This window comes from Orbicella franksi, chromosome 6 (genome assembly GCF_964199315.1).
Source record: "Orbicella franksi chromosome 6, jaOrbFran1.1, whole genome shotgun sequence".
NCBI classification, from domain to species: Eukaryota; Metazoa; Cnidaria; class Anthozoa; order Scleractinia; family Merulinidae; genus Orbicella; species Orbicella franksi.
The window spans coordinates 9,249,156-9,319,155 of record NC_138150.1 but is presented as its reverse complement, the minus strand read 5'-3'; the positions used below and the strand labels follow the sequence as shown (position 1 = coordinate 9,319,155).

The window sequence follows — 70,000 nt, the reverse complement described above, 5'->3', positions numbered from 1 at the left end:
AATGTGACCTCGACTGTAGGCAATGACAACAGAAAAAGGGACTGTGCAATAATTACCTGGAAGGATGGAGGGGTGGGGGTTATGAAATGGGTGAAATATGCCCCAAAATTAAGCCTACCCCTCTCTCATTTAGCAAAACTTAATTTAAGACCCCCCCCCACAAATGATAATCTTAAGGCTAACCCCCCCCCTTGAAAAAAGTCTCCTCCCATATATACCAGAGGCATTCCTTTCCTACTGCATGACAGATAGGAAAACAACAGTTCATAGATCTGAACACCTTAGAGTTGCTAAATTTGTCAGGTTTATTCCAGTCTTAGTATTTACATTTAAACTCTAATAACTATCCACTACTTTTCCAGTTTAAAACTAGTTATGTTTTTACAGGCAGTATATTTATTTATTAAACATTGCTGAAGTTAATTTTTTTCTTTCGTCACTCTAAATATCAGTAATTCCGAATTCCGGATTCCCGACTCCGTTGTCCGATTTCCGATTTCCGGATTCCGGTTTCCGGTTTCCGGATTCCAGTTTCCGGATTCTGTGCTTTAGGGTTGCCCTTTATTAGCAGTTAAAGCTAAAACTGCTGGTTAAATTATCATTAAGGATTATCATTATTGCTATGGTTAGCAGTTGTGTCTCGAAAATGGTAACAAATCGTTCGTCAAGGCTGGGTTGTTTTGGCTCGTCACCCACTCCTCAACGAACGTTCTTTGGGGAGGGATGTGTAACAATTAAAATGAACGTCATTAGGGATGGACAAGAAAAAGCACAAGAACAAACGACAAACACATCATGCACATACGCAGCAAGTTGAAACGCTCGTGCACTGTTTCAGTTCCACGACCTGGCGCCAAGGGCTGTGAAACAACAAAATATGACTCATTTTCTTTCTTAAAGTTATTTTATTTTACTAATCAATCCATTGTGGTTAGAGACAAAGTTTAAAAATGATGAATGAAAAACGGCTGGTCAAAATGTCGGAGACCATATCTTGTTATCTTGAGGCGCTTGATCTTCAGAGGAACTGTTTTTATACAAGCTGCTTTCCATCAATTGTCTATTTACTATATGAAGACGTCATTGGCACAATTTATATACACTACTGCTAAGTGAATATGACAAATTCTATCAATGAAACCTTTGTGGTTAGAGACAAAGTTTAAGAATGCTTAAACCTGAGGCTAGATCGATCTTGATCTTAAAACTGACTATGTACATGCGGGTTTCCATGAATTTATTATAAAGTATTTACTTTACAATGATATCATTTCAGAATAAAGAGTAGCGAGATAAAAAACTGAGGTTTCGGCGACGATATGTCACCATTATCAAATGCAAATTATTATGTAATATATCAAACACGAGAGATAGTGTTTCATCGGGATATCCAAACAGCGAGAAGATAGTTGAAAATACGGCGAGCAGCGGAGTATTTTTGACGAAATTCGTGGTGTTTGGATAGCCGATGAAACACCGTCTCGCGTGTTTGATATATCTTCTCAATCGAAACAAAAACTAAGGACTAAACGGAGAATAAAATCGTCAAAATCTATGCTAATTAAGACCGGGTAACAAAACTTCCTTCGCGGTTTTGACTTTCTTTGTTCTAACTTGATGAATTATTGATGAGTTTGAGAAGTGTTGGGTAACGTTATATAAGAATATAGAGTGGGAAAGTATATTAGAATAAATGAGGCGGGGATAAACAAAAGAATGAGAAAAATTTAAATAAAAAGTTTCACACAAATTGATATACACTACCGCTAAGAAAATATGATTAGTTCTATAAATCAGACCTTTGTGGTAAAAGACAAAGTTTGTGAATACTGAATGAAAAAAGACGAGGAGAAATGTCTGGGGCCATGTTGACCTTCAAAGGAACTGACTATTTACAAGCAGATTTCATTAATTATGCGGAAGTTACTAAACAAACATATCATTTGCAAACAATTTACTTACACTACTGTCAACGGAATGATTCCCACGCACCCTAAATTAAATTTCAGTGGTTTCTTTCTACTAAAGAAAAAGTGACGATTTCAAGGTATGTCGCGTTCTCTTATTTCAACCAAATGCTTTGTCCATATCGAAACTAAGTAAACTATAGCGTCCACCTTATTGTACAAAACAATAACATCTCTCTCTCTTATGAGGTTTCTGAGTCATCAGTGATGTCATCATGTTGCACATTCAAGTACGATTTCTGAAAAAAAAGTAAAACAAAATACATGAAAGGCTTATTATCATCCCGAGCCAAGTCGTTTGTCAATAGGTTTTAGGTTTTAGTAGCTATAGCAACGACGCCTACGCCGAGGACAACGTCAAGTTAAAGAATGAATTTACATTTTACCTACCCTTACCAAACCTAACACTATTTTAAATGTATTTAAATACTATTTTTAAAAACTGTTTTAAACCTATTTTATGAAATAGATTAAAAACAGGGCGAAAAGTGTATTTTTAACGTAGTTTTCGACTGCTTTTAATGGTGTTTAAACCTGTTTAAAACACTATTGAAACAAAGTTTGAAATGTATTTTGAAAAGCTTTTAAAAATACAGTTAAAATTCCAAAACTCGAAATCCTTTGCTAAGTTTAAAAATATAATTAAAATAGTCTGTAACTACTTTAAAAATCTCTCGACGAACACAGCATTCGGAATAAAAACAGGGCACAAATCGTTTTAAAAACAGCTTTTAATCTGCAAGACTATTTTTAAACTAGTTTAAATGACAATTTTAAAAGTATTTTGTACAAAATAGGTTTAAAATAGGTGCAAAATTATATTTTTAACATATTTTTCGACTGATTTTAAAGGTGTTAAAACCTGTTTAAAACACTATTGAAATCCACTGTCTCAAAACATATTTCAATAGTACTTTAAACAGTTTAAAAATTAAAGTGGATCATACATGAAAAAAAATATATCAAATACAATATAAATATATGAAAATAGCTTTAAAATAGTTTAGAAATGGCATACAGTAATATAGTATAAAACAGCATAAAAATAGCACAAAATAGTATAAAAACAGTATGAAAATACTGTAAAAATAGTATAAAAATAGTATTAAAATAGTTCAAAAATAGTGTCAAAACAGCATAACAATAGTGCCAAAAAAATCTTAAACTTACATGTAACTTTGCTCTAGCTGTGAACAACACATGACATGCTAGAAGTAAGTGTAGGGTAAACTCAAGCTTGATGGGGGTGCTTGGCTCTACTTCTTTCTTTACTTGTATAATCAATGTATGTAGCTCTACACTTACTGTATCTGTATATGAAAAGCTGTAATAACACTTGAGCCTGCGATAATATTTTTTTTGTCTACTGTACATGTATAAAAGGCTAAAAGTTACTACAGTTTTAAAAACCAAAACATTTTTGAGTGTACGGCCATCATCAGTGGTACATAGTTTCTTTGTTAAGAAGAATTGCAAACAATGTAAAGGAGTCAAAGGAACATGCATGTATTAATACCAATTGAGAACTTGAGGCTAAGGGTCCATTACTTAGTATAAAACATCTTCTATATCACTCATTTTAAGACTAAATACAGGTTATTTACTTGTACTGGTATGCTATGTCTGCAGGGCTGTCATTAAGGGTTGTAAGCCGTAACACCTGTTATGGCTGAGTATGCTTGATTTTCCCTTGATGCTACAGGTGAAATTCCCTGTTGCTTAGAGAAATCACCCACAAAGTAACAAATTTGCTATGGGTGTGGAGAATAAGGCTACAGGTGACTAAAAAATTAATGACAACCCTGGTCTGTACATGGCAACTATATACATTGTAAACGTACATGCAGTACATGCATCAATCACTTCTAATCAAGTGAACCCTTAGGCCAATTTAGAGGGTACAACTCATTATGTGTGACTTTTGTAAATTTAGTAGGTGATGATCATGTTGTGCAAAGGTTTTGTTCATCTTTCATCACTGAGCAATGTCTGAGGCTGCAACTAAATCCTGCATCATTTATGTGGTCCATGTTACAGTTGCAAGCAAGTTGTGGGTTTGATTTTGAGTCATGGACTTGTTTTATGTACATGTACAAGTGCATGTAGCAATTAAAGCTGTACCATCTTACTGGGCCTACAGATATTCAGACTATGAGTAGTCCCGGCCTCTTTCGCTTAGTCTATTGTGTGTGATGCAAATGAAAACAGCGAGAAAAATATGTTGATTTTCTTTTGTGTCACGCATGATACATAGACTAAGGGCCTCTTCGTATGAGCGAGGTAACTGGCTAAGTGCTGTGTTGCAAAAGCGAAGCTATTTTGCCTAAAAAGTTTCGTCCTGGTTACCCGGGCTGGAGCGTTCATATGGGAAAATTTTCATCCTGGTCACTGAGATCTTGGACACAAAAACTGAGATCTCAGTAACCGGGCCAGCCTGGCTTCTCATACATATATGAACACATCAAAATTTTTACGAAGGAAAGAGTGGCCAGGTGAGATCTCAGAAAATGAGCCAGGCTGGTTGACCGGGCTCATATGAAGAGGCCCTAAGCCAAAGAGGGAATACTTGTAGTCTTAGCAAGCAGGGCAGGGAAAAACCACATCCCATTGCCTGGGGCAAGTAAATTTTGCTCTTGGGCAAGTGAAAATGGAAGTTTGGAGGTCTGGTCAGGTGGGCAAGTAAAATTAGCCTCAGTACATATAATCTTCAATGTGAATGATAATTTCCAATCAAAGCCTATTTCAAAACTTAAGACTGCAAGATGAGCAAAACAGTGAGTTGAAAGCATGGATTAATTTAAAATCCAAGCATACTTTGTATCTGACACAACAATTGTCACTGTTGGTAGTTTCTTTCACCTAGTTTCATAGTGCCAGTAAACTCATTTTGTTATAGTCTATCACTGAATATAGACAGCAACTAGTAAATGATGTAGTTGATAAGGCATGAACCCTACATGCCCATTGGGCATTAGTAATATTTTAGTGGAGCCAACTGAAAACTAAAATATACTGGCCCACTGGGCAGCTAGATTTCATTTTTTTTTTTCTGGCCCTGGCAAGATGAAGCTTAAAAAACCAAAACCACTTGCAGTAAGTTATAGGGAACCCAAGCTGTCACAAGTCAAGGTCATGTGCAATTTGAGGTAAAGTTTTACAAAGACCACAGTATTCAATCATGAAAGAATTAATTAATGCATACCATGTTCCCCTTGAAATAAACTTTGTAGCCGCAGTGTATGTAATATATGATCGATAATATTATTATTTACAAGTTAACAAAAATTATCCCATCAAGTTGTAGGGTTCATTCATTTCCAACAAGAAACAACTGTACTTTCACTGATGTGGCATGACTGTAGTAGCTACATATAGCTTCCTTTCTAACCCTAAATTTAGTTATTTCCTCCTTTAAAAATTTACCAATGATTGCAGAATTGCAGCAATAACTTTGTAACCAGAAGGCAGTTGAAAGACCCCTATCAAACTCACAGAGACTTTGGCCCTAACAGGGCAGCACCACTCTCCATCTCCTGTTTCTCAAAGCTGAAAATAAAAACAAAATTATTTACTGCATTGTTTAGTTATTGCAGGGTTTAATATTTTAGCCTCCATGTATGTTTTGTTATCATGTTAAGTCTATAAAGTTGCCTTTCCACTTGAAGAAAAACAAATTGTTTGATTCAACTTCCACAGCTCGCACTTTAATTTTCCTACGAAGAGATCGATCAGTTTATGCCATGTCAAGATAGTAAAATGATCACAATAGATGAGTAATTTACGGCTGCACAAAAATGGCATACACAGTTGCAAACATATAACTGCCATATAACCGATCATACATGTATATAGAACAGTACCTAATTATGTAGACTGGACGAAGAACAATTCAAAATTCAGATCTATGTTTCACAGGCAATCATCTAAGTCGATAAAACAGCTGATGTGGTTACAGATATGTTACATGTATTTACATGTGCATGCATCTTTTCGAATGAAAGACACACCAAGACAGAAGATGGTCGACTTACCTCCATTTCCTTGAGACATTACCAAGTTGAAGTCTATCAGAAAGATAAATCATGGTCGCTGCACCCACGAGTCATATGATTCGGTTCGGTCCCTTAACTTTTCGTCCAGTAAAAGGTAAAAAAAACAAACAAATGAACTGTTGCACTGGTTTTAACCGACTGGAACGAAACCTCCGTTTTACACAGTAATTTTGAAATGGCAACAAGTCACGTGGTCATTCACATGATGTTTCATGCAATCACAGCTGACCAAAATGCTCGCATCAGAGTATTGCACCGGCACCCGGTTCACATGACTCCTGTGGGTGATGCCCGCTGAAAGTGCACCAAATTACGCGGGCGTCACCCGTCATAGTACGTACTATAGTACGAGCCTAGTACGGTAGGATACTACAACCGGACGATTTTATGCCGGTTGACTCTAAGGGTGAAGTCACATTTTACAAACCCGTCATATCAAAACCATTTGTCGTTTTATTCAAACTTCTGCTATGAAAAAATAACAAAAGCTGGAAAAATAACTGTTTATACCGTGAATTGATGACAACAAGCTATAAAACGACTGGCGAGTGGACTCACAGAGTCTGTAGGATCTTACATGCGAGCGTTTAAAATTATGGGTAGCTCTCGGTGAAAAGTAAACTTCCGAAGTCGCCTCTGATAAGGAAATTTCTCCTTTCATCTAAGCTACTTCAATGGAAATAACCGATGAAAAACTGTTAGCTCCGCAGATCGGAGATGGAAAGCTGCGAAAGAAATTGAACTCCTGGCTGTGTACTATAGTATGGGTATGGCCGGGTGAGGGAACTTTAAGGGTCATGTCACAATACAGCCGTCTAAAATCAAGACCATTGTCATTTAATTCAATTTAGCTTCATTAAGGATTGTTATACTGTAAACTGGGGACTACAAACCATGAATCGAGTGATATTGCACTCCTGACCGCGTCGTGTAGAGTCTGTAGGATCCTACGGCCGGGTGATTAAAAGCTGGGTAGCCCTGACTGAACATGATCTGAACTCTAACAACGTACCATTTGATTTTTTACTCCCACGCAGTTCAGACAAAAGCGCGAAATACAACAGTAATGTTTTATGTCACTGTTTGCCGATAAAATTCCGCAAACGGAATGATTTTGGGCTCCTCCGGTGTCGTACTATAGGATGCTACGGCCGGGCGATTTAATGATGGGTAGCCCTCAGCGAAAAATTAAAATTCAAAAGTCGTCTCAAAAAAGGCCATTTCTCATTTCATTTACTCTTCTTGAACGAAAAATATTCGCTAACGCCGATAATCGGAGATAGAAAGCTGGGCTGTGTACTATAATATGGTTACGATCGGGTGAGTTTCTGCCGGGTAATTCTAACTGTTGAAGTCCCATTCTACAGCCGTCTCAAATCAAGACCATTATTGGCTTTTAATTTAAGCTTCTGTTATAAAAATAAAAGTAAATAGGGCTTGTTATACCGTGCATTGGGCACGACAAGTCACGAAAGGAATGAAATTGCGCTCGTGGCCGCGTCGTGTAGCGTCTGTAGGATCCTGGGGCCGGGCGATTTAATGATGGGTAGTCCTCGGTGAAAATTAAACTTCTGAAGTCGCCTCAAATAGGGAAATTTCTCCTTTCATCTAAGTTGCTTCAATGGAAATAACCGATGAAAAACTGTGAGTGTCGCCGATCTGAGATTGAAAGCTGTGAAGGAAATGAAATTGGACTCCTGGCTGTGTACTATACTATGGGTATGGCCGGGTGAGGGAACTCTAAGGGTTATTTCACAATTTACAGCCGTCCCAAATCAAGGCCACTGTCGTTTAATTTAAGCTTCTGCTATAAAAAAAACCTCAATAAGGATTGTTGTACCGTACATTGGGAACACCAAACCTTAAAAGGAATTAAATTGCGCTCCTGGTCGCGTCATGTAGAGGCTGTAGGATCCTACGGCCGGGCGATTTAATGGCAGGCAGCCCTAACTGAACTTAATCTGACATATAGCCGCTTACCATTTGATTTTTTAATGCCACACATTTCAGACAAAAGTGCAAAATACAGTTACAACGTCTCATGCCGCTGCCTGCCGATAAAAATGCTGCAAATGGAATGATTTTTTGCTCCTCTGGTGTCATGTACTCCGGGCATGTACTATAGGATCCTACGGCCGGGCGATTTAATGACGGGTATCCCTTGCTGAAAAGTAAACTTCTGAAGTCGCCTCAAATAAGGGAATTTCTCCTTTCATCTAAGTTACTTCGACAGAACGATGGAAATATCCGATAAAAAACTGTGAGCGCCGCCGATCGGAGATAGAAAGCTATGAAAGGAATGAAATTGGACTCCTGACTGTGTACTATAGCACAGGAACTCTGAGGGTGATTTATTTGACAATTTATAGCCGTATCAAATCAAGACCATTGTCATTTATTTAAGCTTCTGCTGCAAAGAAAAACGTCATTAAGGATTGTTAAACCTAACATTAGGGACAACAAGTCAGAAAACGAATTAAATTGCGCTCCTGGCCGCGTCATGTAGAGTCTGTAGGATCCTACGGCCGGGCGATTTAATGCTGGGTAGCCCTAACTGAACATGATCTGAAAAAAGCAGCTAACCATTTGATTTTTTAGTCCCACACAGTTCAGACAAAAGCGCGAAATACGGAAAACAATGTTTTATGTCGCTGTTTGCCGATAAAATTCCGCAAATGGAATGATTTTGGGCTCCTCCAATGCCGTACTATAGGATCCTACGGCCGGGCGATTTAATGATGGGTAGCTCTCAGTGAAAAATAAATTCTAAAGCCGCCTCAAGTAAGGCCATTTTTCGTTTCATCCACTCTTCTTGAATAAAAAATATTCGCTAACGCCGATAATCGGAGATAGAAAGCTGGGCTGTTTACTATAGTATGGTTACGATCGGGTGAGTTCTTGCCGGGTAATTTTAACTGTTGAAGTCCCATTCTACAGCCGTCTCAAATCAAGACCATTATTGGCTTTTAATTTAAGCTTCTGTTATAAAAATAAAAGTAAATAGGGCTTGTTATACCGTGCAATAGGCACGACAAGCCATAAAAGGAATGAAATTGCGCTCATGGCCGCGTCGTGTAAGCATCTGTAGGATCCAAGGGCCGGGCGATTTAATGGTGGGTAACCCTCGGTGAAAAGTAAACTTCTGAAGTCGCCTCAAATAGGGAAATTTCTCCTTTCATCTAAGTTGCTTCAATGGAAATAACCGATGAAAAACTGTGAGTGTCGCCGATCTGAGATTGAAAGCTGTGAAGGGAATGAAATTGGACTCCTGGCTGTGGACTATAGTATGGGTATGGCCGGGTGAGGGAACTCTAAGGGTTAGTTCAGTTCACAATTTACAGCCGTCCCAAATCAAGGCCACTGGCATTTAATTTAAACTTCTGCTATAAAAAACCTCAATAAGGATTGTTGTACCGTACATTGGGGACAACAAGCCATGAAACGAATGACATTGCGCTCCTGATCGCGTCATATAGTGGCTGTAGGATCCTACGGCCGGGCGATTTAATGGCGGGTAGCCCTGACTGAACATGACTGAAATAAAGCAGCTAACTATTTGATTTTTTTAATGCCACGCAGTTCAGACAAAAGCGACAAGTGCAGTAATAATTTTGGAATCCTGTCATGTGCTATGAGATCCCATGTTTGGGCTATTAATTCGATGCTAATTTAGCATGCATAAGAGCTTGGTCCAACTTTGCTGTATTGACTGCGTGACGTTTTTCTAAGTGATGATTGAAATCCCATTGACCTTTGTTGCGTAACATAGCTAATAACCGAACAAAGATTTTGCAATCAAAGTGCTATTGTCTTCCTCTCCATATCACATCTAACCAAGTTTCTGAGTCAAATAGGGTTAATGGGGTTTTTAATCTTGCCTGGCAGCCTTTGTCCGCGGCAAGGATGTAAGGTTAAAAGTCTTTCACTCCGCTTGTATTTTCCAGGTGAGGCATGCGGAAAGAGTGGCATGAGAGTCCCATAGAAGGACATTAAGTGCAATAAAATTTCTCTTTTGGTGGAAAACATGGGCTCACTGCCCTTAAAACATCCATCGGGTTATGGAGTGGGTAATTTGAAGAAAATAATTGCGGCTAAAAACGACATTATCTTCAAACTTACCGCTCCAAACACGCCCATACCACCACAGACGATTAGTTCCACGATACCGTTAACGCATAACACTGTGACACCTGCAATAAGCGCCGATACCACAATCATAACCACCAACGGTCAACCATCCAACAGGACAACATCAGCTAACCCCATCAACATAGCTGCAAACACACTACAATCCTCCACCACATCACCAGCCATCATCAACAATACACTACAGGAAAACAACACTAGTACTCCAGCAGCTAGCACCGCACAGCCAAGCACCACACCACCGAGCACCACACCATCAAGCAGCACACTTCCAAGCACCACACCACTGAGCACCACACCATCAAGCAGCACACTTCCAAGCACCACACCACTGAGCACCACACCATCAAGCAGCACACTTCCAAGCACCACACCACCAGGCATCACACTACCAGGCATCACACTGCCAGGCACCACACCTCCAAGCACCACATTTGTAAGTGCCATACTACCAAGCACTACACCATCAAGCACCACACTTCCAAGCACCACACTGCTAGTCACCGCAGCACCAGGCACCGCACCATCAGGCACCACACTACAAAGTACCGCACCACCGAGCACCACACCTTCAAGCACCACACCATCAAACACCACACCATCAAACACCACACCATCATCAAGCATCACAATATCGGATAACACCACCATCGTATCCACCATAACCACTACCAATACCAGACGTTCCACTAGAAAGAGGAAAGCGACGCAGAGGTTGGAGAAGGGTAAATATGATACAGAAGATGAAAACTGTGAAGCGGCTCTTTGCCAGCAGGTTCCTGAAAGGAAAAAGAGGAGAGGTGAACTCGCTGAAAACCAACAAAATTGGGTTTACTGCGAGGACTGCTTTAAATGGTTTCATTTTGAATGTGGCGGAATAGAGAGAGTTCCGGATGGACCGTACTTCTGCGGTTGCAAGACGAAAGAACTTAACCCGTCGTGAGTGTGTGATACTTTTTTCTTATCGCCCACTGAACGTTTCACATCTTTTGCGAGTTGTCAGATGATAGCTCTACTTTCGTAACCAAATTGTATTTCTTTTTCTCGTCAATCAGGAATTATCTATCCGGAATGTCACTTTTTCAATCTCCGGAACTCGCAGGTTTGAAGGTAGTATCCACAATCCAATTAGGGTGATATTAGCAGACTTCCCCTGTCTTTTTCAAATAGAAACAAAAAGAAGCCTTGATTCCTTCCAAATCGTCAATAGTTATAATTCATTGAATGCATGAAATAGTTGTGCATCAGTTATTTTCTATCTCGGTTATGGCTTTTAAGGGGTTCTAAAAATTGTATAATATTAAAATCTATTTACAGGACCACCTTAAGAATATCCTTTACGGGAACACCGCCCTTTTTAACGCCAGAAAGGAACACGAAGTTCTGATACACAGTTGTGACTGTACCAGTTATTTCACCGGGTCAAAGGTATGTGCAAAATTGTTGATAGTAGCTGTCTTTTTTTGTTATCAGTTAATTTATTCATTCGTAGAGTGTTTCGCTTATTATCGTGTTAATGATTATGATTACAGTTGTGATTGTAATTCAAGCACTTCTTAAAAAGTGTTGTAATTCTTTTTCCTCGGACTGATCAGAAGATTTACTAATGAAATAAAGTCATTTTTGCCGAGCATTTGGTCAGACTTTAAGCCAACCAACACCAGGATGATGAGCTACCTCATGTCCGTCTTAGTTCCTGAGGTAAGTTAGTTCTTCCTTTCTTTACCAGATGCTGCTTATCTAGTCAGCTCTCTGTACCACCCACCTATCTCTCAACTTTTCAATACCTGCTCTCCTACTCGCCTTACCAGCCTAATGTCTCACCTACCTAGAGCTGTTTTCGTTATTAGAGATTTCCTGTAGTTACCCTCTACCCGGCTATTCTCTGATGTACTTTTGTGAAATGTTTACTTGTTTGTGATATATTAAATAAGGCAAACGTCGGTAATTCTTATGAAGACCATATTGCAGTTTCACTATTTTTCTTTGTTATTATTCTTGATTACCATAGGCATTGATTTATATGGTTACGATTAAAGAAGGTTGCTCAAGACAAACCGCGGAGAAGTTATTTGCAGTAAATCGAAATGCAGCAGATGCAGGACAAGACAACAATCGAAGCGAGGAGACTGATTCGGAATAATATCACGAAATGTTTGTTACTCCATTGCACTTTGCTGTCTGTTATGATTGAACATTAAAGAGATGAAAATGTAACTTTAAACGGTACACGTTTTCTTCTTATTTTAACTTGCAAACGATTTTGGTTTTTCAAGAGGAGACTTGCAAATAAAGGTAGCCATACCCCAACACAGAACTCTGAAATTTATTTCTTAGACTTACTTCCACGAAGAATAACGGTGTAGAGCATATACCCCCTAGTATAATCTGGGTCCGAAGAAGGAGATCCTGTAATGCGCCCTTTCATGTGCGTTGCCTGTCCGAAATTTTATATTGGTGAAAAATAACTACGATGCAATGCGCTAGCGGGAAAGGCATTGTAAACAGATTGATGTCAGAGAAATGAAATACCTTCTATGCCTCCATGGGCTTTAATAACTATGCAGACCGACGCAATTGATGTTTTCAGTTTTTCTTGTGTCTGAGTTTGCACAAACTGAAAAACACCTCAATAACCCTAACTGATCTGAACAACTATAGTGGTCCAACCTATCTGTACATATAGGTTGGCTCGGAGGCAGAGGGGCACTCAAGGAAAGTTTGGTGGGGTCAAGTTAGGCGAGGCCCTCAAATCCTGACACTTTTTAACAAAGTATCCGTTCATTTCGATATCCTGTTTAAGAAAAGAGACCTTTATTCGTGACCCGGATTTGCTTTTCAGTTAACGTACAGAAACTGTTTTTATTTACAACTGACATCACAGAATTGTATTAAAAAAAATTGTTGGTATCAAGGCTTCCGGTGCAGAAACACACCCTGTTCAATTGTCCGAGAAGCTAAATACAAAGTTATAAACCCTGTTTAGAGGGAGTGCCTTCCCCCGGAGGGTAGTGAGCCTATTCCGGGCGGATCACATTGGCTATTTAAAGAACGTGGTTTGTCGATCTGATCATGACCAATTTCTAACATTTCGACGGATCAGAACAAGTTGCGTTGTTAGGCCGGTTAGGCTAGTCAGTTGAATTCTTATTATGGACATTGGAATCACAACGAGCACCACACAGTATTTAACCTTTTTATCAGAAAGGATCGCGGGAAATTTTTCTTGGTTTTAAATAATAAGCATAGCAATATTGCCTGAAGATATCACCATAAACACACAGAAACCTAACTTCTCGTTTCCGTTGACGGTTTTGTAAGCGGAAATGCGACTGCCTCGCAACGCCTTGTGGATTTAAAGGAGTGAGAATGATTTGACGGTCTGAGTGTTATGGCTTGATACACGGAAATTTTTAGCGTTCTGTATATTTTTAGGATTTCACAGGTACATTACAATACTTTGGAGACCGGTCATTATTCAGAGGGTGGGGAGGGAGGCTAATGCAAAACTAAGCATACCAATCTTCCTTTTCTTCAGACTGTCCCTTTTCGCTACGTACAATTATCTCTAACCCCCCCCCCCCCCCTGCTACCGCTCCCCATCCCGAAGGTCGATACTTTTTTTCACGGTGATTCCACTCAATTATTCAACCCTTAAACCCCTGAATTTTAACTACACAGAAACGGGGCATTTTGACTACATGTCCATCTTTCGAAATCAGAAATCGATGTCTCAGTGCGGGATCCGTAGGTAATTACAACTGAGAAACTCGCAAAGGGAACTCCGCTTTGTTTGGTGATTTGCAAAATAATGTATGAAAACGAAAATCGGGGTCAGAAATCAATGTCTTGGTGCGGGGTATGTAGGTAATTACAAGAAACTCGCAAAGTCAACTCCGTTTTTCTAGTCATTTGGAAGAGTATGCGCGAAATTGGGGTCAGAAATCGACGTCTTGGTGCGGGGTATGTAGGTAATTACAAGAAACTCGCAAAGTCAACTCCGTTTTTCTAGTCATTTGGACGTGTATGCGCGAAACTGGGGTCAGAAATCGATGTCTTAGTGCGGTATATGTAGCTAATCACAACTGAGAAACTCGCGAAGTCAACTCCGCTTTTTCTAGAGATTTGGAAAATAACGTATGAAAACGAAAATCGGAGTCATCGATGTCTTGGTGCGGGGTATATAGGTAATTACAAGAAACTCCCAAAGTCAATCCCCTTTTTCTAGTCATTTGGAAGAGCAGGCGTGAAATTGGGATCAGAAATCGATGTCTTTGTGCTGGATATGTAGTAATTACAACTAGGAATTTGGGCTATCCTTGTTTTGCGAACCGTATCTATTCGCTTTTTTCTTTCCTTTTTCCATCTTATTCTTTCATTTCTTTGTTAGCCTTCTTATAATCACTTTGCAAATTATGTCACGCGCTCGAACAGGGCGAACAATAATGTGGGAGAATAAATAAGATTGGCGGTCGACCAATGCAATCTGAAATAACGCGAAAAATGACCATATAACCTACAATGAAAAATTCAGAATTTATTTTCTGACAGAGACCTTAAATTCAAGGAGGTCTGCGTTTCTGTTACCTTAAAGGAAGTCAAAATTCGACATTTTCCCAGTATGGTAAAATGCCTGCCTGACAGATTGTCATTATTCTTGGTTTTAGTCAGTTTTTAAAACCCTGAAAGTTTGAGATTGGGTCATCGACCGCTGGGACGGATTCGAGAAATAATTTCTAGTTCAAAAATACTAATGATCTCGCAACCTGAAAATGTTGCGCTGCGTCATGAGTTCGACGTTTACAAGACATTTAACTCAGACGCGAAGGTAAAATCTTCTTGAGAGCAAAGGTAAAAAGTCGCTGATTTCGGAACTCTACGATTCGGATTCTTGTTGAACTAGCTTTGAGTAAACTGTCACTTTTTACCAGCTTGTTTGCGGTGTTTAACAAATAAATTCATTGCATTTTCTTGAAATATAAGGCTTTGGAAAACTTTTTCTACATAGATACCGTAAATCCTCGAACTAGGACCTCCTCCTCCTCCCCCTCTTAAATAAGCGCCCCCTTCGAATAAGCGCCCTTCCCATCGGCCAAAATTTAAAAAAGCGCCTCCCTTCGAACAAGCGCCCCCTCTACTCCCCTTGTTTTATCGAAGAGTACTGAGACAACACAGGATGTATAGTTTTGGTCGTGTTGGTCGTGCCCAATCACCACAGGAAGTGATCGTAGACTCATTCAAGCACTGCAAATTGACCGTCGCACCGGACGGTAATGAAGATCTGATGATTCACTGCCTAAAGCCCAGCCAACCTTGTGCGTGTAGCATACTTAAACCGACCAAAGGGGTTATATTACGTAGTTCTCTAAGAGAGACAAGACCCTTTTGAGAGACTTCTGAGGGACTGACATATAAATATATTACGAAAAAACCCTGATCATATCTGACCACGATTTAGGAAAAATTAAATAAGCCCCCACGCCCGCCCCCCCCCCCCCCCCACTCCCCTCGAATAAGCGCCTTCCACCTTCTCCTAAATTTCTAAATAAGCGCCCCGGGCGCTAGTTCGAGGATAAACGCTAAATCGATTGTGTGATTGCTATGAAGATTAGATCGTTTTGTTTGTCAAGTATTCTTCCATTAGACTCTAAAATGTCAAAGAAATCGGTCATAGATTGCCCGTTCAAAGTCGCAAATTTAGAAACGGACACCCGGCCCGATAAACAATCTTGCAATTACCACTATTCGGGGGATGTGTGTGGAAGGGGTGGGGCTTGAGGCGGCGGGAAGGGAAACACTGTGTACTCTCCAAGGTGATAACAAACATAGGAAAGGAAAGAAAGAGAGGGAGGTGAGGAAAGAGACTAAAAGCTGTCAATGGTTAATGTCCCCCATCTAGAGGATATCTACGAGCTACATTTGTTTTTCAAATATTTTAGCTTTTCACATCTCCGTTATAAGTTCCAACAGGGAAGTGAGCAAAACCGGTTGACATAATGTTAAATGAAAAAAAGATAAAGATAACGTTAACGACAAATAAGCGCCTTCACTTCCTTACTCGAATTCCCAAAAAATATGACGATAACACGTCACCACCATTTGGCAAGCATGGCATTTGAAAGGAATAAAAGAAACTGTGAGCAGCTGCTAAAGCACCAAAGTTTCATTCTGACTACACTCACACGAGACATTCAATGTGAAAAGTTTATTTCAGACATGTCAGTCAGTCTTCTGATGCATGAAAGTCCTGATAGCGATACAGCGTCCTCACGTATATACAGCAAGAGTCACGTGTATACTACGCCAGATACGAACAACCACTAAAAAACCCACCCTGCAGATTTTGCAAAAAAAAGTGGAAACGTATTCCTCGTCTAATGCAGCAGCACAATACCCCGAGGAAAGGGTACAACTAATCAAGCGACAAAACTTCACAAAAGTCCGTTAAAACGAAATACAATAAAAGGCTAACAACACAATACAGCTAGAGAAGTTCAATCGAAGTTGAAAATTCTCAAAAAAAAAAATTCACTAACAAGTTTAACCAAGGCACTAAGCGACCTAGAATAAATTAGTTTTCCCGCGGAGACCTCAAGGGTTCATTAAGCGATCTTTTCGAGCCGTTGCCAGGAAAAATTTATTCTCGTATAACCTCATCACTTTTAGTTAGTTTGTGTGTGTTAAGTTTTTCATGCTCAGCAACACTAGTGATGGCGTCATCAGGCCACGCCCATGGTCATGTGACTAATACTGGAAACACGCCAAGGTTCTCAGGCAAATTACTTTATCGGGATTTTTTTGTCATTGATTTAATATTTTAATTTAAATCCTCATATCGTTATGCATAGATTTTGTTTGATTTCTGAAAGGTCAGATTTTTTAGAGAATTTCAAAATATTAAAAAATTCTCAATTTTCTGAAAATAGCATGATTTCGAAAAAGGAATACATAGCTATGTTTCCACAGTTGGCTTTAATCGAAATCCGTCAAAAAAGGCTGGATTTAATGAAAAACCGCGTTTCCTTTAATATTTAAAGAAACCGGAAGTGCGCCCGAAATATACTGGAAGTTACTCTATCAGCGCGTGCGCTATTTACATTACTAGTGCACTTTGGTAAGATCAAACAAAGACACCCGGAGCTAGTTTTTCTCTTTCTATTGCTCTTGTTTTTCTGTCTTTCTCTTATTTTGTCTTGTACTTTTTTTACTCTGCATTTTGTGAAAAACAAAGGAAAACATCCAAAATGTAAGCGAATTTGCAAGTTATTGAGTTGTTTTTATTTTCCGCGCTCAGGCTGACGTAAGTAACCGAAAGTGAAATTTCCCCCCCCCCCCCCCTTAATAACGCGCGCGAGCGCGCGCATAAATCGGTTAATGGGCCCTTAACTACTCCCGGTTAACCCATCATGCCGCGCCAATCTCTCCAACGTGTCGTCAGAATATTAATTTCTGACTAATTCGTTCCCATGTCACTCAACCGTCTGGAACGGCATAGTTCATTTCACAATAAAACAGACTTCTTTGGAGGGTGGACAAAATGCACTTTAATTGTACAGTGATCGTGGAATCATAAATTTAACGCAAGATTTGTAACATGATAAATTCCTCGTACAAGAAATCCAAACATTGCAAATTGTATTAATTAGGTCAAACTGTTGAAACCACTATCAGCATCATCAGTGACTTCAGTTTCATATTCCGTGTCATCATCACTGTCACTGTCACTGGCTTGTCCATCAGCACTTTCCGGAAGGCTAAGAAAAGTTCGTTCATCCTCTTCCGTTTCAAAGTTGTTCTTTAAAGGGATGTCTGTCGGCTCCAAAAAAAAGCTTCTGTTTCCGGATTTTTAACTTCATCGACCTCGAACGAGCGAGGCAGTGGCCAATCACTGCTGCACTCAAGTCTGTTGAATTCATTGAGAGAAGTTACCATGGCCTTCGTTGCTTGCGAAATTTGTTTGGAGAGCCGTTTGGCAAGAGCATGACCATCTAAGAGAAGTAAACAGAGTAGCACAATTAAAAGTTAAAGACTTTAATAATAATAATAATAACAACAACAACAACAACAACAATAACAATAACAATAACAATAACAATAACAATAACAATAACAATAACAATAACAATAACAATAACAATAACAATAATAATAATAATAATAATAATAATAATAATAATAGTAATGATAATAATGATAATAATGATAACAATCATAACAATAATAGTAACAGCAATTTTTAACCAGGGAACCCCCTCGCCAACGGCGGTTTTCATTACGGCCCTGAAAATACATGTTGATAATTAAAGTTTGTGAGTTTAACATACGTTTCACAGGAACTTCTCGAGATTAGCAAAAGAGGCAGGTCCGCTCTTACTTCACGTATCTCCTTGCACACAAACAATCACACCGGATACCAGTTTTCATGACTCTCAAATCGCTCCAGCTTTTTAAATACATAAATTTGGGTAAAATACTTGCCAGCATATTTCGCCTTCAAGCACAACAAGAACCACCGTTCTACAACCTTTGTATGCAGTTTCACTAAAGCAACCCTTTTGCTTCGGTCATAGGCAGCATCTCGAGCCATCCGATATTCTTCACAAGCAGTAGTCCAACGCTGAGTAATGCCATTTCTGTGCTCCAAATCTGACAAAACTCCTTCTAATCTAATAAAATCCAACAAAATATTTTATACACACATTTATTTTCATCCAATGCTGCTGAAAATTGAGCTACACGGTATAAAGTGATTTTGACAAAGGAATAGAGGAGATTTGAAAAAGAATCTGTGCCCGAGGGTAAAATGTCACGTAATGTATGTGGCATGATAGGCTTTTTCTCTATCAAACACTCTGAAGAGGCCCAACCCTAACAAAGCACTTTTGATTAAATGATGCAGCAACAACGGTACATACCAAAATATAGTCAAAAAATGCATTTACCACTAAAAGCAAGCAAACAAGCATTAAAAATTATAGGCTAAATCCCCCCAAAAATACATACTTGGTCAACTGTCCATAAAGTTGCTGAAGTTTATCAGGGTCAGATGCTTGTTCCCATTTTGAGCGGATTTCATAGAACATTTTAAGGTAGATTACATAGCCATGTCTCCAACAGGGTTCTTCAACTGGGTTATGTAATCCTCCTGTCCATTCTGCTTCCTGCTTTGCCCATTCAGCAACATCTTCCCTTCGAACCGGTACTGCAAAATGAATATTTTATAATATTAGTACCAGTGTAAAGCAATTCAAACCTTTTCGACAGCTTACATGTATAAAACCGTGTTGATATTTTCTTGTGAACATACTGTAGTTATAATATAAACATGTCTAATTTGCATGGACATTGCAAAAGGAAAGGAAATGGAATACAGAAAAAAAAATCGCCTGTTTCTGAAAGGAAAAGTGACATAATTCTCAAAAGACTGAAATGAATCTGTTAGGTACATGACTCCAACTGCAACAGGCACAGATGAGTTCAGCAGTCAACATTATCAGGAGGAAGCAAAACAATCTGACCTGTAAGGCTATCCTGCAATTTTGACAATTCTTCCTCTGCATCTTTAATTACCAAATGTGCTTTCTTCATGCGAACACACAAAAGTTTCCCTGGGGGAAACAAATGGAATGAAAATAAAATTCCCTTAAAAATAAAATATTAGTTAAAGCTGATGGTTCTTAAACAACTATTCTTTAAATGAGAATTTCAGCATTTTCTTGCCATCCAAGGGTTTCAAAAGGAAAAGGAGAAGACTAGAGGGGGCAAAATTTGCTTGTAACGCATACAACAAAGAGGCATATATTTTTGTAAAAAAGAAGTTCACGGGAACCATGCAAAGAAATCCTTCCTAAACAACAATTTCTTAATTAAGCTGCTACTGACATTGCACGAATGAAAAGTTCATTCAGCTAACCTAAACTTGCTGATCCTTTTTTGGCATAAAAGAAAAGAGCATCAGATAGAACATCCACCCGGTGGTTTGGCCTCATTTCCTTGGTCATTTTTCCAAATCTCCGTAAAAAAGACCAAAGTCTCTCCATGACTTCACCATCTGTGAGACCAAAGCCAGGAACTCTCCTGGGACTGTATTTGATCTAGGAAATCAGTACAATTCACCAAAACAGAACTAAATACACAGTACAAATGCTGTTCAATCCCAGTAACACAAACATTGACCCCATAACACAGGGTGGCCATACATGCTCATCTTTTTTAAAATACTACTTTTTTGACATACAGTTAGTTTCAAATAAGTGGACATTTCAATAATAATCACCAAGAAATTTTGTGACAAATTTTCTGACAGAAAACATGATATACAGTGTGGCAAACAAACAAAAACACACATGTACACACATGAGCAGATGTCAACTGAATAATTTAAGCAAACCTGGCATTTTGCTTTGTGTCCATAGCTATGGAAAATGGGAATGGCAAACTTGACAGACTGTAGGATGTGATGCTGTCCTTGGGCCTACAGTGGTAATATTGCATCAAAGCAAAATTAAAAACTTCATTGCTTAACTGGTGCTTAAAAGACTTTGTTATAAGATCTACATGACCTTTCATGAAAATAGTAAATGAAAAAATGATAACAGAACCTGTAAATGAGTTTCCAGGTGACAAGCAATATCATAAAGCATGCATACATCTGTGGACTGATCACCAATTTCCTCAAGCAGATTCTGCAACATCCAAACTGGGTATGCAGGCCTATTAGAAACAAAATTAAAACATAGAATTAAAAATTAGACACAAAATTAAAGCATTGACTAACCAATTTGTAAACTGGCAACCCAGCATTTTTAACCTAGTGGTTATTTCGGGTTGCCAGAACCCTAATTTTTAGCAATATTTTATATATTTCTGTATTAATTAATTAATGAAAAAAGGGTAATAAAGAGGATGTTGTTGTTGTTGTTGATGTTGTTATATCCTTTAACAAAAATTACATAACAAGAGAGAGAGAAAGAGAGAAAGAATTAAAGAAAGAAAGGAAGGAAGGAAGGAAGGTAGGAAATAAAGAAATTATCAATAAATTAATCAAAGCAATTCTGACAGTGACAATTCAGTAAAGGAGTACAACATAAACAAATGTTACCTTTCACCATGTTTCATATTGACAAATTTTTTGGGAAACTCATGACGACAGGCCCGCCCAAATATGGCAGTTTCACTGAGGGCAGAATATTGAGATCTTGAACGTAGTGCATCACCAGCAAGAAAGTCACCACACACCTTATAATTAAATGAAACAAAAAATGATCCAATTCTGTGAGTCTAAGTACAGGAGAAACAACAAAAAATATCATTGTCATTTTTAAGGTTTAAATAGTCAATCTAAATTGACTAATAGCAATAATAATAAGAGATATTCACAATGCAGCTGGGCGATTCCCGCTGCTGTAGTTAAGACAATATACAATTAATGTAATAATCTTAGGTAAATACCTGCCTTTCCCCACCCTTCATTGCACTTTCCCACTACCAGATCATTTTTCTAATGTAATTTTAACAGCCCTGTATCAACATAGTTTCAGTCAGTTAATGTCTCAAATAGTTCTGCTGGAGAAAACAGGTTTCCACACACCCCATTTGCTCTACTGGTTGTTGGATGTTGCTGAACAAACTCTTCCACCTCTGTGTCATCATCAAACAAAACAGTTCCAAAGAGAGGATTTCTCACACTTCTGCCTGCTGACTTTTTTCGGCCAATAAACAAGGCATCCATGGATTCAAGAAGGGTACCCTGAGTCTGCAAAGGTGTATTAATTAACACAGAGTGATTAGGCAACTGAACAATCTCTTTCTAGGTAGACCTAGATTGTCTATACAACTAGCTAGGGAAGTCTCCAAACATGGCCCATAATGATATACTTCATGAGCATTCAGCAAAACAATTTCAAACAGGCTTAAGGGATTCAAAGCTAACTAGAAGTCCCAACAGTGAACTAAAAGTATAGTGTTCAAAGGTCATCAACATACAATCTCAGGCAATATCAGCCATTCCCATCTCCTTCTGTTTCAATCAAAGGATGTCAGATTGTCAATTAAGACATTCACTGTACTTACAATATTGACCTCACCATTCTCCATACCTTGGGACATGCAGGACACACTATAGTTTCAACAGCATTACAAGCACTAACTGTGAACTTAAGAGTGGATAGTTTATGACAATATAACATGCAAAAAAACAGCAACATTGTACTGTTCAGAGCTCAACACTTAATACAAATAAATAGTAACTAGTACTACAAATGTAGTTCAATAATAAGTAAGGTGTAAGGAGACATAAAAATAGAACAAACCTAAATTCTTCAAGACTGTCTATGACCACTGGATATAGCTTTCTTTGGTTCTAAAAACAAACCAGTTATAGGTACAATGTAAACAGACAGCCATCGCAATCCTTGGAACAAAAATTGTCTGAAAAGGCACACATGCATATCTAAAGTAATGTACAAGCCGCAACTTGTTGGTTATATCTTAAACCTAAATTTCATACCCACAGTGTTTTGAGGTAAGTATTCCTAAGGTAAAAACTAATGGTGGGATATATCAAAATACAGGAGGGTTCCAAAAATATAACAGAAATACCTACAAATGATGTGGTATCATCATTATATATACTGTGAGAAATAAGCAACGAGCACTGTTGTACTTCAAAAACAAGCAAGATTGTTTAAGGCACAAACAGCCTACTTTGCTCTTAAAACATGGAAGCATAAAGAAATAGATGCAGAAAATAAAGAATAATATTACAAGAAAGAATATGAATCAAAGGTGGTCCTCACTGAAAAGACGATAACATCATCTGTCAGGATCTCAAGGGCAGCACAGAAGTCTTTAACAGCTACTTGACACTCAAGATTCAGGGTGTGTAGTAGCTTCATCAAATCAAGAGTGAATGCCAACTCAGGGTTTGTTGGTGTTGCACCCCAAAGATTGAAACGTAACAGCCGCAGAAAATCGGGTTCACAGTTACAAAACTGCACCTTCACTTTTGTTTGATAGCCTACATAAATATAAATATAGATAGATTACATAATTTATACATGTATACATATGAAGAACTGTCTACAGAAAATGTGCACTGTCAATGAATATACACACCAGCAAGGCATGTTCTTACAGAACAGAATCCTAAAATTAACAATATACCAACTCACTGTTTGTTGCCTCTCCCACAAACAAGATTTACAACTACTATTAATATCAATTTGCCTCTAGAAGAATCTTAACATTACTGTTCGCTCTTTAGTACACACATCCTCATTTTCTCAAACTGGGGCTGAAAGATCACAATTAAATGTACTTACGAAGAAGCCTATATCAGGATCTTAACATTACTGTATGCCCTGTGGCAGACACATCCTTTTCTCTTTTTTTTTTATAAATTGGGACTTAAAGATAAAAATTATATGTACTTATGAAGACTGATATGTAACATTAAATTGCTGTCTACATAAGATTAGACACTCCACGGCACCATAGTAAGCTAGCTGACATATCTAACCTCGAGAGTCTACAACAGTTACTTCACGGAAAAGGACAGAGCTACCAGTAGTAGATGTACTAGAACAATGATGGTCGCCAAGTACCAAGATTCGCTCCATTTCTAAGGGGACATAGATCTTTAAGTCCTAAACAAAACACATATTTAATTGAAACATTAAAAATACAATTTAGATCATTCAACATAACTATAAATCTGTAATACAACTGAATAAACTAATATGATTGCACCACACATCAACAGCCTACAATGCAACAGGTGTGTTGAATAAAGAAATCAGCCATTTCAATGCATGTGCTTATAAAAATCGTCAGCAGGCCATGATCCCCTACGAAAACAGGAGACCCCACTTTGTTTATGGAACACAACTTTAAATAGTTGGCCTTCATATCTTGGAAAGATCTCTAAGCTGACTTGGTGGGTCTTACACATGCTAATAATCTCATGAATGACAAACAATGAACTACACACAAACTACAAAATTAGGTGAACCTATATTTGTGGGTTGAGGCTGAGTCACTGATAGTCAATAAAACAGAGTGGACTGCAGATGCCTTAAAAGACCAAGCTTTTACATAACGAAGAAAACACAAATAGAAGAAAGGCAAGAGTAACCAAATGTCTTTGTAAAATTAAGGGCAAGGTTTGAACGTACTGTATCACGCTTACTTCTACTTTTCAAAACTTACAACTACAAAGTATAAACCGGAGAGAAGACTTACAGTTAAAATTTCAACGTGATGAAAAATGTTATATTTGGTGTGCCTTGAAACAGCACAAGACTTGCAAAAGCTGACTGAAGGTCCACAGTCAAGACAACGACAGACACCAGCTTCTGATTCACAGAAGTGGCACCTCTCATCAAATAAAGACGCTTGGTTTTCAATTGTTGTTGCCAAAACACCCTCTCGTAGCTTTGACCAAGCATTCCCTGCTCTTTGCAGCCTCTGGTAGTGATTGGTGGTGGACGTCTCTGCTCCATCACTTTCATCTGATTGTTCCATGTCCGGTGCTGCAGCATTTAAATCAATTTCATGGCCCGGCTCATCGGCATCAGCATTACCACTAAACCCTATACCATTCGTCTCGCCAACAGCGTTCAGCCGCTCCAACCTGTTAGTTTGGACACCATCTTCTTGGTGATACCTCACGTTCACTTCTGCCCTAAAACGTTTCCTTCGGCTGAGGAATTAAAATAAAGGAAGGTAGTCATAAGCATAAGAAAGAGAAACCTCAGGTAAAGGATTAGCTGAATTTCAAAACAAAACGAATCGCTACATCACATTTAAGTTATCCAAAAAAAAAAAAACACTAACCGGCCCATGACCTTTGCTTTCGTGTTCACGTAAATAGGAAAAATTCCCAGTATAAATCCCGAATACGCTCTTTTTAACTGAAAAAAGCTCTGTAGCTGTCCAAATTTCTCCTGTATGTGCACCTCCGGTCAAGCCGCCATTATGCTCGACTTCATATCATATATACCGTACTATAGTACGTACTACAGCGGCTGCTGCCCGGTAATTTGGGTATCATTTTTACGGGTGATACCCAGTGTGTATCGAGTGAACCGGGCACCCGCGGGTCAGCGGAAAATCGACCGGAAAATCCGTTTGCGCCAAAAGTTACGACCGCCAAAACGAAGCAAGAGGATCGCATCGATCGCCACATTGGATATACATGTAGTTCTTAGCCCAGGATTTTTAACGGTACGGTATCTGTTTATTTTATCTGCTTAAACTTCATTTTTTTGTTTACAACCCTCGTAACTTTTTGAAGCGTATTCTCAGGTATTTTACATTGAGACATACGCGGGTAATGCTTGGCGATTTCTTGGTTGGATGCGCCAAATGTTTATTCATAAAAGAAGCTTTCTCTTAGATGCATGGCTTTGCTCCAGACGTAACTAATCACGTACCAAATGGAACGTTCGATTAAACGAACTTTATCGAAATCAATCGAACTTAATCGAACGATTGGGTCCGAACACTCGAAGAACAAAATTGGGACATTCGAATGAATGGAATCGCACTTTGTTGTCGTGAAAGAATGTGTTGTACACATGTTCATGTATTGAGTAATTGCATGCTATAACACATGAAATCCAAGCCTGCCATGGACAGTCGAATCCTTGCATTTTGGTTGCGACTTTAGGTGTCACTCAACCTGTATTCGTCCTATTGTTTCTATCGTTAATTTTACTTTAATTATTTTCATTCTTCTCTATTATGGGTGTAGATTTCTTGGCAAAAATGATATTCACACAAAGGGGCTCTGGAAAATGGTTGAAGGGCCTAGTGATAGGGACTTCTCCCCATGCACATGTTAGTTTTGACCTTCAGTGGGGGATAGACAAGCATTCAGTGTAGTTCAAATTCAACAAATTTTTGATTAGATGAATGCACTATATTTATGTGGCAGGTTGATATATTTCCAAAAAATATGGCTAAGCACAACCAAGGTTCAGGAAGAAGAAATTACCTGGCAAGAAGAAGAAAAAATAATGAAAGACAAGAGGACAAAGTAATAAGAGAAGGATGAAAACACAGAAAACTACATGTAGCTGAAGTATTTCATTCTTTGCAAGAAACTGAAGCAGATGAAACAATTAAGTTGGGAAAGATTTGCGGAACCAGTGTGATTTACCACCAAGGCATTTTTATGTGGTCCAGTGAGGGTTCTTTATTCACTTTTGCTTGTAACATTTTCAAGAAACAGAGTAAATTTAACCAGTTACAGAATAGCCCACTAGGACATGAATGAATGGGTAAGTGGATAATGCAGTTGATTCATGTACATAATTAATAATGAAATGTTCCAAGTCTTGGTTCGGTAGTTGTTGTTCACGAGATCTTGAAGCTTGTGCTCTAGTTTGCAAGATGGCATCCAAGCAAATGCGCAAAGGCCTCTAGGTGTTCTGAAATGTTATTGTTGACAACTGAAAAATAAAACTTTTTATCATTTGGTGCATTTTGTCTTCCTTTTTATTGGCAGAGAGCCCACCAAGTGACGTGTAAATAACTGCCTACAAATAATGATCTGCTCATGCATAGTGCCGTGTAAATGTGTTTGCTGCAAATAATATTAAATTTTCCTCTCATGTGTAATTGAAACCAAGCTCTCAGGTGAAATAATTTAAATGGCAGATCGCTTCGCTGAGCTGTCAGAGAGTGATTTAAATGTGAAACCAAACTGGGTGGTCACAGATCAATTATTTGCCTCAGCCTTCAGCTTCGGGAAATAATTGATCTGCTTGCCACTGACAAATCTTGATATTTTGCTCAACCTCATCCAATAATAATTATTATTCACAGTTATTGTGGAACTGGCACTTTTTGCCAGCTTGCTGTGCTGTTAGTAGTGAATGCCTCTTGTTAACAGATCAGAGCACAGACTCTCATAATATTAGCCTGGTCACAGCATCTGTCATTGAAACCAACCACTAAATTCAACATAAGTCTGCTCATAACAGACTGGAACAACAACTTTTATCATTAACAACTGTTTAGACAAAAAAAAAAAAATGGATTTCCTACATTGTTAACAATAATGACTAAACTGTTGTACACAAATATTAGTTCAAACCACTTTTGACTTCAAAATTAAATGACTGTCAAATCTGGAAAACTGTAACTGCTCATATGGGAAACAGGAAAAAAAGAATTGTTTGAGAGAACAAAAAAAAAAGGAATTTGGTTGTGAGATCTTGATTTTGGTGTACTTTGTGAGTGACAGCACTTTTGCAAGATCTTGAAGCATGTATACCATGATGAAGGACCACAATAAATAACTGGCTGATTACTACAAGCAATTTTCTTTTTCATATTCAGTGGTTGTCATTTCTTGTGATTTGTTTTGAGATCTTTCATGTGCACACTGTGAGTGGGACACTTTCTGCCAAAATTACATGTATGTAAATTATGTAATCTTGAAGCACGTACATGATGACTGACCACAATCAATAATTTGCTAATTACTGCAAGCTAGTTACATGTACCTTGAAATTTTCTTTTTAATATTGAGTAGATGTGATTTTTTTGTGATTTGATTGTGAGATCTTAATTCTGGTCTACTTTGTGAGTGATGGCATGTTTTGCCATTAGGAGTAGCCCCAATCAGTAATAAGTAATGTCAACCAATTACTTGGATCAATTTTCCTTGAGTTATTAGTTGCTGCTTTCAGAGATTTGATTGCTCCTGGTAAATTTTTAAAGTGATGACACTTTTGATAGAACTTATATATTGTGCATGTACATGCGGCTTAGCACATGCTCTCAACCTGAACCTCACTTGTGAACAAACATGGCATCTGTGACCATGTCCTTTTAGAGAAGACTGGGATTTACTTTAACGCCTTTCGAAAAACTCCTCTGGGAAGTCCTGGAGTTGTTCAGTCTTTGCCTGCCATTTTGGTTATAAACAGTGCTTGATACTTCGAAAAAAAAGAAAGACAGGAATACATGTACATGCAGGGCGGCAAGAGAGTGCTATTTTGCGAAAAGGTTTGTTTGTCCACAGATTCATGTTTTTGGCTTGGCTAAATTTTTGATTGATTTTGATATTGAGAGAGTCTTAAAAGCTTACACACTAAAGCAGTTTTCAAAAAGGGGATGCAAATTATGTTGATTGAATTATAAATTTCCATTGGGCTAGATTTATAAATAGTGCAAAAATAGTGTATTTAAAATCTGTTTTTAAGATAGACATTATTGTCATTATTTAAAACTACTATTTAAATAGTATACTCGCCTGATTAAAACTTAAAATACATGTATGTTTAAAACAGACTGTTTTGGTTGTATTTTAAAGCTTATAATATGAATTGCTATCTCAAATAGGTTTTAAACTTCCTATTTAAAACATATTTTATGTTCTTGGCATGTCAACTACATTTTAAATATCCTATTTAAAGACTATTTTAACACTGAAAATTTGTAAAATACTTTTTAAACCTACGGCCATTGCCAACATAACTTTCAAAACAGGGTTTAACTAGAATTTTTAAACTGTTTGAACGAAATTTTTGTGGCCATAGTATTAAAATAGATTTTAAATCCCCTATTTAAACCCTGTTTTGAGCTCAAACTACGTTAAAAACAGAGTGAAAATCATTCCAATATCATGAAGTAGGTTTTAACTATACTTGAAATACATTACAAACAAGAAGCAAAATTTTGAATTTTGTACAAAATAGGACAAAAATACCCTATAGTGACTTCAAAATACTGTTTAAATCGTCAAAATACGTTCAAAACAGTTTAAAATCAGTTTAAAAATACAGCTGTTTTGGTAAGGGTACGCATCTAAGGATAATCTAACGCCATTTAGTTTGTCTCTCTTTCTCCAAACTGAATATGGAACGCAGCGTAAAATTCGAAATATATATTTCAAAAATTCGCCGTCGAGGTTCACGTTTTCCACACAACACAGAATTTGGTCATTTCATATTGGGGAGCCTTAGTAAACCACGACGGCAAAGGCTACGAGAATGTTATCAAACTAAAGGGTTAATGAGCAACACAATAGCTGTGCACGTGCGTTATAAATCTTTGTGCATTTCTTTGCAGTCCTCTGCAAAACAACGACGTGAAATGACTAAGTTCTCCGTATTTTGGAGAACGTGAACCGCAGTGGCTAACTTTTCTTGTCTTCCTTTGGAAATGAACACTGTCATTGCATATTTTGCCTGAGCAAGTTTTTAGACCGATAGGCATACTGAACAAATCTACGCGATTGCGACATTGCAAGGTAAAATTTAAATCCATATTTTATGAGGCGTTGTCCTCGACATCCATGTCGTCATTGGTAAAGCTCCCTATTGTTGTTTTGATAATGAAGAGGACAGCAAAGAAATGTACTAAGAATTCTAATGCACTGGTACGCCATTGTAATCCTCAGTAAACCTTTTTCCCTTTGCGGTTGTCATTGTAGTTTTTCTAAACTCATTAATGACGTGTCCACGGGATGCTGAAAATAACCTGCTTATATGGACATAATCGAGGTTGACACGGCAATCACGACGCAAATAAATTTGTTCTCTGCCTATATTAGAATGTGTTTGTATTCATCGTCTGCATATGCAGAATAGAATAAGGGTGCCAAAAGTCACTGGAATTCCACATGAGCTCGGTTGACATGGCAAACCCAAAGAAAAAACTATTTGTTGGCTGCATATATCGGTATGTGTTTATATTTATCGGCTTTATATGCAGAAAAATAGAAATTATAGACGCCGAAGACACGGACTGAGATTTCTAATTTGGCACAGTATAATTATGTTCTGGCTTACGTTTTGGTATTCATTTCTTCTAACATTACAAGAAATGGGTGACTTGGAAGTGACTCGGAATCGGACTCTTTTGGTACGCAGAATAGTGTCAGTGGCTGGTGAAAGGTAAGCAGTAAGCTAAACTAGGTACTGCTGACTACTTAACAACCTAGACGACTACCGAGTTGCTTAAAATAACGTGCATTTTAGCATTTCAGAAGTGACAGATGGGATGGGTTTTAGTTCTGATCACATACAGAGAAATTGCTCAAAGCTTGTCAGAAATGCTCCGCTACGCGTCATATTTTGAACGATCTCATCGGTCTCTGGAGATGCGATCAAACACGGTCTTGCCTGTTCCAAACACCGAGAAGAAAGATGAAAATTCGACACGCAGCGGAGAATTTTTTGACAAACTTCGAGGTGTTTGGTAATGTGGTCAAACACGGTCTTGAGTGTTTGATATTTCTTCTATCCGCCATCAATCGAAGGAGAAAATTGAGAATTCAAATCGTAAAAATCTATGCTAATTAAGATCGGATATCCAAACACCGTCACGGTCCTATTTCCTTCGTTTAAACTTGATGGATTATTCATGAGTTTCAGAAATGTTACAAACCACATAATAGAAATTTACCAACGAGATCTTTTTCAGTAAAGCTTGTATAAGAGTACAAATGTACAGAAACAGAAAAAGGGAGAAAAAACGCTATAGAATTGTTAGAAGCACTGACAGTTACCGTAACAAGTAAACCAGCGACACATACCTTAAATATCTTTAAGAGACATTTGATCCGTTTTGTCATGTCTTCAAAAGTAGGCCTCATCAAGGGGTTTTCCATCCAACAGCTTTGCATAAGTGCATATCTGTAAACAAAATAAGATAATACTATCACATCAAATCACAGCATTTGGCAAGAAATGTGATGTCATGACATTGCATAAAATAGCATTTAATGGCATTGTATTACACTGCATTAGCTTGGAAGAAAGAGGAATGTGGGCGGGGAACGTGAACGCCGTCGAAAAATGGACATTAAATGTGAAACATAGATTATGTCATCGTCCATGAAGAAGCTTTTCACAATAAATATAGTGTACTTTATCTTTTATTATCATTCATGTTTGGAGAATTTGAAGGAAGCTCGAGTTAAACGCTCTTTACGCGAGATTTTTCTGCAGTACTAGGAGCCGATAGGCCCGAGTTCTTGAAAGTGCCGGCCAAACACAAAGGTCAGTGGTTAGTAATTTGAAATAATTGTGGCAGCAGAATACTGAACTTACAGTTCCTCAGTGCAATGGTCGGGACGAGGCATCCGTCTTCCTGAGGAGAGGAAACTTACAAGAGCTCGTGGTGTTCCTATATCAGGGTACGGGAGCTGACCTGATAAGGCGATGAAATAAGGTTCAGCTTCGATACATGCACAAGTAATAGAAATTAGAATAAGTTGAATCCACTGTAAAAATAACTCAAACGAATAAATTTAAAATTTAGATACATTTTTAAAACAAAATTGAAAAAAAGGTAAAAAGCATAAGCATAATTATTATTTCGATCTGTACTGAACACGAGGCCTAGTCACCAATTAATTGATTCAAGAGCGAAATGCAAGCAGTTAGAATTTGAAGCGCGTGTCCATTCCTTGTTCCAGTTGCCAGAGGTTTTCGTTTTCACCACCTTTGAAAATCTCGAGCAGTAAATCTAATTGTACTTTAATCATTTCCACGTGCATAAAAATGTTCACAGACTTACCAAAGGTGGTAATTTCCCATAAGACAATACCAAAAGACCATCTGAAAAAAAAAAAAAAAAGATAAGAATTAACAAGAATAACTCACAAGTCTACTCAGACTATGTGGAATTTTGAATTTTGTTGTGTTTAAAACAATGCTTCAGCTTGATTCCAGTAACTTTCACATTTTTATTCAGCTCTTTTTTTTTCATCCGTTTTGAGTATTATTGAGCCATTTCTATAGTTTCCTGACATTTAATAGAGTTCCTAAGCTAATCCAAGATATGACAAATATTAGAAAATGACGGCGTCATTTCCGCGTCATTTGACGTCATTATTACATGTTATGGACCTTAAAAGAAATGTTTTTTGTACTTTCTATTAATCAAATTTTCATCGTAATGATTTCAATTCACTAGCAGTTACAGGAGAAAGACCTCAAAAGCCCCTCGAGCTTTAAACAATAGCGGAGTAAGATGACCAAATTCTGCCTGCACTGGAGAACGTTTTTATTGGTTGGAAGTCAATACATACGCCGAATGCATCAATTGCAAGATTCTTAAGTAAAACATAAAACGCAGACTAAGCCTCTCCCAGGTGTTGTCCTGGATGTCGCTCAGTCCTCGTTGCAGAAGGTGTGACAAAAGGCGTGACAATTTTAAAACAAGCAAGAAAGCTCACTTATTGGAATTTGACGCACACAGCATGATTCCGTTACTTACACGTCACTCTGTGATGTATAGACTAGATATCTCAATGATTCTAAAGACAGCCATCTCCAGGCGACCTTACCCTGTTGAAGAAAATGTACTCAGGTATTACTAACTGACATGAAAGTAAATGAATACACCCTAGTTTGATTTCTGATGATAAAACGTATTGGCTTATTGAATGAGACATATATTGCATGACCCGAGGAAAATAGCTTTCGCCAGTATATATCGAACCGAAACCTGCTTTCCATGGATATAATATGAGATATGTTGAGTTATTGCAATTTTCAACGTAATTATAAGGTTAATATCAGTAACATACAGGAACTAGAGATTACGTCTGTTTAAAAGTAGACTCGTCAATATTCATTTTCCGCTTTTTAGCTTTTTAGTCTTTTTAGAGTAAATTACAGTTTACTGACAAAGACCAATTCCACCTGTTTTTTGAAAAAAAACAACAACGTTTGGTATTCTTTGTTTAAATACTCGCACTGCCCATATCGAACTATTTGACTCATTCGCCCGCGTTTCTTCCCTGCGCTTGACAAAAGAGACGTGCAATTTCTTTGCGTTTTTGCGTTCATTCTGTGGTGCAAAGTAGCCGTGTTTTTTTGGGTCTGACGGCAGCGTGTTCGGTGTCTATCCTGCACTTACATTGGACGTCTTGTTGTATATGCCACGATCTGAGATATCTCTTGCCAATCCAAAGTCTCCAAGTTTAGCAACTTTATTTTCGTCAATAAGGACATTTCTTGCTGCTAAGTCGCCATGAATACACTGTAGAAAAAAGCACATGAGGCGTTTCCATAAATTCTGGAACATGCAAAATAACCTAGCTCAAAACAGCAGCAACTGGTAAAATGAAGTTATGATATTCTTTTATGAAGTCAAAAGGTTGCCATTATGACGAAGCGAGCAACGTTTGGTCGTCATGATTACAAAATAACTTCATACGAAATGAAGGTACAGGAAAATTCCACAGCTGAATGACCAATTTTGTCCTCAACAAGAAGCAATTTTTTGCATTATACTATTCAAGCGGAGACAGCTTCCGTTTCAGTGAAACTATATTTACATACACTTAGACATTTATTGACAATTTGTTGCAAATCGGAGAAGATGAAATGCATTTCCTTTCTTGGCATTTGACGCAGCAAAACTTGGCTATGTTTTCTTGTAGAGCCAGAACAAGAAACTTCGGAACTATATTTTCATAGTACAAGTACACTGTACACGATGTATCACGCACCTTCTTGCTTTCCAAGTGCTGCATTCCTGAGGCGATCTGGAGAGCAATTTTTATCAGCTCCCGATCATTCAGCGCACATTTGATATTCTCGTACTTGCCGTGCTCACCAGGGGCAGGCTTGGAAGTCAACAAACTTTCAAGGGTTCCTCGGGGAATCAAATCAGTGACCAGAAGAATATTTTCTAACCAAATAAAAAATAGCGGTTGGCTTTATTTAGCCTGGGCTTCTTTAAGACCCGTGAGACGGGTCTCCGTATATTTTGAACAGTATCCAAGTTTCATGAATATTTAGTCATAAATCAGCGCGGACACTTTCTCGCTGTCCCGGTGCCCCACTCCCTGTTCCTGATTTTCATGTAATGTATTCATATACCAAAATTTAAAAAATACCAATCCTTCCGAGGTTCTAGTTCCATCAGATGTAAGACCCTCTAAGAATTTGACATTTTACAACGTTCGAGCTCGACCGGGTTCGACTGAATTTGTTTGAATTTCCAAATATTGCGTTGGGTGACATTAAAATGGCGGCCCGACTTGAAGGTTATCTCGTAGGCCAAACTATGAGTTATCGCTCACGTTTTTGCTAAGTAAACAGTTCTGAGTTAAGTTTAGAAGAAGTATTAATTTCAATGTGTCGGTGCTTTAGAGTTCTGAGTTTTCGTCTCAGTAGCAAAATTCAATGATAGATGTTTCCGTTACTTTACGTCTCGATACAATGCTCTATAAATTTGGGTAACACAAATAAACTTCGAATAAACTTCTCTTCTCTGAATAAAGCGCGAATGAAAAACCGCACAGACCTAAATCTTGACGACGGTGTTTATAAATCAATCATCTGCCGTGTGCCAGATTCTTTATTTATTGAATGCCTAAGATTTTACTTTTTGATGGCTCGACAGTGAAACCACCATAAGAGTTAAAGTGTTTTTATTCTATTTTTGTTTTGTATATTTTAAGATTAGTCCAGTCAAGTAGCAGCCAAATGGATTATGCGCTGCAGTAAATGCTCTGGGTGCGAGCCCTGCCTGGGGCCATTCTGTTGTGTACTTGGGTCAGACACCTGTGCCTCTCTTAGTAACCCTCCGATGGACTAGCACCTCATCCAGGGGCTCAGTAGAAACACTCCTTGTCTCATCATTCTACAGAATGACGTGACAAAAACCGGATTTATAAACGTTCGCCGGATGGGCTTAGCTCGAACAGATACTTAACCCCTCTTCATCTTACCGAGTCAGAACTGAAGGGCGAAGGAACTGAAACGTTACAAAAATGAAATGGAAATTTAAGTTTGTCCTGGATCAGCTTAATCGTGCTTTGAACATCCTGGAACTAGTATAAAATCATTGAATAACTGCTAGGTGTCTGGAAACGTAGAGACAGCTCATTTTATTATCAAGTTTTATTAGCTCATGGTCACGTGATGATTTCTTGGCAACTTACCACCCTGGGTGCACGCGCCAACCAAGTTGACTATATTAGGATGCCGTCCAGCCCGCTTCAAAATCTGTATTTCACTGAGTAGGGCAACTTTCCCGGTCTTATCAGCCGTGTCTATGCATTCACAAAAAAGAAAGGTAACCTTGTTTAGTAATTCACTCACCATTCTCAAATAGGCCCCCTCCGAGTCACCTTGTGCCCTGGTATCAAAACCAGTCTTTGTGCAAAACCATTCATATGGAAATGTGTTCCACCCACAAGTTTATTTTCATGCAAATCAAACTCATTTTAATTTGAAAGGTTTGGCACGAAGACTCGTTTTGAAACAGAGATACAATGTACCTCGGAAATGGTTTATTTTAGATTAATAGAGGCGGTATACACATAGCGAAATACATGATGCGTTTAAGAGCCCTTAGGTGATCTTAAATTTGATTTCCATTTTTTTTTTCCACAAATATTTACAGCTAAGTTAAGTTAAATTCGCACAGTGTGATTGTGTGATCATCCGGGTGATGGAAGTTCTGAAAAGAACTGTTATTGCTGACTAACTTTTAGACAACCCGAAAGGAAGTCATCTTTAGAGTAAAGTCTGGTCAAGTCTGGTCCGATGAAACTGATTGGTCAGTTGAGGCGTGATGGTATAGATTAAAAATATGATAAAAATAGTCATGAGAACCAGACGATTTTGTCTTGTGCTGACTGAGATGCAGTATAACCGACGCAAGGAATGAATTCACTATCTACATACATACCTTTCAACTGTTTCACTGCTACATCAATGACTTTCGTATCCTTACAATGATAGCGTCCTTTATAAACAATTCCAAATTCCCCTTCTCCAAGCACTTCATCTCGGACTTCAAGTCTTTTTAGATCGATTTCATAGTCTTCCTCGATCTCTTGGGAATTGCTAGAACAACTTTCATTATAATTTGTGCCCTGTTTAGTTTCTTTGGTAGGCTTTGGAGGACTGAGAGGCGTGGCTTCAAAGTCCAGTGCTGGCAGCAACTCTGTAACTTTTGGGGGCTCATAGGCAGGTGAAAAGCCAACACCTAAAGCACCTAGCTTTGGCTTTGTTTCAGCTTCTAGTTCACTCATGGAACCACGTGAGGGCAGTAACCCAGGTTCCTTTTCAGTCTTTTGCCAAACTACAATAAGATTAGTGTTCTTTTCAATATCCAAGGGGATGTCTTGTCCGTCAAGGATGTTGCCTCTATCTCCACCACCTGGCGTCTGAAAATTAGGATTCTGGGTTTCTGACTGCAACATACCCAAACAGGTCACATTATGTTCCGAGTTTTCTTCCATTCTTTGACTCTCCTTTTCAATTTGTGGAATCGGAGACAGTGGTCTTGCTTGAAGAGGCTTCTTGACTTGACTTTCAACACCTAATAAGGGGTTTTCCTCAGGACTGTGTCGTGAAAGTGGCACCTCGTGTTCTTGGGGTGCTGGATTGTTGTCGATGTAATCATAGATGTTTTTGAGTTGGTCTTCCTCTTGTATCTGCCCGGTGAATTTAACGCCCTGCTCAGGGTCTTTGTTGTCGTATGTCTAGAAAGAATAGTAAAAATACGTCACCGTACGTGTTTAAAACTATTTTGTCTTCATGGAAGGAAACTATGTAACAAAATATGCAAAACGTGGACCCAGGGGTGGGGCTGCTCAGATGCATTGGTGATCGAGGGGTGTAATTCTATTAAACAAAAACGTCCACATCGAGCAGCCCAGAAAGTGACCAAACACCTTTCTGTTTTTTGCTCTATAACGTGACGAGAAACGCAGAACGTGACCTACTTATGAACAAATGCCTAACACAGGAAAATACAGTAAATAAAAGCGCTTGAGGGTACATATTACGGGACAAGCAGATTTTCGGCAAAAAATGTCTCCTTCTAATCTTGCCCGTATCTACATGTCCTTTGTCGGGATGATTCCATGCTCATCAGAAAACAGAACATGGAAATTCCTCTATTTTCTTGTTGTTACACCTTTGTGTTGCATATTTTACAAGTCTATGTTTTTTTTTTTTGTCAAACGTTAGTATGCTAAGATTTACAGACAATTTTCTGGCTTTAGTAGATAAACACGTTTAAGTACGGCATCTCGCTGATTTTTTCACCACTGAGAAATATGACAGAAGCAATGTACTGTCATATTTTAAACTACCTGATTACGAAGACATCGCGCTCTGAAGTATTGCCAAAATACACTGACACCCCCCAAAAACATAATGGCAACGGACAAAGGCACAATGATGGCTGTGATCTCGACATTTTTCCTTTTACTTGTTGCTGATGGCCCTAAAAAACAAAATTAGAGATAAGTGTTATAAGAAGGCGCTCCTACACTAAGACCAGTGTTTCTAGATCCTGCAGATACCTGCGGCTATAGATAGAAAAGTACTTACTTTTTAAGACTTGGACCCCTCCCTCCTTCAAATATTGAGCTGAAGGCAATAGCACAAGGAAAGCAATTTTCTCAGATCATCGCAGCAAAAAAAAAAAAATAAATGAATAAATAAAAAAATAAAATGAATGCTTATCAACGTATTGGTTACAAGGCAGTGATACTTCAAATCCGTTTCATCTAATTCATCGAAAACGTATTGGACGTAATGTACCCTTTATTTTACGGGAGTCCTTTTTTTTTAAAACTCCTAAGGTTTTAAACATGAAATAATTATTAAAAACAACAGTTGTAATAATTCTCTTAATAATTTCCTGACCTTCCGTTCCCTCAACGCTGGGCGCATCATCTATTTACGGAGTGAATAAAACAAGAATAAAATCGATTATTCTCGTATAAATATAATATTAACATTCTCTCAATATGTTCGTAGCTTCTAGCTTGTTTCTTAGAAAAGAAAAGTCCAGTTTTGGTTTAGTCTGGTTCCCCGAGAAACATTTGATATTTGTGACATTTACCAATGAAATACTTCTAAACTTTGTTTACTTTGTTCGCGGGCATTTTCACATGAGCGCCAGTGGAAAAGTTTGCCTGCTACAGCAACCTTAAAAGTGCACTGAATTTCGCATCCTGCACTAAATTTTAATTTTACTCTGAATAATGGTTGACTATGCTTGCAGCTTATCAGATTCGGTACAGTTTCAGTGAAATAGAGAAAGAAGTAGAAATAATAAATAACAGAAGATATAGAAATTTACAATAAATAAATAAATAAATAATAGAAGAATATAAGACTATTATTCTAAATCACCTGTTTTACCAGTTTGGCTGCCACTACTTATAACAGTACGATAGGATGTCATGTGTCAAAGTACGTTAATCAAAAGTTCAGCAGAAAGTGCCCCCACCCCATCCCCCCATATATTAGAAACCAAAAACACAACAGAAAATACCTCTATATCCTAATGTCGCACTTGAAGTCTTTACTCCAGCACTGTTCTTTGCAACACAATGATATATACCATAATCATTGCTCTTGACTTCTGTTATAACCAACTGGCTGAAAATGCTATTGCCATCGCCTGTTAAGATCTCTGGCGTTGGGTTGTATTGAACAGAACTTGAATCATTTTCTTTTACCCACGTGATGGTCGGTTTGGGATAACCAGTGGCAGTGCAATTAAAAGTCACATTGGATCCGAGAACAGCAGTTCGGTTGACTGGAACGTTGACGATCTCTGGACTTTTGTCTACAGAGTGGATAGATAAAGATAGATAGGTAGATAGCTTTATTGAATAAAATCATTGCAGCCCCCGAAGAGGCTGAGTTGTGACATACTTTAAACTCGTTAATGATAACAATTCGTTACTTCCCTAGAACGTGTAAAATAAAATTGCTTATGGACGTAAGCAGTGTAGCTACAAATCCGCTTGATGTGGATAATAAGTCACGTATTGCACGTAAGGGACAGTTCATTTTATCGGGAGTCCTTTTTAAAACCTCCGAATTCCTAAACGTAAAATAGTTAAAAATACTAATTAAAATGATTGCCTGACCTTTCTTTGTTGGATTTGGGGATCTCATGCTGAAACTCTTTACAACAGCTATTTACAAAGTGAATACAAGAGAAAAAAAAGGTTTTTGTCATATGAATATGAGATAAACAGCTTACTTTCTAAACCGTGGTTGGTCATATTAACTGGAGTATTGATAGATTCTGCCTTCCCTACCGAACCAAAACGTCTTGCGTCACGTGCACGTTGGTAAGTCAGACCTAAAATATGATTTATTTGGCACATTGTTAGCATTATGGGTTAAAGAAATACATCGATAAGAACAATACAATGTGCATGCACAGCCGGACACGTTCACTTCCCATAAAACACTTTTGGGATCAAAATGGCGGTCGTGTACCTCCGCTAAATACTTAAGGGGGAGGGAGTGGTGGTTTAAGTTATTACATTATGATTTAACAACAACAACGGAAGATTTTCAGCTAATATTATCGGAACTTATGTGGTAAAGCTGAAAGCAAGCTAGATCGCAAAAAGGTTCTTACACACTCACCATGATTTGTCCCTTGCTACCCTTATATCCACGGAATGTTCCTTGTCGACAATCACATGTAAATGTACAAATACTACTTTTTTGTCCTTTGAAATTATTTAGGCCTAAAACGCAGTGCCGGGTCATTTGACGAATGTTACTAATATTTGGAATTTGTTATCATAAGTTGTAGAAGAAGAAGAATTAGAAATGGATTAAAAATATAAGTGTAAAACTAATCATAGACAATTTTACCTGTCCTGCTATTGGAATAGTCCAAGTTAGGTTAATATTTTGTTTTAAGTTTTATTTTTATTTCTAATAAACAATTATACTATGAGCCCGAGTCAAAAATCACGCATAGAAATCGAGAGCCAATAATCTAATTGTTTTAGTATAAATCTAGTAGTCGTTTAAAACTTTATATAAATCCTTTTCACAGACACTTCGAAAACGCCAAAAAGCGGCCGTCATTATGTTAACAAGTGCAAACTGCTACGCTACTCACTATCCATCATATAATAGATAGTGAGTAGCGTAGCCAATCATGCCAGAGAGCGGCATTCGTGATAAAACGCTAGCAGATTTATACTAAGGTAAATTAGAATGAAATTAATTAACTTTCTGTTTGAAAGGAGGAAATTGCAATCATTTCATTAGTTCTTTTTACTTACCTTGCACAAGAATTTTTTTGGTGCTGCAGACATCTATACCATTCCTCGCTCTGCAAGTGTATTTACCAAATGTTTCGTTCGTCAGGGCACTAACTGTAACTGTGCAGCTCATGTGTGTAGCTCGTGGCGAGTCAGCGTAACATTTATTCCCGAATCGTTTATCTTGTGGGTCAAACCATTCAATTTGTTTTGGTTTTGTTTTTTCACTCTTGTGACTATCAGCTTGCCAAGCAGTGCAAGTCAAGTTAACAGTTTCATTAACAGTTACATGTAGCTTGCTGGATGGCGGAGTTATTTCAATCCTAGGTTCGCCTGGTTGCAAAGGGAAAAAAAGAGACCAAAAGACATGTTTCAATAGATGCACGTATTCGTTACACAAGTCAATTTGCTAGAGATCAAAGCTTTGTGTTATGATGCTTAAAACATGCAAAAATGTAAGTTCTTAACGGCCAAGTTTTACGGAACATAGCTATTGCTTTCTCGACCCCTCAGTTCTTATTGTAATTCTGTTTTGTCTTTTCAAACAATCACCATCCTTGCCTTTGTTTAACCCTCCTTCGTCAACAAGGTGCCCTGGAGGCGTTGACGTCTTAATCACCACAGTTCAAATAAACTGTGTTCTAATATTTCCTATTTTGCAACCGCTGGCCAACCCATCTCCTAGATATGTATATTGTTATTTAGTCCATTTCAATATAGTGCTGATATTATAACTTACCGGGATTGTTGCTGTTACAATACTGACACCAGGCAGATGGGAGGATGGATAAACCAGTAACAGCAAGTAATAACAGGAAGTACTTGGTACTGCATCCCAGCCAAGAAATACTGGCCATCATCAGACGTCTCAGACTATGAATTCTTTTGGTTCAAATAATCTAATAGTGAAACATTTGAACCGGTGTTGGATTGTTGTGACAACAAAATACAGCATAATATACTCAACAAAATATGCCGCTCATGATTGGTCAACTTACGATCAAAAAAGAGGTTTACTAATCGGGAAGGGAAAAAAATAAATAAATAGGATCATTCGTCAAATGACCTGGCACTACATTGTGCGCCTAAATAAATTCAAAGAACAACAACAACAAAAAAGTGAAGTAAACAAAGTGAAGCTCCGAGAGAGGCCGGCCTATAAAAGGTTTCAGTTAAGTTGAGATCATTTCATCAAAAGGTATTCCCTCTCGTCCCATACTCCCTTATTTCCTACCTTTATTATCCCTGCCTTTTAATTTTTTGTTCTCCCTCTTGTGACTTTGAAAACATTTTTGAATGGACAATTTATCTTTTTTTGTATAGTTGGATTTTTAATTTTTCTTAATTATTCTTAATTAACGGTATCAGAGGCTCGTTAGTTTTTAATACAACTATTGTGTGCTACGCTCTTTAATTAAAGATTGATTCATTGCTTGCTCGCTTGATTGTCAAACTTTAGTATTGAACTGAATAGCCTTTTGAATATTCGCCATGTTTTCGTAGTACAGACGTTGTCAAACCAACCGATCTCCTTAATAGACGCTTTTCGCCGAATATGAAAATGAAACTTTTTTTTTTCAGATTTGTGGAGGTACGCACGTGCGCATGTGCGCACGTGCGTAAATATAATTATATGGTCGCTACGCTTCTGTTGCTACCTTTTATTGGCTAGTAGTAATTTGGTTAGCCACTGTTCTTCTGTTAACCTTTTTCCATCAAAAATACTGACATTTGCGTTTCAAATTCTCACAAACGTCCAGGCCATGAAATCCGGTAAAATCTACCCACGTCAAGGCATGGGTTTGGGGCTCATTTCAAATATTTCAATCAAACAACGACAAACTCGCCAACTCGATACGTGCTACCTTACTAACATACTGCTCAATAAACCACTGACAACAAGCACTCACAGGAACTACTCAATCCTGATAGAGATCTGGACTCATTCGCTAAGAGCTCGCAATCTATTTTAAACGAATTAAGGAAAGTGAAAGTGAAATTCGGTGCGAAGTGGTTAAATTGAAAATGATCGACGGATACAGCGGCTTGATGCAAATTTGAGCACGGACAATCAGCATGGCGAACAAAGGCGACACATGCCTTAAGTATTTACAATAATGTTTAAGGTAAAGATTTACGAAGAAAATCTAGTACGAAACACAGCAAAAATTACTATTCATCTCGAGGCGTGGAAGACAACGGTGGATAGACATATTAAGCAATGTCAGTCAAAAAGAAAATAAAGCTTATCTTTCAGATATACCGTGGTTCGACAACTAAGGCGATTCAAAATCTTCATCGAAAACCGAATGTGAAAATACTTCAGTACTCCGAAGAAAGCACGAAGAAAAACTTCAGACTGCGGCGTAATTCGGAAACGGCAACTCCTTACTTTTAAATACGAAAGGTGCGTACAACTTGGAGATTCAGTTAGTTAGCTTGCTTAGTAACAAAAGGTAACAAAAAATCTACTGAAAATCTAACCTGTGTAACGTCCAGTGAAGAAACTTCAGTCTGGTAACAATGCGGACTTTTACAGAAATGAAAGTCCTTCTGTGATGAGGTAAACCGTTGGGTAGATTTCAACCCGCCGTGGAGTAAGACTTTCTGCTCAGGTTAATAAAAACGGCACGCAGTTCAATAAACCCTTGAAACTCAGCCTAGTCTGGAAAATCAAAACAAAAACGTAGGAGTTTTAGCGCTGTTGCTTTGATCTTAAATTCTTCACATTCAACTTTGAAGAAACACTGCTTTCCGTACAGGTTTTGCAGAAAGTGCATGAAAATTTACGCACGAAGTAATATGCCAAATTTTTACCTAATAAAGAAGAAAAGTTTGCTGCAGCGAAATTGTCACGAAGTAAGGCCATGTTCGTATTTTCGCACTAGCTTGCAATTGAAGTAATGCGGGGAGTCTTTTCAAATGCAAATGAACCTCCGTGCTATGATTAACATACGTCTCAGACTTTACCGAAACCCACCATGAATGTTTCAGCACGTGCTATTAAGTTTCACTTTTTTAAAAGGCTGAGCTGGGTGTACAACGTTCTTTTTTCCTTCTGTTTTTGTGCGTCTGTTCACTAGTGTACACACTGGGATCAGCGACCAAGTATAAGCGGTCCTTTGTTCGAGCTCTCGTCACCCTGGAAGGGTTTACTACCTTTTGCGATACGACGCAAGCATACAAACAGGAAGATCAATGACGACTACAAGTAATGTCATTGCGCCTAAACATGTCAGCCCGTGCGTGTTGCAGACGTAACACTCTTAAAACTTGCCTTGGTTATGATTGTGCCCAAGTCGCACGACACGGCCTATCGTAATAGACGCAAATACCGATCGACACTTTACGTCAAAACTGCAGGTGTTCTGGATCTTGAAGGGTCATTGTCGTAAGAAACTTAATTTTAATGGTAATATTTTTCACGGAGTGGGTTAACTTGTTTAATTTCTACCGCTGTTAAAAATAGTTCGCGGAAAAAGAAGTGAAAGGTATGCATTGCTTCAATAAGAAGATAAATATGTTTCCTTCTAGAAAATTACTCATTTTAATTATTGTGAACCATTAATCCTGGCTTCGATCTGATTGCTACTATCATGTGGCCGAAAAAAGTCCAGTGATCGTTACGAACATATGCAAATGGTAACCGGTAGTCATAAGGATTAAGCTCATTTTATTCTGTAACCGTAGCACTCATAAACGCCTTAAAAAGCGCCTTAAAAACGCCTTCAAAAACGCCTTAAACTCGGCGTTTGATTCTGCAATCTTTCTTTGTTCACTAGATTTCAGGAATCCATGATTTTTGATTTCAAGAAAGGCTAAATGTCCTTAGTGCGCATCGAGATAAGCAGGTGCAAATGAGATGCTGATAACCAGCGTGGCCTTTCGTCAGAAGAATACGTTTGATGCTCATGCTTAATGCGCCAGTAAAAACCAGTCTTGATTATTATCAACCAGACAAAATATTTCTCATACTGAGTTCTGGTTTATCACTACTCTTCGGCTGTTATTGTTAATTTCACCTTTGGTAGGTCATAATTAATTCTGTCTGTATTAAGTAATTTCTTATAAATATTCGTTCCTACATGCGAGGAAGTGAATAACAAAAAAAATCAAAAAAATATACGAAAAAAATTATCAAATAATAATAAAACGCCTAATGCAGAGGCAGAAAATAACGTAAGGAACAGAATGAGATGGCCGATTTGGGAACCTTAAGATCGTAGATTTTACATCAAATATTGTTTGAATCATTTCCCTCTAGTATTGGCTGAAGTCGTTCTTATCGGCGGACGGCTGCATACGATCCCTAAAGATAACTATTTGTCACTTCAAACATAACACCAGCAACCGGCCGGTGGACATAATTATTGCACGCGACCCTGCTTCTCCATTTTGCCCAGTGCAGATGATGCTCGATTACTGCAAAGTAAGGTTGTTTTCGCCAGGTCCGCTGTTCTGCATACACAACCGTCCCGTCACCATAACTCAGTTCAATGCTCAACTTCGCTCTTGCCTATCGTTTTGTGCTCTTGATTCGGGGCGATACAAAAGGCACAGCTTTCGCATCGGGGCTGCCTGTCACGCTGCTGACCTAGGTTTCTCCGATTCTCAGATCAGGGCTCTTGGTCGCTGGAAGTCCGATGCATTTTTAAAAGCCATATATCCGAAACGACACCCTTGCCGCTAATTAACTTTCTTATCGTCCTTGTCGGTGCGTAGGTGCTGTTGATTGATGAAATATTTACTGTAGTGTAATGTAGTGTCTCTAATGGCATGGACACACCAGTCAGTCATGAGCTGTGGCACTGTTCATGCCTATAGTTATACGTATCCCTTTAGTAGCGTTACGTACTTAACACGCCAGTCAGTTATGAGCTGTGGCACTATTCTTGCTTGTAGCCTTAAGTTGCTGTAGGTGAAGTGTGATTAACATGCCGGGCAGTCAGGAGCTGCGGCTCGTTAATTACGCGTATTCACACTACAGATCTACAATAACAAGTTGACACTTGTCATCTCTTCGGAGGTCAGACTTGGGCTGCTTCAAGACTTGGCATACTTGGGTTTTATTAGAAGCACTTTTAACGTTATTCTGATATTTAACCGGATAAAAGAATCAGTAAAATCAATTTTTCATCGTCGGCTGGGTTCTGCTCTCGTCTTGGTGGGGCGGCCACATTGTGTGGCTTGTGGCGGTTTTTTCGTGCCCCACCTTTGCTGAAGATATCATCAAATGCTTGTTATTTTAAGATAGGATATTTGAGAAAAATAAACGTCACGCTAGTGGCCTTATTTACGCCAGAAAGTTGTTTGCTCACGGTGTTTGCTTAACTTATTAAACGTGCTTCAGCAAACGAGCGCGACGAGAGCAGTCCCCAAACCCTTCCGAGGAGTAATGTGGAACGAGATAAAATATAAATTAAATATATTTTTTTCAGATTTGTGGAGGTACGCACGTGCGTAAATACAATTATATGGTCGCTACGCTTCTGTTGCTACCCTTTATTGGCTAGTAGTAATTTGGTTAGCCACTGTTCTCCTGTTAAGGTTGTTAACCTTTTTCCATCAAAAATACTGACACTTGCGCTTCAAATTCTCACAAACGTCCAGGCCATGAAATCCGGTAAAATCTACCCACGTCAAAGCATGCGTTTGAGGTTCACTTCAAATATTTCAATCAAAGACAAACTCGCCAATTCGATACGTGCTACCTTACTAACATACTGCTCAATAAACCACTGACAACACGCACTCATAGGAACTATTCAATCCTGAGAGAGATCCGGAACCTCATTGGCTAAGAGCCCGTCAATCTATTTTAAACGAATTCAGGAAAGTGAAAGTGAAATTCAGTACGAAGCGGTCAAATTGAAAATGATCGACGGATACAGCAGCTTGATGCAAATTTAAGCACGGACAACCAGCATGGCGAACAAAGACGACACATGCTTTAAAGTATTTATAAATTACAGTAATGTTTAGGGTAAAGATTTACGAAGAAAATCTAGTAAGAAACACAGCAAAAATCACTATTCATCTCGAGGCGTGGAAGACACAGTACAGCGGCGGATAGACATAAGCAATGTCAGACAAAAAGAAATAAAGCTTATCCTTTATATATACCGCGGTTCGACAACTTAGACGATTCAAAATCTTCATCGAAAACCGAATGTGAAAATACTTCAGTACTCCGAAGAAAGCACGAAGAAAAACTTCAGACTGCGGTGTAATTCGGAAACGACAGCTCCTTACTTTTAATTACGAAAGGTGGGTATAACTTGGAGATTCAGTTAGCTAGCTTGCTTAGTAACAAAAGGTAACAAAAAATGTACTGAGAATCTATAACCTGTGTAACGTCCAGTGAAGAAACTGCAGTCTGGTAACAATGCGGACTTGCACAGAAATGAAAGTCCTTCTGTGATGAGGTAAACCGTTTGGTAGATTTCAGCCCGCCGTGGAGTAAGACTTTCTGCTCAGGTTGATAAACACGGCACAGAGTTGAATAAACCCTTGAAGCTCAGCCTAGTCTGGAAAATTAAAGCAAAAATTTAGCAGTTTTAGCACTGTTGATCTGAGTGATCTTGAATCACTGATCCTGATCCAGATCACGCCCAGGGAATGCACCCTTTGATAACTGATAGCCTAAGATAAATCTTCTAAGCCGAATCGCCGTAAAGGAAGGCAAGAACAAAGGAAAGACCGGCATGCAAAGCAAAACTGTACCGAGCAGAACCAGAAATCAGATAAAGTACACTTTCGTTACAGCAGTAAACGGAAATAGTTACCTTTTTGTGATAACACACTTGCTAACATCCACTTCCTTCTCTGTCAAGACGAATTGTAATGGGAAATCCGCCATCATTTTGTGACTTCCTTTCCCTGGGGCTTTGCCTCGTATTTTCTCTGAACTTCTGCCTGACGACTTTTCTCTAATCGCGCGTTTCAAGGGGTGTCTGGAAAACCCGAATAGCGAATAGCGAATAGTCACGAATAACGAATAGCGAATAGTCTCGAATAGCGCGAACAATGGCGAACGGTCGCGAAAAGTGGCGAATAGTGACGAATAGTCGTCAATAGTCACCGCTTAAACCTAATATCCAGCGTTAATTAATTATCCAAATAAGCAACAGAATTTCAGTGAATTTATTACCTTTTCTTCTCCGGACTTAGGCTAGTCAGGGCTGTCCATCGCCGACCTCGAGAAAACAGAAAACACAAGGATAACCTAATAAAGACGTATTTACGCTTTTGCAGCGATTACAACAACAGGTGTTCTGGATCTTGAAGGGTCATTGTCGTAAGAAACATAATTTTAAAGGCAATATTTTTCACGGAGTGGGTTAACTTGTTTAACTTCTACCACTGTTAAAAATAGTTCGCGGAAAAAAAAGTGAAACGTATGCATTGCTTCAATAAGACGATAAATATAAGTTTCCTTCTAGAAAATTACTCATTAATTGTTGTGAACCATTAAGGCTGGCTTCTATCTGATTGCTACTATCATATGGCTGCAAAGAAGTCCTGTGATCGTTACGAACATATGCAAATGGTAACCGGTCGTCATAAGGACTGCGCTCATTTTATTCTGTAACCGTAGCACTCATAAACGCCTTGAATAACGCTCTGAAAACGCCTTAACAAAACGCCTTAAACTCGGCGTTTGATTCTCCAATCTTTCTTTGTTCACTAGATTTCAGGGATCCATGATTTTTGCTCATGGATGTTATATAAGATCCATGAGCTTAGTAGGAAGTCCAATGGCACTCACTCACTCACTCACTAACTCACTCACTCGATTCTGATTAATTTATTCATTAAAGTTGGATTAAACATTTTTTTCCTACCTCCCCTGCTAAGTATTGTTTTTGTCTCAAGGACTTCTGGGCATATGTTTGACTGGTTTTGTGGGGGTACAAGAAAGGCGTAGATTTTTGTCCAACAACATGGGGTAAGAAGGCACGGAGGTCGAAGATAGTTACTTTTTTGTTCGATCAGTAAACAGGGACTTCTTCGTGGGTTGAAACTGATGGAAAGTTTTTACGGTAAGGAACACTTGCTGCGACAAATCGACAACGAAATCCTATAAGCGACGGCGGACGATACTTGCATCGAAATCTTGAAAGCTTCAATGTCTTTCGACCGTGGTCCGTGGACGAATCGGCGGAATCGTTTACAGAGTTTTTAATGTCACCCGGAGGAGGAATGAAATGAATGCCGTGTTATATGGAAGCTAAGGTAAGCCTTCTTGTTGTATCGTTTTTTTCTTTTAAAGCTATGTCTATGAGAGTACTTGTGCGTACTAGTAATTGGATTCTTTCGTTCGGAAACTCCTCGATTCCGAAAGTAGTCATCTGACAAAGCACATTGTTTTCTAAACTCAAAAGTTAGAGCTGACGTTCGCCATTTTGTGTCATTGTTGGATGTTGTCTTTACAGAGTTGATTTCTGTCTGTTGGCGATTTACATTATCGATCAGTACTACGGATGTAGTTTGTACTGGAAATGTTGATAACAAGACTCCGTATATATATTCGGGAAGAAAAGCCGGCGAAATTAGCTAGGCCATGAGACGTGCGCCCACGTGTAGCTTCGAAGAAGCTTACGTCGAGTTTAAAATAAAGGTTACTGAGAAAGTTAAAAGTGAGATGAGCAGACTAAGAACACAAGCAAGCCTTGTGCCTTTGGCAGCGTTACAGACCGACAATTCATCCCAAACAAAAACAACCTTGTTTCAGAATGTTGGATCTCTCCACCTCCGGCTCCACCTCTACATTAGATGATGTGCGAAGTGATTACAACAGTGAAAAAGCTGATGTCAACATTTTGCTGAATCAAAACTTTGCTTGTCAGATAGAGATGATGCATATCAGCTTCGTAAATTTACAAGTCACAGAGATGACTTTAGTCAGTCTAACATAAGAACTTGCAATGGAACTGCTGTGTACCTTCTAATGTTTAGAATTGTACTAAATTCCATACAGATGTAACTTTAATAATTTAGACATTACTTTTATGGTTTTAACCCAACCAGTTCCAAATATTCATTTCATTGGTATCTATCGCTCGAAAACTAAAGTTACAATTTCACAGTTAATTCATGCTCTTACTCACCTTCACAAATCAGTATTAATAGAACCTACAATTCCAACCAGGGCCCTAGCCAGAAACAAATTATGACTGAGGCAGTGTCCAAGAAATGAGTTGTGACTGAGGCAGTGTTCATGGTTTAATTCTCTTCCTGGGAATTTAGAGTGTTTTTGATGACTATAAACAACAAAAACGAAAAAAATGACTGAGGCAAGTGCCTCGGTTTGCCTGTTACTAACTAAGGCCCTGCCAACTGTACTGCTTGGGGATTTCAATATTGATCTAATGCAGGCAAATACAGAACAAAAGGCTTTAATGAAATATCTTATAACAGGCAAAGGATACAGCCAGTTGATTAACCAGTACACCACTGACTACTGTAGACAGAGAAATCATGCACCACAAATTATGTGCACAATCAGCAGGTGATCATCAGCATTTTGAAATAAATTTCCATGAAAGCTGTTTGAATATTTGTTAACAAAAATTCACTATGGATATCATATGAGATCATTATAATTATTAATTTAGCTGAAGATGAAGCTTTACATACCAAATAAATATCTAAATGTATTAAGCAACTATTTGAATCACATATAGAAAACAGTCAGAACATTTATTGGCAGAAACAAAGAATGGTTTGAATTTCCTGTGCTTTTCGTGTTCTTAAATTCCTAGTCCCCATAGAGTTTCAAAATTACATGTAACTCTACCAGAATTTGGAGTTGCTGCATGACGGTTACTCGCTTGATTACTTACACTTTTTTTTTTTGGTCAAACGGATTCCCAGTTCAGATATATCTACCAGTTCGTTAGTCGTCTCGTTTTTGCTTAGGCAAATTATACGTCTGTGACCTACATGTTTAAAGCGTCTGTGTCTTCCGGACATATATAATTTTTAAGTTCTTCTGAAAAGTTAATACGCCCTATTTAACGTCTGCCTAGGTAATACGATTATACATATAAGGCCAACGTTTACGTTTTGAGAAGGTAAGTTATTTGTCATCTATGTTATGGTTCTAAACCGTGCTCTCGCTTTGGCGAGAAAAGATAAAAATCGGGATAACTAGCGTTCAACGGCTATGTAAGTCGGAGTAGCCTACAAACTTTTGGACAACTCCATAGCAAGTAGAGAACTCGAAAGTGAGAGAACAAAAAAAGATACTCACCGTTGCCGAAGCGATCGACTCACTGGATCGTCTCTTGAAAGGTTTTATGTCAATGACCTAGTGAACGTACGTTTCTTGAGCAAAATAATCCAACACGTCAACTGAGACACGAAACCCCAGGTCATGAACGTGTCCTCTGGTAAGCAGTCACTGGCGAATATTAATCGGGTTGCTCGGGACGTCAGCTCATTAATTAAATATCATTTTGCATAATTCCCATTACTGGTTGAATAAAAACATTACCTTATGTGGATTAGTCTGGAACTGATTGTTATCGACGCCGGACGACCTTTAAACCGAAACTGAGGAAGTTGTAAAAGAAGAAATTTCTTGAGGGGAAATTTCTAGGCTGGTGAAATATTTCAATTTTGATTCTGAATTTTCGATCAGTCTGAAATATACCTTTTCTACCGGACATTCTTCAGAATCTTACATTTGTTCATTTTTGTGGACTACGGTGGTTTTCTACACAAGTAGGCATAGACCGTTATTGCGTGACAGGCCCAAAGAGCCTCTGCGTAGGAGGCAACTTTGGGGCAAGTATTGTGACAAGTATAACTTAAATAGGAAACATTTACAAGGACGTTTGTCCACTCCCTTGATTTCTGGGGGTAGAACTTAAAAATCCTAGGCGCGCTAATAAAGCACGAGGGTCTGGCTTTCCCAACTTCGCTTCGTGCGTGTGACGCAAAGGTGAGTCTACTCGCAAGCTTTTGGAAATCATTCAAGTGTTGGTTGTGTCCTGGTGTACCGGTACACAGAGGGAATAACCATTGTACTCCTTTCTTTACGAACCTTTGTTTAGCTGTTGAACATTGTTGGGTCTTTTTTATCGGTTCTTGTGAACCGGTACACGAGGACAGAACCCAAGTGTTTAACACAGCCCGGGTGAATAATGTGCTGACACATCACGTACAGACCAATGAAGCACAAAATCTGAATCACCACCCGTTTATTGATATTCGTACCAGTTGCAGCAGTTTTCCTTACTGCACACGTGCGCCGTGCGAGAGGTTTTCTGCTAAAGTAATGTTTAGTTGATAGTCGAGGACAGGAAGTCCTTACCCATCCACTTTGCATATCGTGATTAATCACAGATTGTTCAATAGAGCAATAGTAACAGTAGTCTCATTCTACCTAAAATACATAAACCAGGTAATCCAGGACGCCCTATTGTTTCATCTAATAGCCATCCCACTGAACGCATATCCCACTTCGTTGACTACCACCTTCAACCTTTAGTTCATAAACTGCCATCCTTTGTTAAAGACACTAACGACTTCCTTAACAAACTCCTTACCATCGGTAATTTACCCGCTAATTCCTTTCTAGTTACACTTGATGTTTCATCATTATATACTAATATTCCACATAATGAAGGTATTAATGCTTGTGAGCATTTTTTACGTACTTCCTTTCACAATACCACTCCTACTGACACACTCTGTGACCTCATTCGCATGATTCTAACCATGAATAATTTCTCATTTAATGATAACCACTATCTTCAAATCCATGGCACCGCCATGGGTACTAAAATGGCCCCCTCTTATGCTAACCTTTTTCTAGGTTATTTCGAAGCCAACCCCTTGGAAAATGCCCCATTTCAACCCAACACTTGGCTACGATACATCGATGATATTTTTATGATCTGGACCGAAGGTCCAGACAACCTAAAAATTTTCATCGACTATCTTAACAACATTCACTCCACCATTAAATTCACCAGTTCACACTCTTCTACTAACGTACCTTAACCTGACGTTAGTGTCTTTTTGACTAACGACGGTAGCATATCTACTGACCTCTACACCAAACCTACAGACAAACACCAACATCTACTCTATTCATCTTGTCATCCCTTACATACCAAAAAAGCCATTCCTTTCAGCCTAGCACTCCGCTTACGACTTATCTGTTCTACCGACGCCACGTTTAATACTCGCGCGGCTCAACTTACCACTTACCTCCTTAAACGAGGTTACAACCGTAATTTCGTCACCAAACAAATACGACGAGCCGCCGACATCCCCCGCAGACTCTCGTTACAAACCAAAGACGTCAACAAACTTAAACTTATACCATTTATAACTACCTTCAATCCATCACTCCCTCATATCTCTAACATCATTAAAAAACATTACAATTTGTTGCTCTCTTCTAACCGCTGCAAAAACGTTTTTCAACATTTGCCTGTTGTAGCGTTCAGACGCTCCCCTAACCTTCGTTTCTTACTAGTTACAGCTTAACTCTCTTCTAATTCTTCTAATCCCCAACTCCCTTCTGGTTCTTTCCGTTGTGGCAAAAACTGTGCTACTTGTCCCTACATTTCTCACGGACTTACTACATACACCTTCTTTTCTACCGGGGAAACACGCCCCATAAAATCTAACCTGACCTGTGACACTAAAAACCTCATCTACATGATTCAATGTAACCGCTGTAATTTACAATACATAGGAGAGACGAAACGACGATTAAAAGACCGCTTTAATGAACACCGCCGTATCATAGATAACCCCAACAACAAATCTAAACCTACTACAGCCGCCGAACATTTCCTGTCCTCTCCTAACCACACCGCTAACGACATGCAATTAATCCCCATCGAGAAAATCGTTTCTAACCGGGACTCTATCCGTAAGGCCAGGGAAGCCTTTTTTAATTCAAAAAGGCAGAACAATTGATCCTAATGGTCTGAACATCCGCTAAGAAACATATTAATTGTTTCCATTTGTTTTCTTTTATTATCTTCTTTTACCATGTTATTTTATTTTACCGTATGCTTATCTTTAATTTACACTATCAATTACTTTTGCGTATTTCCGGTATTACGTAAATATCGGCTACATAAAAACACGTACCAATGTAAAATTTTCCATTGTACCTGAAGAAGGCTGGTTTGGCCAGCAGAAATATGGTACACCTTCAAAAAAATCATCCTACGTTGTGTCGGTTTTTGCTTTTGTATTCTTCATTTTATATGTAAAGCCGATCAGATCACTATTGATCCAACGTATACCAGTAGGATCATCGTTCCGGTTGCTTGCTTAAACATTTTATGGTCAGTGCATGTTTCCGCTTGCCAGGGCTATCCATGATGTTGACAGCTTGCTCGAAGCCGCAGTCTAGCCTTACTTTGCAACTGAGCACAAGATAGAAATACGGGATCTACAGACTGCATGTTTACAGACGTAAGAGAGCGGATTTTTCATACTCCTGACCTCGCGTGTTTATATTTATATAGGACCCCTTCGGATCAATTGTCTCAAAATATTAATTGCTGTTGGCATTCTTCCTAATTGTGTCGATATCCTAAGGAAACACAGTTAAGGTAAACAAATAATCATTTTGAAACAAGTGTTATTTAGCCCAGTCATTCAAGTGTGACTGAAATTATAACTGAAACACGATTTTGTTTCCCCAAAATCTGGAAAAACCAAAAATGAAAGGTCGAGCGGTGCGTTGACTGAATTGAAGTCTGGAGTACACTGCCAATTGTAATCACTGATGCCACCGAATCAAAATTAGTAATAAACAGGAGTTTGAATGTCAGCTAATGAAATGAAGGCGTCGAAAGCACTCTGACAATCTTTGGGTGCGTTCCTTTTGGGAGATCTGGATCAGGATCAGTGGTCGGTGATCCAAGATCACTCGGATCATGGTGCATCAAAGGAACCGATGAATCCACTCTGGTCACGGATTCTCGGCTCCTTTGATGCACCATGATCCGAGTGATCTTGGATCACTGATCCTGATCCAGATCACCCCAAGGGAATGCACCCTTCGATTACTGCTAGCCTAAGATAAATCTTCTAAGCCGAATCACCGTAAGGGAAGGCAAGAACAAAGGAAAGACCGGCATGCAAAGCAAAACTGTACCGAGCAGAACCAGAAATCAGATAAAATACACTTTCGTTACAGCAATAAACGGAAGTAGTTACCTTTTTGTGATAACACACTTACTAACATCCACTTCCTTCTCTGTCAAGACGAATTGTAATGGGAAATCCACCATTATTTTGTGACTTCCTTTCCCTGGGGCTTTGCCTCGTATTTTCTCTGAACTTCTGCCTGACGACTTTTCTCTAATCGCGCGTTTCAAGGGGTGTCTGGAAAACCCGAATAGCGAATAGCGAATAGTCGCGAATAACGAATAGCGAATAGTCTCGAATAGTGCGAACAGTGGCGAACGGTCGCGAAAAGTGGCGAATAGTGACGAATAGTCGTCAATAGTCACCGCTTAAACCTAATATCCAGCGTTAATTAATTATCCAAATAAGCAACATAATTTCAGTGAATTTATTACCTTTTCTTCTCCGGACTCAGGCTAGTAGGCTGTCCATCGCCGACATTAAGAAAACAGAAAACACAAGGATAACCTAATAAAGACGTATTGACACTTTTGCAGCGGTTAAAACAGAAGAAATTTCGCTTAGAAACACGTGTTGTCCTGACTAGCGTCTGCGCCTTTTAGCGAGAAAATCCTATCCTAAGTTGCTACGAGGTTGATTGCGAGATACTGGGTACCCTATTTGCTACTATTTGCCACTATTTGCCACTATTTGCCACTATTTGCCACTATTTGCCACTATTTGCCACTATTTGCCACTATTTGCCACTATTCGCCACTATTAGAGACTGTTCGCCACTATTAGAGACTGTTCGCCACTATTCGCACTATTCGTACTATTCGCTATTCGCTATTCGGGACTATTCGCTGTTCACTATTCGCGACTATTCGCTATTCGCCATTCAGGTTTTCCAGACACCCCGTTTCAAGAGATGAACACCGACATTTACCTCGAGGTATTTTAAAATATACATTTTCCGGCCGACGTTTATTCCAAGTGCGATTTTGGTAACGTCTAGCCAACTGCAGAGCAATTTGAGATCCCGGAAAGATAAAAGATAAAAGATAAAAGAAAGATAAAAGCTAAAAAAGGCTAGATTTTCTTGTGTGACATTCTTGTGGCTTGTCGTCACATAAACTCCATAACAAGTCTGCGTAGATCCGGTCCTCCCCAAGCAACAGCGGCGGCAAAAGGATTTGGTCTGCGTGGGGGGCCATTCTTTTCCTTTGTCGCCATGCATAACAAAGTCAGTTGACGAGAGACCAAAAGAATGATAGCCATGACCTGTACTTCCGCCACTCCCCTAAAAATTGATGACTTAAAAAGAAACAACAAAAATAATAAATTACAAAAAAAAAAAAAAAAAAAAAAAAATAGCTGGAAAATGCAATGAGAAGGGAAAACTTTCCGGCGCGTAAATACTGACAACAAAGGTTCTCGCATTCCGTTTTCATAGTAATAACTAGTTTTAGGGATCACTAAGGCAGCATAAACATCCTCTCTTACATACTTTATTTATTTCAACACGGTAAAATCTTCAGTGATAAATTGAAATTAAAAAAAAGTTCAATTATAGCGGAGCCCCATACCCATATGGGACAGAAAGAGAAACCCATGAATAGATTTTCTCATGGTTTTTATGGCTACCGGTATTGCTCGTGGGCGCTTGCGCACGACGACGACGGCGGCGGAGTTGCCCAACATGGCGGCCATAAATGGGACACCTAAGCCAAAACGAGGCTTAATTTTTCGCGGGCTTTCGCGGGCTTTCTGTAGCTCAACACGGCTACACGGGATGCTACGTCAACGTTAGGTCTTCAGGTTAGCTGACGCTTTCTGTGTTTAGGTAGAAAACGGTTTGGAAAATATTTTTTCCTGCAATTTTCGCTGGTTTAAGTTTAAAACACGTTTGAAATATATAGCTGTGGTCAGGGCCACATTGGTGGCTACCCAGTGATTTAAGTCAAGCATCTTTGGAGGGATAACTGAAACTTAAAGCTGAGTGGTTATTTTTGATTTGTTTAGAGCTGCTTGTTGCTCTGTATTGTAATTTTTGGCATATCTTAGGAAGATTTTTAATTTTGATTAATAAGGTTACAGTCAAGGTTGCATGATGCCTGAAAAAACTATGACAGAAGAGTAGAAATGGAAAAAGAGAGAAAGAGAACGTGAACGACAGAGGGAAAGGAGACGAAACCGCAAGCAAGAGCAGCGCGAAGCGGAGTTAAGACAGAGGCGAGAAACGAGAAGCAACAGAACGGAGATTGCCAAACGAAGCGAGCCCACCCCAACCCCCTCCCCCTTCCTGAAAATAGTGAAACCAAGGTTTAATAGTATAGATATTTTTCCAATCAATAGTCAAGTGAAAGTTAGGTACCGTAACTTGATTTAAGGCAATCTGCAACCAGGAGAGCTATCGCTTATGCCACGAGGCGTTGTGAACTATCAATTCGTGTTGCACCGTGTTAAAACAAAATCCCTGTAATTTTCGTCTAGTAACAGGAACCTACTACAGGGACCTTCATTTTCAACTGAACATACTGGAAGGAACACTCCTTCAACAACATAGATCTAAACTGGAGCGAAGCCTGTATCTCATATTTTAAGAACTTTTTTTTATTTTCGGTTTTTTATTTCGTAAAAAGAGCCGTTTTTTGCTCCCCGAAAGTGACGAACCCCAAAAGCTGCTCATTCCGAAAATAACGAGGGTCGTTACGTTCAGAGGTTTACGGTATGTGCCGATTCCTGTAAAATTGAAATATTTTTCTCTCTATAGAAACTGAAATTCTGATGTCAAATGATCTAGCGAAAGGAAGCCATTGATTTACTGTTTGTACTTCATTTTGGATTATTTGTTAATCGACGAGAAAGCTAAGACTGCGTCAAGTGAACTTTTTAGACTAAAAAAGTTGTCTCTAGAGGTAATATAAGACCAGCTGTGATAATTCTCAATACATTATCTCGAAACGAGTTTTTTCATACAAGAACATCGTTAAAAAGTGAAGAAATATATCATTTAGTCACTAGCACGTGCGGCCTTCGTGAAAAAAAAATATCGAGCTCTCCCAACAAGATATAAAACTACGGGTGAAATCTTGCGCACTCTGATGGAATTCTCTAGCTTTAATCTGAATTCTATTCTGTCACCGCACTGAGGGCTCACGTGAGATAGCATTGCGCCTGCGCGAACTCAGTGTGCTGCCGCCTTTGAAAGCGAACGGTGTTATATCATTGAGTAGCAATAATTTGCTCCTTGAGATGAAGGAAAAAAGTACCGAAGTCAATACACAAGAACAAAGAATGACTAAAGAGCATTCGGGGAGAAAGAGGAAGCCAGACCCGACGGAGAATATCCTCTCTACATCCGAAAACATCGAAGGACCAACAGAGAGTAGAGCCATAAATGGCGCCTCTCGTATTTCTGCTGATATGCAGCTCATGTTGACAGTTATGCGAGAAGGATTTGATAGTCTGAACCAAACACTATCAGCAACGTCTACCAGTACGGCTAATGCCATTGCTGAGGCGTTTGAGACGTTCAAAGGAGAGTTAGAAATCGCTCCCGAAGAGGAAAGCGTGCTAGAGAGCGCGGGAACGCAAGACCACGAGGTTGGCGAACCACCCGCAAAGAAACGCTGTGACCAACTACCGGAAAAGCCCGATAAGGAAAAATCAGAGAAATCCCCAGAAATTGAAGCGCTTATCAATAGAGCCACTCACGCCTCTAATGAAGGAAAGAGTGAGGTATTAAAAAGCCTCAAAAAAGATCTCTTGAAAGAAGAAACGAGTCCTGAGGTGGACTGCGAGCTTGCGAGTGTAATCGATTCGATGCTCAAGGAGGGCTACCTGAAGAAAAGCTTCAGGATAGATGAATAAATATCATCGCCCAAAAAAACTAAAACCAAAACCTAACTAAAGTTAGAGTTAATCAAGCAGTCTGGGATAATTTGAGCCCAGCAGTACGCTCACAAGATGTGAAATTGCAGAAAGTGCAAACTTCCTTGTTCAAAGGACTCTGTGCCTTGACGACTGCGGTAAACAAGTTGCTCGGAAATCTGTCCTCAATTCCCTCGGGGAATGAAATACTCCTGGAAGCCACTGATGCTTTTGCCCTGATAGCTAATGCAAATTTGGAGTTAAACCAGAGGCGTCGAGAGCTGATGAAGCCAGACTTAAATAATGATTACAAACATTTATGTTCGTCTTCCTCGTCTGTTACTATCACCGACCAACTGTTTGACGATGATTTAGCAAAGGAAGTGAAAGAGTTGACTGAAGTCAACCGCGTCGGAAAGAAAGTTGCGACAAATCATGGGTCAGCACAGAGATCACGTTATGACCCCAGAAACACGAGGAATTTCAGCAACTATGATTCAAAGAGACATGGAAATCGTAGCAGGAGGCCTTTTTTAGGCTATCGAAACAACGATCGACAGTCTACCAACCCCAACAAGACAAGGAAACCAAAACAAGGGAAACCGAAATAAAGGCCACAGCTACAGACCCTGTTAACACAAATGATGTTAGGTAAGAGCTCGTTCCCTATTTGTGCCTAATGACAATATAGGTGGACGATTGAAACAGGTTTTCCCCCAGTGGCGCTGTTTAACTTCAGATCAGTTTATTCTTGATAGTGTGCAACACTACAAAATAGAATTTGCTCAACTCCGTGAACAGGAGTCTGTGCCACAGGAAATAAATTTTACCCCTCAAGAACAGATTATCATTGAGGAGGAAATTTCAAAACTCTTAAAAAAAGGTGTTATTACAGAGGCAAGTCACTGTAGAGGAGAATACATTTCTACCATATTTATTAGACCTAAAAAGGATGGTGGACATAGGTTGATACTTAACTTAAAAAAGCTCAATGCATATGTTGAGTACCATCATTTTAAGATGGACACATTGCAATCAGCTATAAGGCTCATGAAGACAAACTGCTACATGGCATCTGTTGACTTGCGTGATGCATATTATTCAATACCCATTGATGATGAATACCAGGAAGGAGCACTCTGTACACATTCGGGTTTATTCTGACAACACCACTTCGGTAAACTATATTAACTCTATGGGGGGTACACACTCCATGGAGTGCCATTCTGTTGCTAAGAACATTTGGCACTTTTGCATGGACAGACAAATATGGGTATCTGCAGCTCATATCCCAGGGAAAGAAAATATCCATGCAGACAGAGAGTCCAGGATTTTCAGGGATAATAAAGAGTGGATGCTTTCACCTCGCTTATTATGCGAGATCATTGACATATGGGGGAAACCCACCATAGACCTTTTTGCTTCTAGGCTAAACAAGCAATTAGATTGTTATGCATCCTGGAAACCAGACCCAGAAGCAACTTATGTGGATGTTGTTCCAATCAGTTGGGGTAATCATTTGTTCTATGCTTTCCCTCCATTTAGTTTGATTGCACGATGTTTACAGAAAATAGCGATGGAGAAATCAGAGGGTATCATAATTGTTCCTATGTGGGAAACTAAGCCATGGTACTCGCAACTATTACGCATGATAACGGATGTTCCAAGGACTCTGCCACAAAAGTCAGACACTCTTCAAATGCCAGCAAGGAAGGAAATGACACATCCTCTAATCAAGAAAATGACCATGATGGTCTGCAGAGTATCAGGCGATCCCTTGAAACACAGGGAATTTCAAAACGAGCTTCGGACATCATCTTACAGTCATGGAGGAAGGGAACACGTAAACAGTATGTTTCATACATCAAGCGCTGGACCAAGTATTGTCATAGCAAAAATGTCAGTTGGGTTGATCCCTCTATTTCCCAAGCTTTAGATTTCCTTGTCGAGTTATATGACCAAGGTCTTGGTCACAGTGCTTTGAACACAGCACGATCGGCTCTCTCCTGTATACTAAAACCTGTAAATGGCATTACATTTGGTGCTCATCCTACAGTCACAAGATTTCTGAAAGGAGTCTTCGAATCCAGACCAACAGTATCAAGATACACAGAAACATGGGATGTAGGAACAGTCCTGAGACATCTTAAGACAATCCCTACTACCAGGGATGTTCCTCTTAAAGACTTGACATTGAAAACAGTTGTGTTAATGTCTTTAGTTTCGGCCCAGCGTGGGCAAACCATACATATGCTAAATCTTGAGGACATGACAAGCACGGAGTCACAAATTACGTTTGTTATGTCTAAGCCTATAAAGCAAACCAAGCCTGATACAAAATCAGTTCACGTTCAGTTTACTTCATATCCTGCTGACCCCCTCCTATGTGTGGTCACTACACTAAGGGAATATTTAGCACGCGCAAACGAGTTGCGTGGACAATGTAAACAAGTGTTTATTAGTTATCTCAAGCCTTTCCGTCCGGTGTCCAGGAGCACCATTAGTCGTTGGGTTAAAGTTGTTATGAAGGAAGCAGGGATTAATGTAGACAAATTTAAGCCACATAGCCCAAGGTCTACCTCCACATCTAAAGCCAGTTTGTGCTCTGTACCTTTAGACCAGATAATGTCAGCTGCTGGTTGGTCTTCAGCCACCACTTTTGCTAGGTTTTACAACAAGCCAATCGATGTAAACAATGGTTTTGCTGATAGCATTTTGTCACTTAAATAATTCACTAATAAACCACCTTGCATATGGTTCAAATGGTTTCATGTGTGCAGTTGCTTTGAAGTCTCACTGAGCCCTCAGTGCGGTGACAGAATAGAATTCAACAATTAAACGAGACTTACCTGTAAGTTGAAGTTTGATTAGAATTCTATCTGTCACCAAGCACCGAGGGATTACGTGCCCGCCCTAGGTTTTTCATGCCCAACCCTTTCGTGGCTCGGTGCTGGATTTTCCACTGCACACATGGTAAGTGCTTTAAAAACTGAGTTCGCGCAGGCGCAATGCTATCTCACGTAATCCCTCAGTGCTTGGTGACAGATAGAATTCTAATCAAGCTTCAACTTACAGGTAAGTCTCGTTTAATTGTTGAATTATACTTCAACATGAACCTTCAGTGAAAACGAAAAACAATTGTAGTCATCAGTAGTTAAAGTATCTGAACTGTTGTCAGAAAAAGGTGAGGTCGGTGAGCTAAAGGGCATTTGATGAGATATCATTATATATATACTGAGTGCAATCAAGGCGAGGAAAATGTTATTTTAGTTCCAGTTACACCGAGTTGTTCGTGTTTTGACGTACCGGAATTTTACTGTACGTTTTAAATGTGACTTACTTCGACCCCCGCATACTTTAATTAGTTTCATTGATATGTTGGAATGAAATGCTGTTATAGGCTACCTGTTCACATTGTTTTGTGAAGACGGATAGATTTATCCCCCTCCATAAAAAAAACAAATTGTGGGAGCAATCATTTCTCTAACGTTTTTATACATATGTACAGCAGAAGATCCATACGTTGATGCTCATACTGTTTAATCGGGGAATGCGCAAACAGGTTTTCCGCGACTTTTATCTTTAGCGCCGTTGAAAGTGTGAAAGAGACTATTTAAGCATTTTTTTTTAAATATACAAACTTCACATGACCTTAAGTTTGCTTATATCTGCAATTTTGCTTTTGCATCAGATTTACGAGCGGGAAAATCACTGAAAACAGAACAAAACAAAACAAAAAGTCTGCGGTCACTAAAAATATTTCAATCAAAAAGAAATCAATATAACTAGTAGTTTTTGTCACATTTTGCAATGTAGTAGAACCTGACTTTTATTTTCCAAGTTTATACTTTCGAAATCTGCTAATAAAGTTGGCAATGTTATTTTTAAATTGCATGCATGTATGAAGAAACCTCGAAACCGAGATGTTTTCTGGTAACATCAAAACATCAAAGTATAGTGTTAAGGTAAAGGAAACTAAAAACTTCGAACAAAAAGTACAATGCATGTGATATCTTTTGCCAGCATTCTTTAATTTTGCGTGAGAACGAAGTAGATATGTACACTAATCTAAAAACCATTCCTGAGAGAAAAAATATACGCTTGTGTTTCACGACGTACCTCAATGATTTTTGGTACATGTTTACATGTATTTCAGTTTGAATTCACAAATCAAACGGAAACAGTATGATTAGTCACAGAGATGGTAACGAACGTTTTCAGTTTTTGTGGGCGCTTCAGCCTCCATTATGCTACTGTCGGCGGAATCTATTTGTCTACGTGTCGCGTATCGCGGTTCTTCTGGGAGGAATTGAGTAGGCTTATATGACGTGATCATTTGATACGGCGGCCATTGCTGTGTTGTGTAATATTTCAGATATTTTTCGACAGCTTTCCGTCACGAGTGAAGGTAAGTTATTTTCCATTTCTAAATTGCTTTGCCTCGTTTTTGTCATATATAATCCTTCTTCCCGAACTGCCATCGAGAACTGTGTTCTCTTTGTTATTTCAGTTAGATCTTCGTGAGAAAATTTCTTCGGCGATACAAAATTGTTTTTCTCACGCAAGCCATTAACTTATACAGGCTCGGCTAGTGTTCAGTGTGGATTGCACGGGAAAAGTATTCGCTTTCGCAAGCACTCACCTTCTTTACCCAAACGAGTGTCAGTTATTGGACTCTAATGTTATCACGTAAATCGTGTACATGTATTTGCACTGTGCAGTTATTTTGAGAGACCCTATTAGGGGTAAATTCCGACAAGCGACATGGCCTTGAAAAGGCGACATGAGAGCTATGAATTGGCGACGAACTACAGACTACTCCAGCGAAATAGAGAAAGTGACACCAATGCCAAGATAGACCGACAACGAATTTCGGAACTGAGAATGCATCGATTGTTTTAAACGTTTGAGTCGAAGTGAAGACACATTTCCAGAGTTTTAAATGTGTTTTCCTGTCTCACGCGCGATGTCAACGGGTCGTGAAACCCAGAGTTTCTTATATATGCTAAAACGTCCACGTCCAATAAATCGAGTCCGTCATTGCTGAGCATTTTTTCTCACTCTCAGCTGAGTGAGCAGTGCCCTAAAACGCCTAAAAACAGGCTTAAGGAGAAAGGTAAGAGATCTTCGACCGTCTGCTTCATATTTTTATTAGTGGGTAACCAGTGAAAGAATATGAAGCTGTATTATCAACAAATGGCATTATGGAAGGAAAAGAGAGACAGGGGAAAGTTGCCAAGGTCTTCTCGTCTTCAGCAGAAGATAAGGGTTACGCCAAATTCAAAGGAAGAATATAGATAGGAGAGGTTATCTGATTGAGGCCGTTGAGATTTTGAGTTAAAGAACGATTGTTAAACATAAACATGGTAAAAATAGTCATAGGTTCGATTGTACATTAGTTCCAAGTACTGACTGGAAAATGGCTGAAAATAGCAATTCCAAGCGTCTAAATTTCAAACGTTCCTGGGGGAGCATGTCCCCACATCCCCTAGGAGGTTAGCAACTTCAGCGCTCGAAAGCATGCCCAAGCCCTTAGAAAGCATGCCCCCAACCCCTTAGAAGATTTTGAAAAATTGAAGTAGCTAAGAAGTCTTTTCCTTCATTCTGAGTCGAAATATAATGCTTTAAAAGTAACGCTAAAGTAACCATTAAACCCACTGACTGGAGAAATGCTGGCTCTGCATAAGAATTCCTACTGCTGAAAAGTGGTCGAAGCAAGTGCAAAGCATACAAGGAGTAAATTATATCCAAAGAGATACTTAATTATATATCTACTTGACTAAAACAGCAAGGAACCTTCAATGCGTGAGAAATAATCGTTTCAGCGTGAGAGCGCAAGATTGAATTCGTTTGCGTGAGCCTCATGCTCAATGCGTGAGACTTGAGAGTACTGTGTCGGTTTTTTTTTAATAAACAAAGGTATTACGATGTGTTATACATGTAGCTTCGTTTTAATGGAAAAAGGTCAAATGTCCTGACACAACTCCTCTGAGACGAAATTCCGACAGGCGACATAAGAATCTTGCGAAATGCCGACATGGCTGGTGGCGAATTTCAGACAGGCGACATGGGTACCCCCCCTAACAGGGCCTCTTTTGAGCAGCTGTGAATGCAGTCAAACTGCTGAACTTACATGTACTGGAGCTACATGACAATATTAACTGCGAGTATGGGGACATCAATTGAACAATACCGGTCGAGGAAGCGAAGGATGCCTTATCACATGTTCAGCGGGGATGGATTCTTACAATGTTTTAGCTAAATGTGTCTCACTTGACAACATTGAAACAAATTCTGGACATGTACAGAAATGATGGGCTACATTTTGTCTACATCCCATTGCTTGTAAGGGGAAGTGAATGATAAGGAGAACAATCCAGGCCCTGCAGTATTTAATAATACTAATCCAACAACCACTGTGTGGGCAGGCCACAAGTCAAGGAACTGACAGAAGCACACTTTGGTGAAAACGTTGGTGAGCAATGTGTTGCAAATTATGTTCACTTGATTATAGTTAAAATTTACAATACAAATAGAAGACAATCAAATAGAAGACACTGTACTCACAATATGCTTATTGGATCGTGCCTATACAGTTCTACAAAATATAAATTCTGTACAAAAAAATGTGTATTTGCCATTAACTGTTACAATGAGGTCAACTAATGTTCCAGGAAGAGTTTCGATTTTTGCGAGAATGTACATTCAATGCAACGTAATGCAATTTAATACATTGTTCATTATTTTCACTCTTGACACCAAACAATGCCCAATATATGTCTCTTAAATATTTACTTGCAGAAGCATTTTCAAATAATTTTCTTAAACTCATCAATAACTCATCAAGTTTAAACAATGTAAATCCTAACTGTGATGGTGTTTGGATATCTGATCTTATTTGACATACATGTTGTAATTTTAAGTCGCCTTTTCCTCTTTAGTTCTAGTTTCAATTGAGAAGATAGGTGTACTTGTGTATATAGTGGGTCAAACACCGAAGACCACATTCCATCACGTTTAAAAGACTCTTCTCCATATTTGGAAATGTGGTTAAACACGGTCTTTCATGCTTGATGTATTACATCACTGTTACTACAATTGTTGTTTGTGGCAGTTTTTAAAGACGTCAGAGCACAGCTTTGACATATTTTCAATTTAACTTCGAGGATTTGCATGGGATACTCCTTTCATTCGGAAGATACACTTTGGTCAGCATTGAAGAGCTTAAAAACCTATTATATTTACAATTGTCTTGCTTACAAACATGGACTGGTCCTTTCAAAATGAAAGGTGTACTGCACATGTCTTGATTTGTGGTTATCAAGCTGATATGCAACAAGTTCAGCACGACCAGGAATGTGATTACAGTGAATGAATGTGTGTTCAAGAAATTCTCCTAAAACAACTGATAACAGTTGCATTGTGTTCTTCAAATAACATTTAATTAACTTCCCACTGTGAATAGCATGATAAAAAATATGTTATTATCTTATTGTATTTTAAAGCAGATCCAACCGATCAAAGTAGTATTGGGTTTGACAGAACAATTATAACACCTACAATGAGGGACATCTGTACCAGGTCATGTGAGCATAAGAACCTAGTAAACCAGAGTGCAGCACACTGAGCAATGTGTAACACTCCTTTAGACATAATTTTTATGTTTGTTATGTAGCATTTGACTTTTTATCAAGCTTCAGCCGATAAACCTGTACTGTATACTTTTCATGTGAGTTGCTGGAAGCTCTGTTACGCAACTCTTTATACAACTGTATGCTAACAGCCACTTGAAGATTAATATTGAATCCAGAAACAAACACGCATGCACTCTTCTATCCAGAAATAATTATGCAAACTACTAGTCAATCATCAACATATACTTTTAACATCACAAGGCTCTTCATGTATCAAAAGAAGCATGCAAACTATATGAACAAAATGTTTTTTTATATTGTTTTTACTGCATTTACAGTAAAATTTTACCACATTTTGCATCATCTTAAAGCTAGCAATCAACCAAAGAACCTACTTCCTGTATGCAGATTGATTATTCTTATTCCACGTGACAACATTACTTTCCAGTCATGACAAAACGTATTCAGAACTTCAGTGGAATCGACACCATTGACAAGGTGTCTATTTGGGACCAACTGTTGAATTCTCAGTTGCGATTTTATTATGTAACTGCGGCTTAGATATTGCAGCAAACCCTCTTGGCAGTACATGCGCAAGTTAATTTGATATCTGTAAACAGTCTTCAATAAAATTAATAACAACTCACCTATGTTGATACCTAATAATCAATGTTACTTCATTTATTTAAATTTATACCCTTATCTTTCTAGTGATGGCCTATTCACTTGTAGTACTTTAACTCCCGAATACTAACGTTTAAAACTAGCACTCCAATTGAATGAAATAAAAGTAAATCTAAGCCCACACAAGTACGCTTTGCGGACCTATTTTTTTTTAATGTCATGTTCTAACACAGTTTTGGTTTTTTTCCAAACCGTCTTCCGGACCACGTATATAAATGAAAGGGCGAATTGTTGTCATATTGTCATTCAGTAGCAATTCATCTCAGAGGATTGAACTATTGCAAGGTATAAGTAGCCTTTAATTTAAATGCGTTGAATCAAATGTTGAATTTACAATTTTGAAGTGTGGTTTCAACATGCAGCTTATTTTTGTGAACTATTGGGCATTCTGAGAGATTTAGTCCATAATAGCCTTGGATATGCAAATATTTCTTCCTTTTTTCAGAAAGACTGACAATATGGCTTGTACCATGAAAAAGAAAGAAAAGAAAGAAAAATATCATCGTTTGTGGTCGATGGCAACTAAGACCTGTTTGTTTCTGACTGTGAAAAACGATCAAGTTGAACGTGTCAGGTGTAAAGAAAGTGCACGTAACGATGGTTCAGAAGAATCTAGTAAGTTACAGCTTTTCATGTCGATGAATTCGTTTCTTTCACTTGTTGTCTAGCAGCATGGTAAAGGTAAGGTAAAGTCTGCATACGAGCCAACTGGCCCATCAGGCCGGAGCTTATCCCGGTTTCTGTAGCATGAAGCGACTAGGAGTATTTCTACTCCCCCCTGGATGAGATGCTAGTCCATCGCAGGGTTACCCCAAGCATTAAGTTCGCCGGTACCCATTTATACACCTGGGTGGAGAGAGGCACTGTGAGAGTAAAGTGTCTTGCCCAAGAACACAGCACAATGTCCCCGGCCAGGGCTCGAACCCGAACCGCTCGATCCGGAGACGAGCGCACTAACCATGAGGCCACCGCGCCTCCCAGCGTATTGGCAACGTACTTCATCATAAAATTCACAATTTTTGACTTGTGTGTAATAATTGACCTAGTGTTATGCGTAATCCATTGTTTTATCAATTCAATTCAATATGCCAGTCCAACACCATTTGCCTCTAATCTATCTGTAGACAAAGTGTCTATTGTGGTTAAACTTAAGTCGCACTCGAAGTGGCTGGACTGTACCACATTACTGGAACTTATACCGGTCTCCGTACACGGAAGTGCGGACAAAGGGTAATGTTACTTCCCCCGAAGGGAATGCTAATCCGTGGTAGGTTAGCCTCCAGCTTGTTTCAACGTTTCTTTAACACATCGCCACTAGGCCACCGCCTCTCCTTCTCGTCTACTTGATACAGTTTGGTAGTATTGATCCGTCAAACTATTAAAACTGGAAACTGAAGGATACTGCTGCCGGAGCCACCTTAAATGCAAAAATTGCATATTAATCCTTTTATTTCGTGTTTTTGTCTTTTCTTTGACACAATTAAGGGAAACTGAAAGTTGAGGAAGCACAAGATACTCCTCCTTCGGCAATTTGTTGGCGGATTGTGTTTACACTAGGCACCAAGGATTACGCCCTGCATGTAGACAACAGCAACACTGTAACTACAGTGGAGGTGGGTTATGAATCTCGCTTTCTTCCCTGCATCCTCTTCACTAGACATTAGAGATCAACAAAAATGCTGATTTACGAGAGACAAAAATGCTGCTGTAAGTGAGAGAAAGTCCTCTTTTCTAGTCGCAGATCACAAAACATAATTGAGCTATTGAAATTATATTTGGCTCCGCAATAGGCATGCATTATCAAAACTACAAAATTAATTCTCTTGAAATGATGCTGAGTTCAGAATCGTTAAGTTCACTAAGTTAAGGGGCAAGACCCAAACACTTTGCTAAATTGCTGAACCGTATTTCATGGGGAAAAGTTGTTTTTTGTCTTGAAAGAAATGTCGGATTTGTCTGTGAACTATTTGACGCATTTGGGGGAGTGTTGATCTTCTAAAACACAACATGACCAATAACGACCATTGTGTCTCCTTTTTCTGTCAGAGGTTCCTGATGAAAATGCATTAAAAAAGGCAACCTGTTTTGTGCCAACAAAACCAGTTAAATCTCAACCATTCGCAGCATGGGAAGTGAAGTCCTCTGGCCCGAGCCAAGGGAAGTACATCGCTGTTGACGAGGAAGGACGCTTATCGGTTAGAGCATTTGATTTTACACCATGTCGCCTGGGCGCTACTTTTGTAATAATATAAGTATGCCCGGGGCGGGAAGAAAAACAAGACGGTTAAAATGTTAACAACCAAGCTTTATGAAAAATGAGCAGCTGGATACATTTCTAGATATTCGGTTTTGACTTTTTTGTTATTGAGATAAGAGGAAAAAAATGCATATCGTAACAGCTTCGAGATTGAAAATATATGGCTGTAATTAATATAATCATTTGAATTAAAGAGAAAGTGAGAGTTACAGTTGTTTGTATAGTAAAAGACAGTTATTGATCGAACGGGGGGGGGGGGGGGGATTAAATTACCCAATCGAGAGGCTCGGTAACAGTCCCCGTTATTCATTGATATAAGGTAGTTTGACCTTTTAGGGCAAAACAATTTAACCAAAACAACCCCCGATTTATTTTTTCGTTACAACGAAATATTTATACAGATACAGATAGATTTATGGAGTAGGACTAATTCAAACATATTAATTCGCTACTCCGAGTTTCATGCTTCTCGCAATCCTCAGGCAACTGTCACATATATATATATATAGATACGTGACATTAACACTTTCATGAAAACTGCAGGTACCAAGAGAAATAACATCAAACGCACTGATAACAGTCCAAAGGGTGAAAAACATATGCCATTTGGCCGAATTCAGAGTTGTTATGCATGGTTAAAGAGGAAAACAATATGTTTAAGTCACACTTAAACTTTTTTTTAGTTTTGAATATTGTCAAAATTACATTGACGCAAGCTCGAGACCAATAAAATATTCCGTTTTCCTTGTTTTGTGCCTATGTTCATGTCGACGGGTATCCTTACATATAATGCAATGAGACCTGCAGACGCTACGCGCGTTGGTCTTTGTTAAGCCTCTAAACGACCTCTAAAAGCCTGACTTTACAAAATTGTAATCAGGCTAGGTGAAACATTTGACTGGAAATTAAAAACAAAAACCCTTTTATAATATTTGGTCGCGATACGAGCCTTTTCTAATTCATGTTAGCATTTAAGCTTTTCTAACCTTTATGCAAATATAGATTTTCTTGCATTTTACAATTTTCAACATTTCTTCCAAGTTTCTCATTTACTTATTTGAGTTTAGGAATATTAGCATGGCCACTCCAAAACGTGCTCTCTTCATCGGGGCAATATTCTTCCTTGTTACTGCTACAATTAACGTCTCTCTATTACCCGTTCATAGCACTACAAGCTGCCCTTCATCTACCACTGATTTTTTTGGAATTTCGCCGGAGAAGAACAGCTTTAAGTCCAATTCCTATTTCAC

At 38.8% G+C, this 70,000-nt stretch overlaps 4 protein-coding genes and 2 long non-coding RNA genes across 7 annotated transcripts; 3 read left to right on the top strand and 3 right to left on the bottom strand.

The window, feature by feature from the left end:
* Positions 1-11,521: 11,521 nt before the first annotated feature.
* On the top strand, positions 11,522-12,408 carry LOC145491551 (uncharacterized). The gene is made up of 2 exons (XR_014049857.1): positions 11,522-11,866; positions 12,177-12,408. It is a non-coding gene; the product is annotated as an uncharacterized LOC145491551 (long non-coding RNA).
* A 5,889-nt stretch (positions 12,409-18,297) lies between these two features.
* Positions 18,298-20,905, bottom strand: LOC145491532 (uncharacterized). Its single transcript, XM_081470776.1, has 6 exons — positions 20,767-20,905; positions 20,556-20,639; positions 20,079-20,259; positions 19,684-19,773; positions 19,169-19,367; positions 18,298-18,831 (listed from the first exon to the last, which is right to left on the bottom strand). The coding sequence occupies exons 1-6, from the start codon at positions 20,857-20,859 to the stop codon at positions 18,567-18,569; spliced, it is 912 nt and encodes a 303-aa protein (XP_081326902.1). The 5' UTR covers positions 20,860-20,905; the 3' UTR covers positions 18,298-18,566.
* A 76-nt stretch (positions 20,906-20,981) lies between these two features.
* On the bottom strand, positions 20,982-25,250 carry LOC145491530 (uncharacterized). 2 transcript variants are annotated; one of them, XR_014049850.1, is made up of 7 exons: positions 25,001-25,250; positions 24,407-24,866; positions 23,685-23,811; positions 22,963-23,183; positions 22,477-22,526; positions 21,756-21,920; positions 20,982-21,403 (listed from the first exon to the last, which is right to left on the bottom strand). XR_014049850.1 is itself a non-coding variant. In XM_081470775.1 (6 exons), the coding sequence occupies exons 1-6, from the start codon at positions 25,006-25,008 to the stop codon at positions 21,848-21,850; spliced, it is 939 nt and encodes a 312-aa protein (XP_081326901.1). In that variant the 5' UTR covers positions 25,009-25,250; the 3' UTR covers positions 21,411-21,847. The 2 variants fall into 2 exon arrangements, 1 of the variants encoding a protein (XP_081326901.1); XM_081470775.1 differs by lacking the exon at positions 20,982-21,403 and having other exon boundaries at positions 21,411-21,920.
* Positions 25,251-25,276: 26 nt separating this feature from the next.
* Positions 25,277-26,647, top strand: LOC145491556 (uncharacterized). The gene is made up of 2 exons (XR_014049859.1): positions 25,277-25,390; positions 26,103-26,647. It is a non-coding gene; the product is annotated as an uncharacterized LOC145491556 (long non-coding RNA).
* Positions 26,648-29,966: 3,319 nt separating this feature from the next.
* On the bottom strand, positions 29,967-43,558 carry LOC145490439 (uncharacterized). Its single transcript, XM_081469558.1, has 15 exons — positions 42,675-43,558; positions 40,930-41,089; positions 40,212-40,523; positions 38,444-38,740; positions 37,810-37,839; positions 37,251-37,384; positions 35,837-36,635; positions 35,085-35,195; positions 33,645-33,826; positions 33,050-33,172; positions 32,405-32,475; positions 31,703-31,743; positions 31,234-31,333; positions 30,717-30,816; positions 29,967-30,065 (listed from the first exon to the last, which is right to left on the bottom strand). The coding sequence occupies exons 2-15, from the start codon at positions 41,048-41,050 to the stop codon at positions 29,967-29,969; spliced, it is 2,520 nt and encodes an 839-aa protein (XP_081325684.1). The 5' UTR covers positions 41,051-41,089; positions 42,675-43,558.
* Positions 43,559-48,925: 5,367 nt separating this feature from the next.
* Positions 48,926-53,884, top strand: LOC145490438 (uncharacterized). Its single transcript, XM_081469557.1, has 2 exons — positions 48,926-49,063; positions 51,555-53,884. The coding sequence occupies exons 1-2, from the start codon at positions 48,926-48,928 to the stop codon at positions 52,200-52,202; spliced, it is 786 nt and encodes a 261-aa protein (XP_081325683.1). The 3' UTR covers positions 52,203-53,884.
* Positions 53,885-70,000: the final 16,116 nt, after the last annotated feature.

Excerpts from the sequence above, each read along its gene's own strand:
- LOC145490438 (XM_081469557.1), top strand. The coding sequence starts at position 48,926 with ATGTTGGATCTCTCCACCTCCGGCTCCACCTCTACATTAGATGATGTG. Across the intron at positions 49,064-51,554 it reads AGATGATGCATATCAGCTTC|AGCAATAGTAACAGTAGTCT; the intron begins GTAAATTTACAA and ends ATTGTTCAATAG.
- LOC145491532 (XM_081470776.1), bottom strand. The coding sequence starts at position 20,859 with ATGTTGCAGAATCTGCTTGAGGAAATTGGTGATCAGTCCACAGATGTA. Across the intron at positions 20,260-20,555 it reads GACACAAAGCAAAATGCCAG|ATCAAATACAGTCCCAGGAG; the intron begins GTTTGCTTAAAT and ends CTGATTTCCTAG. Across the intron at positions 19,368-19,683 it reads ATTGCAGGATAGCCTTACAG|TACCGGTTCGAAGGGAAGAT; the intron begins GTCAGATTGTTT and ends TTCATTTTGCAG.
- LOC145491530 (XM_081470775.1), bottom strand. Across the intron at positions 23,812-24,406 it reads ATCACGTTGAAATTTTAACT|GACTTAAAGATCTATGTCCC; the intron begins GTAAGTCTTCTC and ends TGTTTTGTTTAG. Across the intron at positions 21,921-22,476 it reads GACAGTCTTGAAGAATTTAG|ACTCAGGGTACCCTTCTTGA; the intron begins GTTTGTTCTATT and ends ACACCTTTGCAG.
- LOC145490439 (XM_081469558.1), bottom strand. The coding sequence starts at position 41,050 with ATGATGGCCAGTATTTCTTGGCTGGGATGCAGTACCAAGTACTTCCTG. Across the intron at positions 33,173-33,644 it reads AGCACTTGGAAAGCAAGAAG|TGTATTCATGGCGACTTAGC; the intron begins GTGCGTGATACA and ends TTTTTTCTACAG. Across the intron at positions 31,334-31,702 it reads ATGGGAAATTACCACCTTTG|GTCAGCTCCCGTACCCTGAT; the intron begins GTAAGTCTGTGA and ends TCGCCTTATCAG.